The sequence below is a fragment of the Muscardinus avellanarius genome, assembly GCF_963383645.1.
Source record: "Muscardinus avellanarius genome assembly, chromosome: 15".
NCBI classification, from domain to species: Eukaryota; Metazoa; Chordata; class Mammalia; order Rodentia; family Gliridae; genus Muscardinus; species Muscardinus avellanarius.
In genome coordinates this window covers 37,948,436-38,020,524 of record NC_137801.1, presented here as the reverse complement: position 1 = coordinate 38,020,524, position 72,089 = coordinate 37,948,436, and the positions used below count along the sequence as shown (strand labels likewise).

The window sequence follows — 72,089 nt, the reverse complement described above, 5'->3', positions numbered from 1 at the left end:
AAGGGTAAAGGTAAAGGGGTTAAAACAATCTTTACACCTGAAGGCTGAGGTAGCTACAGTAACCCTGATAGAGGAGCTGAGCGGAGAGGCAGGGTTCCACTACGGCTGAGGAGCGCAGCCCCACGGTGGGGCACTGGGGGAGGCTGAGACGCAGGATCTGTGTTTTGAGGCCACCAGGTGTTAACTTAGCCAGACTTTATTTCAAAATACAAAATAAAAAGGACTGGAGAGATAGGTCAGAGGCAAAATGCCCCTGGGTTCAGTCCTGTAACAACAACAAAATGTCAGCTTGATTGAGAACGGCACAATTCATTGCAACATTATCACAAAAGTCAAAAGGTGGAAACAACCCAAACGTTCATCATCAGACAGACAATAAACAAAATGTGGAATATCCAAACCAACAGAATAGTACCCAGCCTTAAAAAGGAAGGAAATTCAGACCAAACTGCCAAACCTGAGGGCATCCACTCACCGAAGCCAACCGAAGGACACATATTGTATAGTCCATGCACATGCGGTGTCTAGAAGTGCCAGAATCTCAGAGACAGAAAACAGGTGGTTGCTAGGGTTGGGAGAGGGGTAATGAGTAGTTATGGCTCAGAACAGAAGCAGCATTTTAGTTTGGGATGATAAAAGCAGTTCTGGAGCCGGTGGCAGAGGTAGATGAACAATCATGTAAATGTGCTTTGACACTGAACTGAATACTTAAAAACAGTTAAAGAGCCAGGCGTGGTGGCCCTGGTTTGTAGTCCCAGTACTTGGGAGGCTGAGACAGGAGGATCTCAGGTGTGTGGCCAGCCTCTGGATCTTAGGCCCTTTGCAACTTAGTGACACCCCGTTCAAAATAAAAAATTAAATAGGGCTGGGGATTAGCTCAGAGGTAGAATGTCCCTGGGTTTCATTTCTAGTACAACAAAAAAGCAAAACAAAACAAACAAAAAATAGTTAAGTATTAAAAATTGAGCTAATTTTACCCTAATGTTTAAAATTTTTAAATTTCCCTTTTTAGTGAAGTATAAGAAAATAAAACATATCCTGAATTTTGCAAGGAGAAACAGGCTTTTTTTGTTGTTGTTGTTTGTTTTGAGGGTCTTCTCTCTTCTACAAATCCATCCAGAAGAATGTTTGGAGGCAGAGGACCTCTGAAGCTGAACCTCTGTTAGTGAGACTAGCCTCTGTGTGTGTGTGTGTGTGTGTGTGTGTGTGTGTGTGTGTGTGTGTGTGTTTTACTAGGGACTGAGTCCAGGGTATTCTACCTCTGAGCTACATCCCAGCCCAATTTTATTGTTTTTAATGTTGAAACAGGGTACCACTAAGTTGCCAAGGGGGACCTTGAACCTATAATCCTCCTGTCTCAATCTCCCAAATACTGGGATTACAGGCATGCATCGCCACGCCCAGCTACCAGGCTGATTTTATTGTATCACAGTTCAGGCTGGCTGACCCTACACATCCACGTGTATGCTCGGCTCCACCCCAAGTACTTTCTGCTTAGTTTCAGAAAAGGACATGGCTGCTCAGTCCTAGAAGCACTTCCAGAAGGTGGGGACAGAAAAGGATTCCATGTCTAGCAAGTTCAAGGCCTTTACTAGAGGGAAATACCAGCAGTAAACAGTTATTTAATCATTGACAGCCCTAAAGTAATACAACATTTGCAAGGCTGAGGAAATTGCATCAAGGAATTTTGTAGAAAATTCTGCAAACTAAGCTGGGTGTGGTGGCACAAACTTGTAATCCCAGCATTTGGGAGGCTGAAACAAGAGGATTGTGGTTGCTACTTAGTGAGGCCCTTTGCAACTCAGTGAGACCCTGTTTCAAAATAAAGAATAAAAAATAGCTCAGAGGAAGAATGCCCCTGGGTTCTATCCCCACTACTGAAAAAAAAAAAAATTAAATTCTGCAAACCTTAAAAAACATGATGACTCTTGATTTCCATTTAATAACCTCATAAATGATCTGATCAGATAATGAAAACTGGGATTTAACTTTTTTTTTTTTTTTTTTTGAGGTACTGGGGATGGAACCCAGGGGCATTTGACTCCGAGCTACACCTCCTGCCCTATTTTTTTTATTTTTTTATTTCGAAATAGGGTCTCACTGAGATGCAAAGGGCCTCACTAAGTAGCTGAGGCTGTCCTCGAACTGCGATCCTCCTGTTTCAGCCTCCCAAATGCTGGGATTACAAATGTGCGCCACCACACCCGACTCTGTTTTTAACTTTTATTTATTTATTTATTTTGGTGGTACTGGGGGTGGAGCCCAGGGTCTTTTCTACCCCCAGGCTACACTCCCAGACCTATTTATTTTATACTTTATTTGGAAACAGGGTCACACTAAGTTGCTGAGAACCTCACTAAGTAGCTGAGGCTGGCTTAGAAATTGAGCAATCCTCTTGTCTCAGCCTCCGAAGTGCTGGGATTGCAAACCTGCACCACCATGCCCGGCTTGTTTTTAACTTTTAAATGAAAAAGTTACCTGAGCCCCTAACGTTACTGTTGTTCTTCTGTCGAGCCACTTAGAAGCACTAGCTGGGCCGGGCGTGGTGGCGCACGCTTGTAATCCCCGCGCTTGGGAGGCAGAGACAGGAGGATCGCGCAGGTTCGAAGCCAGCCGTGCACACTGGCTTAGGAGACCCTGTTCCCAAATTTTAAAAAAAATGTAAAAATAGGTCTGGGAGTGTAGCCCGGAGGTAGAAGGGCTTCCAGGAACCCCAGTACCACCAAAAAAAAAAAAAAAAAAAAAAAAAAAAAAAGAAGCACTAGCTGGTATAGCGGAATGAGCTACTTGGTGTTGGCCTATTTATTAGTTTGGTGGTACTAGAGGTTGAACCCAGGGGCATTCTACCTCCAAGCTACATCCACAGATATTTTTATTTTTATTTTAGCACAGGGTCTCACTAGGTGGATGAGAGTCTCACTACTCGCTGAGGCTGTCCTTTAATCATCAGTCCTCCTGTCTCAGCCTCCCAAGTACTGGGATTACAGGCGTGCATCACCACACCTAGTTGGCTTTTATTTATTTATTTTTTTTAGTACTGGGGATTGAACCAGGGCCATCTACCTCTGAGCTACAACCCCAGCCCTATTTTTTATTCTTTCCTTCCTTCCTTCCTTCCTTCCTTCCTTCCTTCCTTCCTTCCTGCTTTCTTTCTTTCTTTCTTTCTTTCTTTCTTTCTTTCTTTCTTTCTTTCTGCGGGTCTGGGGATGGAACCTGGGCATTCGACCTCCGAGCTACACACCCTGCCCTATTTTTTATTATTTATTTTGAAACCGGGTCTCACTGAGTTGCAGAGGGCCTCACTAAGTAGCTGAGGCTGCCCGCAAACTGCGATCCTCCGGTCTCAGCCTCCCAAATGCTAGGATTAAAAGCATGCGCCACCACGCCCGGCTTATTCTTTATTTTGAAACAGAGTCTCATTAAGTAGCTGAGGCTGGTCTCAAACCTAGGATCCTCGAGTTTCAACCTCCCAAGTACTGGGTATAAAAGCATGTGCCACTACACCCAGCCAATAAATAAATAAGCTTATTTATTTGTTCATTTTTGAGGTACTGGGGGTTGAACTCAGGGGCATTCTACCTCTGAGCTACACCCCCAGCCCCATTTTTTATTCTTTTAATTGAAACAGGGTCTCACTAAGTTGCAGAGGGCCTCACAAGTAGCTGAGGCTGGCTGTGAACCCGCGATCCTCCTGTCTCAGCCCCCCAAGTACTGGGATGACAAGCGTGCGCCACCACGCCCGGCTCCAGCCGATTTATGTTTTAAAATGTATAATCCCAATACCTGGCTCATTGAATGCTTCCAATAACTGGCGTCTCTCATCATTATTACTTATGCATGTTGAATATTTTTTGAAAATCAAAGGAATATATCTTTTGTAGCTCATATTGCTTTGTCTCTCAAACACAATGAAAAATTTTACACATTAATTCTTGAAATTCAGCTATTATTTGGGAGAAACAATATGCAAAAATGTCTATAGTTTAATTCAGATGATAGGAAAATTTTAATGATAAAACTTTTAATTCTAAATGTGCAATTACAAAATTCAGAGAAGCTGGGATTGGTGGTGCATACCTGTAATTCCAGTACTTTGGAGGCTGAAATAGAAGGATCTCAGGTTCAAGTCCAGCCTCAACGCCTTTGTGAGACCTGTTTCAAAATTAAAAATAAAGCCGGGCGTGGTGGCACACGCTTGTAATCCCAGCATTTGGGAGGCTGAGACAGGGGGATCGCAGTTCGAGGATAGCCTCAGCTACTTGGTAAGGCCTTCTGCAACTCAGTGAGACCCTATTTCAAAATAAAGAATAAAAAATAGGGCTGGGGGTATAGCTCGGAGGCAGAATGCCCCTGGGTTCCATCCCCATAACCACAATAAAATAAAATAAAATAAAATAAAATAAAATAAAAATAAAATAAAATAGGGCTGAGGTAGCCAGGTGTGGTGGCACACTCTTGTAATCCCTGTGCTTGGGGAGGCAAGGCAGAGACAGGAGGATCGCGCAGGTTCGAAGCCAGCCGCGCTGGCTTAAGAGACCCTGTTTCCAAATAAAAATATAAAAAAATAGGTCTGGGAGGGTAGCCCGGAGGTAGAAGGGTTTCCAGGAACCCCAGTACCACGAAATAAATAAATAAATAAATAAGAAATAAATAAATAAATAAATAAATAAATAAATAAAAATAGGGCTGGGAGTATAGCCCGGAAGTAGAAGGGTTTTCAGGAACCCCAGTACCACCAAAATAAATAAATAAATAAATAGGGCTGAGGGTATAGTTCAGAGGTAGAACACCTCTGGGTTTCATCTCCAGAACCAAAAAAAAAAAAAAAAAAAAGTATAAAAATGCAGAGAAAACTCTGCGACATTCCTTTTCATCTTCCGATATTTTATTTAAAATAGCTACAACAAGTTGAGTATAGTAGCACATGCCTATAATCCTAATGTTTGGGAGGCTGAGACAGGAGGACTGCATGTTCTAGGCCAGCCTCAACAACTTAGGGAGACCCTCAGAAACTTACCAAGACCCTGTTTCAAAATAAAAAATAAAAAAGGGCTGAGTGTGTAGCTCAGAAGTAGAATACCAGGGGGTTCAGTACCTAATACCAAACAACAATAACAAAATACAACTGACAAGCTAATTTCTATAATATAAAGATTAACATTACAAATCAACATTTAAAAGTAGAAAAGGGACAAAGGACAGTTGACAAGAAAAAGTATAAGTGGTTAATAAACATAAAATGCAAATTTCACTCTTTTTTTTGTGGTACCGGGGGTGGAACCCAGAGGTTTTCAACCTCTGGGCTATACTCTCAGCCCTATTTCATATTTTATTTGGAAACAGGGCGTCACTAAGTTGCTGAGAGCCTCACTAAGTAGCCGAGGCTGACTCGAACCTGTGCGGTCCTCCTGTCTCAGCCTCCCGAGCGCGGGGATTACAAGCGTGCGCCACCACGCCCGGCTAAATTTCACTCAATTTTAAATGACTTTTCACTTTACCCTGATTGAACTTATTTGCCCTCAGCATAGTAACTTTTGCAAAAAGGAGAATGGAAAGAACATGAGTTATTTAATTCAGTGGTTCCACTTACAAAAATCTAGCTTAAGGAAATAAACTAAGAGAGAGACAAAAAATTGTGCCTAAAAAGACATTACAGCCAGGCACGGTGGCAGGCCTGTAATTCCAGTACTTGGGAGGCTAAGACAGGAGTATCACAGGTTCGAAGCCAGCCTCAGCAACTTAGCAAGACTCTGTTTCCAATTAAAATATGACTGAGCCGGGTGTGGTGGCGCACGCTTGTAATCCCCGCGCTCGGGAGGCTGAGACAGGAGGATCGCGCAGGTTCGAAGCCAGCCTCAGCTGTTTAGTGAGGCTCTCAGCAACTTAGTAAGACCCTGTTTCCAAATAAAGTATAAAATAAGTCTAAGAGTATAGCCCGGAGGTAGAAAGCCTCTGGGTTCCATCCCCAGTACCACACACACAAAAAAATTTTAAATAAATAAATAAATAAATAATAAATAAATAAATAAATAAAGGACTGGAGGTATGGCTCAGAGGTAGAATACCCCTAAGTTTAATCCCCAGAACCCCCCCCACACACACATGCACACAGACATTACAATAATATTTATAACAGCAAACATCGGAAATGCCCAAATGTTCAGTGATACAAGACTAGCTGAATTATTGCTCATTCTTATGATATAATATCTGCCAATAAACGTATTTTCAGAAGCCAGGCTCAGTAGAACATACCTGTAACCCTAATACATGAGAAACTGAGGCAGAAGGATCACAGGTTCAAGGCCAGCATGCAGTACTTTAAGGACACCTGTATCAAAATAAAATAACCTGGGAGTGCGATTCAAAGGTAGAATCTCCTGTGTTCAATCGTCAATGCCACAAAAGCAAGACATATTTTCAGAGATTTTTTTTTTATTGGTACACTATAGTTTCACCTCATAACGTGGGTCACGTTGGCAGTGGCACGCATCCACACAGTGCTTGGTGCCCCACCAGTGAGTGTCCAGGTTGATCACGCTACATTCACACTTACATATCGGGAAGTAGCTCCTTATTAATCAGCCTCAGCCTTCTTCCTCTCCTACCCTTCCATTCTAGCCTTGCTGAGGTTTCCCTCCATTATCCGGAGTCCCTCTGGTATTCCTAATACTCCCTAGTTTGGGCATATTAGAGAAAACATATGTCCCTTCTCTTTCTGTGCCTGGCTGATCTCACTTAACATAATGTCTCCAGATCTTTCTAAGGAATCTTTTTGTGAATGACATGATTTTGTTCTTTATTGCTGAGTAGAATTCCATTGTATATATTTTCCATAATTTTGCAATCCATCCATTTGTTGGTTCCATAACAAGTGGGATGGCATCAAACTAAAAAGTTTCTTCTCATCAAAGGAAACCATCAGGAACCTAAAGAGGAAGCCTACAGAATGGGAAAGGATCTTTACCAGCCACCACTCTGATAGGGGGCTAATATCCAAAATATACAAAGAGTCAAAAGACTCTGCACTAACAAAACAAACAACCCAATCAAGAAATGGGCAAATGAATTGAATAGACACTTCATAAAAGAGATACAAATGGCCAATAGAAACATGAATGGATGTTCTACATCACTAGCCACCGAGGAGATGCAAATCAAAACTATACTGTGATTCCATCTAACCCCAATCAGAGTGGCAAGCAAAAAGAAACCAAATAACAACAAATGCTGGTGAGGATGTGAGGAAATAGAAACCCTTTTATTCATTTTTTCTTTTCTTTTTTTTTTCTTTTCTTTCTTTTTTTTTTTTTTTTGTGGTACTGGGTATGGGAATCCAGGAGCATTCTATCTTTGAGCTACACCCCCCGCCCTACTTTTTTTATTCTTTTCTGTGGTACTGGGGGTGGAACCCAGGGGCTTTTCTACCTCTGGTCTACACTCCCAGACCTATTTTATATTTTATTTGGAAACAGGGTCTCACTAAGTTGCTAAGAGCCCCACTAAATAGCTGAGGCTGGCCTTGAACCTGTGTGATCCTCCTGTCTCAGCCTCCCAAGCGCGGGGATTACAAGCGTGCGCCACCACGCCCGGCTTTTATTCTTTATTTTGAAACAGGGCCTCACTGAGTTGCAAAGGGCCTCACTAAGTAGTTGAGGCTGTCCGAGAACTGCGATTCTCGGTTTCAGCCTCCTGAATGCTGGGATTACAAGCGTGTGCCACCACGCCCAGTTTAGGAACTGTTTTACACTGAGTGCAAACTAGTTCAGCCACTATAGAGATCAGTGTTGAAATTCCTTAGAAAACTGGGAATAGATCCCCCATATGATCTGGCTGTACCACTCCTGGGTATCTTTCCAAAGGGGTTGAAATCAGAGAACTACAGAAACATATGCATACCCATGTTCATAGCAGCACAATTCAAAGATGGTTTTAATGCCATGGGGAAAAAAACCCTCACATTATTGTATTGCGTGGGAAAATGCAGAATATAATTGATTATATAAAACTTTTCATGTAAATTTTTAACATTCTATTAGAAAAAAATTTTAGAGTGCTTATCTTTGGGGTTTTTTTAGCCTTTTAAAAAATTATTTATTTATTTATTTATTTATTTATTTATTTATTTATTTATTGCGGTACCTGGGATGGAACCCAGGGGCATTGTACCTCCAAGCTAAACCCCCAGCCCGCCGGGCGTGGTGACGCAGGCTTGTAATTCCCAAGCTTGGGAGGCAGAGACAGGAGGATCGCGCTGGTTCGAAGCCAGCCTTGCTGGCTTAAGAGACCCTGTTTCCAATAAGTATATATATATAAAATAGATCTGGGAGTGTAGCCCGGAGGTAGAAGGGTTTCCAGGAACCCCAGTGCCACGAGAGAAAGAAAGAAAGAAAGAAAGAAAGAAAGAAAGAAAGAAAGCAAGCCCTATTTTTCAGTCTTTTTTAATTTTTGAAACAGTGTGTCACTGAGTTGCGATGGTCTTCTCTAAGTAGCTGAGGCTGTCCCCGAACTGCAATCCTCCAGTCTCAGTCTCCCAAATGCTGGGATTACAAGTGTGCACCACCACACCCAGCTTACCTTTGGGTTTTAAGATTATGATATATGTTGTATTCTTTAACCTTTTTTTGATTTTTAAAATATTTTATAATAAACGTGAATTACTCTTTCATTGGAAAAAATAAATAACTTAAAACCTCTAGCTGGAAGTCTGCCTAGAACATCCTAGGCAGGTGGCAGATTTGTATGCAAAGTGACTCACACTAGCGATTGCCACCCAAATCCACGAAACCCTCCTCTAGCACCTGAACTAAAGAAAGAAGTAGGAAGAAAACATAGATTCAATGAATACACATTGAAACACTGGGAGGAAAGAAAAAATTGGCAGTAATCTGGAGAAAATAGACACAAAGCTAAGAATCTGGAGCAAGTGCAAAGGTTATCAGCGTTACTTACTTCTGAGGAGATTGAAAGGAAATACGGACTGTAGGAAATGGAGCCCAGTGCTGATAAAACGTGTAAATATGAGCAAGGGATTAAGAACTCAAATAACTCAAATAATCAGAACAATGAGTCAGAGACAAGGAAGATAAGCCAGGAAAGTAAACTCAAATACTAGGACAGTTATCCAATCAAAGACACCCAAACGAAGAAGAAAGACAGACCTAGAAAGCAGACAGCAGAGCTGGGCGTGGTGGCGCATGCTTGTAATCCCCGCGCTTGGGAGGCTGAGACAGGAGGATTGCACAGGTTCGAAGCCAGCCTCAGCTACTTAGTGAGGCTCTCAGCAACTTAGTGAGACCCTGTTTCCAAATAAAGTATAAAATAGGTCTGGGAGTATAGCCCAGAGGTAGAAAGCCTCTGGGTTCCACCCCCAGTACCACCATAAAAAAAAAGTAGACAACAGAACAATATCACAGGAACAAAATATCCTGCAATTAAACAAAGACACAAACATATAGAGCCAGAATAACCAGTGACAGGCAATGTATGATGAGTTTCAAAGCCATAAAAAAAACCACAAAAAACAAAAAACCACTTCCACTCAGCAGCAAACCCACCAAAGTACAGGTGGCATAAAAATAAAAAATGTCAGGATTATAATATTTTGTTTCTTTACTGGGCATTGAACCCAGGGGCATTCTACTTCTGAGATATACCCCCAGCCCTATTTTTATTCTTTATTTTATTTATTTATTTATTTATTTTTGGTGATACTGGGGTTCCTGGAATTATTCTTTATTTTGAAACACAGTTGTGTCACTAAGTTGTAGAGAGCCTCACAAGTTACGGAGGCTGACCGCGAGCCTGCAATCCTCCTGTTTCAGCTTCCCAAGTACTGGGATCACAAGCATGTGCCACCATGCCTCTCTCCAGTTTGTAAATATTAAAAAAAAAAAAGTACCCTGAGGTGCCGTGGTATATACCTATAATTCCAGTCAGTACTTGGGAAGCCGAGACAGGAGGACGGAAGATTCAAGGTCAGCCTCAGAAACTTAGTGAGACCCTGTTTCAAAATAAAATAAAGGGTGGAGGGTGTAGCTCAGAGGCAGAATGTCCCTGGGCTCAGTCCTCAATCCCCCCCACCAAAACCAGAATTTCTCATTTATCAAACTGGCACACAGAGGCTGTGAGCCGCAAGTAGGATGTGTTACCTCGGCATCTTTTTTTTTTTTTTTTTTTTTTTTTGCGGGTCTGGGGGGTTGGAATCCAGGGGCATTCGACCTCCGAGCTACACCCCCTGCCCTGTTTTTTATGTTTTTATTTTGAAACAGGGTCTCACTGAGTTGCGGAGGGCCTCACTAAGTAGTTGAGGCTGTCGGGAACCGCGATCCTCCCGTCTCAGCCTCCCGAATGCTGGGATTACACGCATGTGCCACCACGCTCGGTTTCCTGGGCATCTTTAACTTTGGAGGATCGAGTTCAGTTCTGGGTACATTTCTACATGAATAAAAGAAGAGCTCTTAGCCTGGCGCGATGGTGCACACTTGTAATCCCAGCATTCGGGAGGATCGTGGTTTGAGGACAGCCTCAGCTACTTAGTGAGGCACTCCGTGATTTAATGAGACCCTGTTTCAAAAAATAAAGAATAAAAATAGGGCAAGGACTGTAGCTCGGAGGTCGAATGCCCCTGGGTTCCATATCCAGACCCGCAAAAAAAGCTCTTTTTTGTGTGTGTGGTACTCCCAGCCGTATTTTTTATACTTTATTTGGAAACAGGGTCTCACTATGTTCCCGAGAGCCTCACTCAGTAGCTGAGGCTGGCTTTGAACTTGTGCGATCCTCCTGTCCCAGCCTCCAAGCACGGGGATTACAAGCGTGTGCTACCACACCCGGCAGAATAGCTGTTTTGAAGTCCATAGATCTACATTTAAGCTTTAGAAGAACAGGTGGAGAGAGTGGAGTGGAACATACGTTCTCTACTGAAATGTGGGCATGTTTCTTGCTTCACTTAATCATGTTTTTTTATTTTATTTTTTAAAATTTTTATTGGTGCATTATATTCATACATCATATTGGGGTAAAAAACTTGTGTGTACAGACATGCACACATCACTGATTTAACCCCTACCCAATTCCCACCCCATTCCCTCTCCTTCCCTCCCTCCCTTGCTCGGCTTAGTGGTTGACTTCGATATGTTTAAGTACATTGTGTGTTTTAGAGATTTTCCTCTTCCCCCCTCCTTTCTCCTCCTTTAGGTTGTCTTGTTTGCTCCTCCATAGGATTTTCTTTTTCATCTAGAGTTCCTCCTATGACCCATTTCTCCCTAACTCTCACATATTAGGGAAAGCATCTGATTTCTTATTTTTTGTGACTGACTAATCTCAATTCGCATAATGTCCTCCAGTTCCATCCATTTCCCTGAAAATGATGTAATTGAGGTTTTTTTTTTTTGATGGCTGAGTAAAATTCCATTGTGTACATATCCCACGGTTTTGTAATCCATTCATATGTTGATGGACATCTTGGCTGGTTCCATAGTTTGGCTATGGTGAATTGTGCAGCTATTAATATAGATACACATGCATTAGTTTGGTAGTTTGGCTTCCTATCTTTTGGGTAGATACCCAGAAGTGGTATTGCTGGATCAAATGGTAGATTTGTTCCCATTCTTCTGAGGATTCTCCATACTGTTTTCCAAACAGTATGCACTAATTTCCAAACAGTTTCCAAACAGTTGCACTAATTTGCAATCCCACCAACAATATCTTAGAGTTCCCACTTCTCCACATCCTTGCCAACATCTATTGTTGTTTGTATTTTGAATGATTGCCATTCTAGTTGGAGTTAGGTGAAATCTCAGGGTAGTTTTGATTTGCATCTCTCTGATTGCCAGTGATGTTGAGCATTTCTTCATGCATTTATTGGCCATTTGAATTTCTTCTTTTGTGAAGTGTCTATTTAGTTTGCTTGCCCATTTTGTTATTGGATGCTTTGTTTTCTTAGTGTTGAGTTTCTTGAGTTCTCTGTATATTCTAGATATTAGTCCTCTATCAGAGGGGTATGTGGCAAAAATCTTCTCCCATTCTGTTGGCTCTCGATTGAGATTCTTGACAGGTTCCTTTGCTGAACAGAAGCTCTTCAGTTTCATGCAATCCCATGTATTGATTCGCCTTTTAATTTGTTGTGCCTTTGGGGTCTTGTTGAGAAAGTGTTTATCTGTGCCTATGTGTTGCAGTATTGGACCTAGGCCCTCTTCAAGGAGATTCAAGGTCTCTGGTTTGATTTCCAAGTCTTTGATCCATCTTGAGTTGACTCTTGTGCAGGGTGAGAAAGTGGGATTAATTTCCAGTTTTCTGCATATGGTTAACCAGTTTTGCCAACACCATTTGTTGAAGAAACTATCTTTTTTCCAGTGTATGTTTTTGGCCCCTTTGTAAAAAATCAATTGGCTGAAAGTGTGTGGACTTGTTTCTGGGTCTTCTATTCTACTCCATTGGTCAGGACCAGATGGTTTCCCAAATGAATTTTATAAAACCTTTATAGAAGAGCTATCCCCAATACTTCTCAAACTATTTCGTGAAATAGAAAAAACCGGGACTCTCCCAAATACATTCTATAAAGCCAACATCAGACTAATACCCAAACCAAATAAAGACAGTTAAAGGAAGGAAAACTACAGGTCTATATCTCTGATGAACTTGGATGCAAAAATATTAAACAAAATACTAGCAACACGCATTCAAAACCACATAAAGAAAATCATACACCATGACCAGGTAGGGTTCATCCCAGGGATGCAAGGCTGGTTCAATATATGAAAATCAATCCATGTAATTCATCATATAAACATAATCAAAGACAAAAATTACATGATCATCTCAATAGACGCTGAAAAAGCATTTGATAAAATTCAATATCCATTTATGATAAAAACACTACAGAGAATTAGGATAGAAGGAACATATCTCAACATTATTAAGGCAATCTACAATAAGCCCACCGCCAACATCATATTAAATGGGGAAAAACTTCAAGAATTCCCCCTAAAAACAGGAATGAGACAAAGATGTCTATTATCACCACTTCTCTTCAATATAGTACTAGAGACTCTAGCCAGAGCAATAAGGCAAGAAAAGGAAGTCAAAGGAGTACAGATAGGAAAAGAAGAACTCAAGCTTTCACTATTTGCAGATGACATGATACTATATTTAGAAAACCCAACAAACTCAACCAAAAGGCTTATAGAACTGATCAACAAATTCAGCAAGGTATCTGGATACAAAATCAATCTTAAAAAATCAGAAGCTTTCCTGTACACCAACCATAAATCCACTGAAAAAGAAATTCAGAAAACGCTTCCACTCAGGATCTCCCACAAAAAAATAAAATACTTATTATTATTTGACCAAGGAGGTAAAAGATATCTACAAAGAAAATTATAAAACACTGAAAAAAGAAATCAAAGAAGATCTTAGAAGGTGGAAGGATCTTCCATGTTCATGGATTGGCAGAATAAATATCATTAAAATGGCCATCCTTCCAAAAGTGATCTACAGATTTAACGCAATGCCCATTAAACTACCAAGATCATTTCTCACAGACATAGAAAAATCAGTTCTTAAATTTATCTGGAATAACAAAAAGCCCAGAATAGCCAAGGTAGTTCTCAGCAACAAAAACCTTACAGGAGGAATCACAATACCTGACTTTAAACTATACTACAAAGCCATTGTAATAAAAACAGCATGGTACTGGCAAAAGAACAGATACATAGACCAATGGAGTTTAATCATGTTTTTGTTGTTTTGTTTTGTTTGTTGTCTGTTTTTGATACTGGGGATTGAACCCAGAAGCATTCTACCTCTGAGCTACAACCCAGCCCTTTTTACTTTGAAACAAGGTCTTGCTACAGTTGCTGAAACTGATCTTAAACCGGAAATCCTCCTGTCTCACAGCACTGGGATCACAGGCTGCGTTAACAGACCCGGCCTAACCATGTGTTCAAACATGGCAGTTTAATGAGTGAAACTTGAAGTCAAAAGAAATGAGATTCAAACCTTACCTCTACCATTTGTTTTCTGAGTGTCCTGAGTCAAATCTGCCAACTTCTCTAAACATCTCTTGCCTCAGCTGGCAAATTTAAGTTAATTTATTTATTCATTTACTTATTTATTTTGCAGTACTGGAGTTTGAACCCAGAGCCTCTGCATGTGAAACAAATGTTCTACCACTGAGCCATATCTCCAGCTCTCAGCTGTCAAATTTAATTTGGTCTGGTGTTAGCAATATAAATATAATACAGCATAAAGTATCATTAAAAACAGTTGTAGTTAACTGGGTGTGGTGGTACACACTTATAATCCCAGCATTTTGGAGGCTGAGAAAGGAGGATCCGGGTTCACAGCCAGCCTCAGCTAATAACTATTGAGGCCCTTTGCAACTCAGTGAGACCCTGTTTCCAAATAAAGAATATAAAACAGAGCTGTGGGTGTAGCTCAGAGGTAGAATGCCCCTGGGTTCCAGCCCCAGTACTGCAAAAAAAAAAAAAAAGAAAGAAATAAAGAAATAAAAAAAGAAAAGAAAAAATAAAGAAAGAAAAGAAAAGCAAAGAACAGAAAGAAAAACGCTTCTAGTTATAAGTAACCAGAAAAAATGGATTTGTCCCAACTATAAAGAAGCTGAACTTACATAACTAACTGAAATCAAAGAAGAAGGTTTTAATTTTTTTTTTTTTTTGCAGTACTTGGGATTGAACCCAAGAGTTTCTGTCTATGAGTTACACCCCTACCCTGTTTGTTTTTTAATCTTTATTTTGAAACAGGGCCTAAGTATCTGAGGCTGACTGCAAACCTGTGATCTCATGTCTCAGCCTCCCAAGTACTGGGATTCCAAGTGTGAGCCACCACACCTGGCTAAAATGTTTCTGTGTCTGTGTTTTCTGAAAGTTATAACCCATTTTAAGGTATTTTGGGGAAAAACATTTTGGTACTTTGATAACAAAAAACATCCAAAGAAATATAAACAGAACACAAAGATGTAACAAATGTCACTACAAAATTTTATCATCTCTCACATTTTAAGAATTAATGTAGCTGGGCATGGTGGCGCACACCTGCAATCCCAGTTCTTGGGAGGCTGAGACACAAGGAGAGCAGAGTCAAGGTCAGCCTCAGCAACGGAGCAAGAGCCTCAGCAACTAATTAAACCTTGTTTCAAAATAAAAAATTAAAAGGGCTGGAGGCTTCACTTAGAGGTAATATGCCCTTGGGTTCAAACTCCAGTACAAAAAAAATTAATGCAAACATATAAAATCAATAACCAAATTACATTAATGACACAAAATAGATCGCCAAATCATATATAAGAATATAACATGTAATTAACCATTGCATAAAAGTACCTTCCTGATAAAATTAAAAATATAAGCTGGGTGTGAGAGCACATGCTGAGACAGTAGAATCACAGGTTCGAAGCCAGCCTCAGCAACTTAGTGAGACCCTGTTTGCAAATAATAAAATAAAAAGGGCTAGGAATGTGGCTCAAAGGTAAAACACACTGGGTTCAATACTCAATAACACACACATACACACACACACACTCACACACACACACTGAAACATTACTAAGGTGCACAATATTTTAATTGCATTAATAGCCCAATTAGTGTCCTCCCTATCTTTAGTTCTTTTGCCCATAATTTCTTATCCCCTTCACACACTTACTCTGAGACTGGTCATGTGACTTGCTTTGGCCAATGAGACTTGACAAAACCAGGCGTAACAAGTACAGTGCTGGGCCCCTCTTTTGCAGGCCTCCCTCACCCTCACCCTCACGGTCTGCCTGGGCGAGCCTGCAGGAGGCAGTGGGAGGGAGGTGGGAGGTGCGGGAGGGAGGGTTGTCCTCCCATCCAGGATCCTTCTAAAGCAGCCAGTCTGCAGCCTCAGATGCATGAGCAAGCCCAGCCACAGCAGCAGAACTGCCCAATCACCAGCGGCCATGTCGTGCACATTAACAAACGGCTTTCTGTCTTAGCATTTCAGAAACAGCTTTATTGAGGGATAATTGAAAAATAGTAAATAGTATACATTTAAAATGACAAATTGAGCTGGGTGTACGGTTGTAATCCCTGCACTTGGGAGGTGGAGACAGGAGGATCGCGCAGGTTCGAAGCCAGCCGCACTGGCTTAAGAGACCCTGTTTCCAAAAAAAAAAAAAAAAAAAATAGGTCTGGAAGTGTAGCCCGGAGGTAGAAAGGCTTCCAGGAACCCCAGTACCACCAATATATATATATATATATATTGAAGAGGGAGGAAGATGGTGGCGGCTGCAGTTGCAACTGCAGCGGCCACCACACCACAGCCATAGCGGTGATGGTTAGTAGCAACCAAATAGGATATGCATCCCCCTGAGAAACCCTGGGCAACAGATTTTGATTTAATAGCTGAATGGGACTATTCATGACTGAATGGAACTATTCCAGTCATGACTTCCTATCTGAAATATAGGAGAGAGCCAGGCATGGTGGCGCACACTTGTAATCCCCACGCTTGGGAGGCGGAGACAGGAGGATCACGCGGGTTCGAAGGCAGCCGCGCTGGCTTAAGAGACCCTGTTTCCAAGTTAAAAAAAAAGTATAAAATAGGTCTGGGAGTGTAGCCCGGAGGTAGAAGGGCTTCCAAGAACCCCAACACCACCTAAAATAAAAAATAAATAATGAAATATAGGAGAGTGGGAAATGGTGGAATTAGAGGCAAGACTGAAGTGTAGCTCCAGCCACTGCAAGAAAAGTGATTTTTGGAGGGATATCCCAGAAGAGATCAGAAAGCAGACTGCTCCTGCCACACAGGCACAGGAATACTTAACAACAACATACCATAGGAGAGACCAAGAAGGCAGCAGCAGCCAGTATTCAGGAGAGGCAGACAGATCCAACCAAATCCACCTTGAATTTGAATTTTGAAGAAATCTCTCCAAAAGTAGGCTGTTCCTGCCCCACATGCTCAGGAACTCTGAACAACATACTATGTAAGAAAAAGTTTTGTGGAGATGGTCCAAAATGGCGGTAGTGGCTGTGGCCAGTATTCAGGAGAGGCAGACAGATCCTATCCAATCCACCTTGAATTTTTGAAAATATCTCCCCAAAAGTAGACTGCTCTTGCCGCACATGTGCAGGAATTCTAGACAACACACTATGTAAGAAAAATGTCCGGGCAAGTCGGAGGGAGCCCCACCTCGGAGCCTGCTGCAGGGTGAGGCCGGGTCTAGAGCCAGCAGGCTGGGCCTGGAGCCTGGAACTGGGGCCTGCTTCACAGCAAAGGGCCAGCGAGTTGCTTCAACTGTGGCCAGGAAGCAATAGAAGCTGCCGCTGCCTCACCTAATCTCTCAGCAGATTTCCAGATCCAAGTGACCTCTATTTAAAAATAAACTGGTTGTGAGTGGATTACCTAGTTAAAGTTACTCACCTTCAGCCGGGCGTGGTGGCGCACGCTTGTAATCCCCGCGCTTGGGAGGCTGAGACAGGAGGATCGCGCTGGTTCGGAGCCAGCCTCGCTGGCTTAAGAGACCCTGTTTCCACATAAAGTTAAAAAATAGGTCTGGGAGTGTAGCCCGTGGGAGTGTAGCCCGGAGGTAGAAGGGCTTCCAGGAACCCCAGTACCACCAAAAAAAAAAAAAAAAAAAAAAGTTACTCACCTTCTGGCTTTCAGGTTTTCAGTAAGTAGGAATAAGTGTGGAGAAATAGAAGTTCTAATACATTGTTGGTGGGATTGCAAGTTGGTGCAACCACTTTGGAGAACAGTATAGAAGATCCTCAGAAGAAGGAAAACGAACTTACCATATGATCAGCAATACCACCTCTGGTATCTACCAAAAAGAATGAAAACCAAAATACCAAACTAATGCATGAACAACCATGTTCATAGCTACACAGTTCACCATTGCCAAACTGTGGAACCAGCCAAGATGTCCTTCAACAAATGAGTAGATTTCAAAACTATGGGATATGTACACAAAGGAATTTTGCCCAGCCATAATGGAGAACAAAATTATGGCATTTACAGTGAAATGTCACAAAAAATAAGAAATCAGATCCTTTTTTTTAATGTGCAAAATATTAGGGAGAAATGGGCAACAGGAGGAACTCTAGATGAAGAAGGGACCCTGTAGAGGAGCAATGAAGGTGACATATCTGAAGGGATAAGAGGGAGGACCAGGGAAACTCTTTAAAGCACATGATGTACTTAAACATATCAAAGTCAATCAGGACGCCAAGCATGGGTAGGTGGGAGGGAGGGGGAGGGAAGGGGTTAGAGATTGGGTAGGGGCTGACTGGGTGATATGTGCATGTATATCTCCACAAGTTTTTTTCCCATTGAGATATATGACTACAGTGCACCAATAAAAATTTATTTTAAAAAAACGACAAATTGAAGCCAGGCGTGGTGGCGCATGCTTGTAATCCCCGACACTTGGGAGGCTGAGACAGGAGGATCGCGCAGGTTCGAAGCCAGCCTCAGCTGGTTTAAGAGACCCTGTTTCCAAATAAAATATAAAATAGGTCTGAGAGTGTAGTCCGGAGGTAGAAGGCCCCTGGGTTCCATCCCCAGTACCACCAAAAAAAAAAAAAAAAAGACAAATTGATAGCCAGGTGTGGTGGGGCACGCTTGTAATCCCAGCATTTGGGAGGCTAAGACAGGAGGATCATTTTGACACAAGGTCTCACTAAATTCCCAGGCTGGACTCAAATTTCCATGCCTGGATAGTACATGCTCTTGTGTGTGTGTGTGTGTGTGGGGGGGGTACTGGGGATGGTGTGTGTGTGTGTGTGTGTGTGTGTGTGTGTGGTACTGGGGATGGAACTCAGGGGCATTCTACCTCCGCTATACTTTCCAGCCCTTTTTATTTTTTTGTTTTGAAACAAGGTCTTCTTGTTCCTGAGTATCTCGCTGATCGCTGAGGCTGTCCCCAGCCTATGATCGTCCTCCGCCTCCCACGTTCTGGGATTACAGGTGCGCGCCACCACTGCACCCAGCTAATACATACTCTGTCTGGTTTCTTTTACTTGGCACAATGATTTTGAGACTTATCCATCTTATTGGGTATAACAATCGTTTATTATTTTCCTTATTAGTTAATAAACTTTTTTTAGTCTTTTATTTTTGCGGTACTGGGGATGGAACTCAGGGGCATTCTACCTCCAAACTACACCCTCAGCCCTATTTTTTATTCTTTATTTTGAAACAAGTTCTCACTAAGTTGCAGAGGGCCTCACCAAGTAGCTGCGGTTGGCCTTAAACCTGCAATCCTCCTGTGTCAGCCTCCCAAGTACTGGGATTACAAGTGTGCGCCACCGTGCCCAGCTAGTCTTTTAGACTTATAGAAAAAAAATGAGCAGAAAAGACAGAGTTCCCAAATACCTGCTCTTTCTTCCAGCTTCTGCAGTTTACCTTATCATTGGCATCTTGGACTAGTTGGTACTTTGATGTACAATGATGTCATGAACTGAAGTCTAGAGTCGACATAGGGTTCGCTCTTTGGGCTGCACATTGTTTTGACAAATGGAGAGTGATATTTCTCCTCCATCACAGTATCATTCAGGGTAGTTGCACCACCCTGAGACTCCTGCTTCACCAGTCATCCTTCCTCCCCTCCCACAACCCTGGTGAAAACGGGTCTGCGTATTCTCTCCAGAGTTTTGCCTTTTCCAGGATGTTAAATAGTTGAAATAATACAGAATTGAATAATACAAGCTGGCATTTTTCACTTAATAATACGCATTTAAGTTTCTTTCATGCCTACTAGCATGATATCTCATTTTCTTTTATTGCAGAATAATATTTCATTATGGGTGGACTACAGTTTATCCATTCATCTACTGAAGAACATCTTAATTGTTTCCAAGTGTTGATAATTACCAGGAAAGCTGCTCTAAACACATGTGCAGGTTTCTGCCTGGACCTAAATTATGTGTACTGGGATTGAATCTAAGGGTGTTAGAACTCAAGCCCTATTTTTAAATTTTTAAATTTTATTTATTTAGCTGGGCGTGGTGGCGCACGCTTGTAATCCCCGCGCTTGGGAGGCGGAGACAGGAGGAGACAGGAGGATCGCGCAGGTTCGAAGCCAGCCGTGCTGGCGTAAGAGACCCTGTTTCAAAAATATAAAATAGGTCTGGGAGTGTAGCTCGGAGGAAGAAGGGCTTCCAGGAACCCCAGTACCACCAAAAAAAAAAAAAAAAAATATATATATATATATATATATATATATATATTTATTTGTTTGTTTATTTATTTAGTGGTACTGGGGATGGAACCCAGGGACATTCTACCTCTGAGATACACCCCCCCCAGTCCTACTTTTTATTCTTTATTTTGAAACAAAGCCTCACTAAGTTGCAGAAGGCCTCACTAAGTAGCTTAGGCCGGCCTTAAGCCTGCAATTCTCTTGTCTTAGCCTCCCAAATACTAGGATTACAAGCATGTGCCACCAAACCCAGCTAATATTTTTATTTTGAAACCAGGTCTTGCTAAGTTATTGAGACTGGCCTTGAACCTGTGATTTGCTTGTCTCAGCCTCCCAAGTACTGGGATGACAGGCATATGCCATCATACTTAAATTTTCTTTTCTTTTAATGTGGTTCTGAGGATTAAACTCAGGGACATTCTAACTCTGTGCCACACTACTAGCCCTATTTAAATTTTTATTTGGAAACAGAGTCCCACTAAGTTGCAGAGGGTCTAAGTTGCTGAGGCTGGCCTTGAACCTGCAATCCTCTTGTCTCTGCCTTCCAAGTATTGGGATTACAGACTCACCCCACCACACCCAGTTTGGACCTAACTTTTCAACTCATTTAGGTAAATATCAAGAGCCTAACTGCTGGATTACAAGGTATGGAACCGCCAACTGTCTTCCCAAGTGGCTCACGCCACATCCCTGCTGGCATTTCTGACTGTCAGTGTTTAGGACATCAACCATTCTAATAAGAACAGAGTGGAATCTCACTGCTCAGCTCATTCCTTTTGAATTGCTGAGTAGTATTCCAGTCTAAGGATATACCACAATGTGTAAAGAAAACATTTAGGATTTTTCCTCCCTAGCCTTTAACTATTATTATAAATAAGAGTGTTGATCATATACAACAAGTCCTTGCAAGGATATAGTTTCTTTTTCATTTAGGCAGGCACTGAGGAGTGAAATAGCTGGAAATATAAGTGCATGTGTAACTTTTTAAGGAACTGCCAACTATTTTGGAAAGTGTTTGCACCATTTTAGATAGCCTGCAGTGTGAGAGGGCCCGTCCCAACATATCACACGGATTGCTGTGTTCTTTTAACGTCCGTGATCTGGCGGGCAGGGAGCAGGTGACTGCCCTAATGACTAGTGGCACCGAGGTCTCTTCTGTGCTTATTTGCCATCTCCTCCAGTGTGATGCTAATGCCGGCAGTGAGCAGGGGCAGGGGAGTGGAGGAGGGGGAGGGAGGGTCCTTAGACCTCTATACACATCTCTTCATGGATTATCTCCACAGTGGCTATTTAGGGCTTCCCAACATGAGTGTCCCAAGTGACGGAGAAAGTGAGTCAGAAACTATTTCCTGTGACCTGGCCTTAGCACAGAGCAGGCTTTGGATTGTACTTTCTGCACCATACTGAGTCTGTGGGAAGACGTTATTTGGCAAAGAATGTGAATTCAGCAGGCTGTTAATTGGGTCACTAAAGAAATTATTTTGTCTTGGGGACATCATTGATTCACCTGTTCTATTGACAGATGAGGACACCAGGACACAGCGAGCCTGGATGACTTGCTCACGGCCTCGCGCTCCAGGGCAGAGCCCAGAGCCCCACTCTTCTGTGGGTGAAGCTCATCTGCACGTGGCTTGGTGAGATGGGAAAAAGTCTAGTAGCTCTTGGGCCAGACACACAGAAGCTTGAATTGCAGACCAACAATGTCTGAGCTCACGGTCTTGGGTAAATCACCCAGTCTCTTTGGACCTGTTTTTTTTTTTTTTTTTTTTTTTTTTGTTTTGTTTTAATCTCTTACACTTACTTTACAGGATTGTTGTGAGAATTAAATAAAATAGCATATAAAGCCGCCCCTGGGTTCCATTCCCAGTACCACCAAAAATAAATAAATAAATAAATAAAATAAACAAAATAAAATAAAATAGCATATAAATACTTACCGGTGGTACAGACTCCTTTGTAAAAACTGACCAGCCTCCTCCCAGGCAGAGTTTTGCACAGTGAAGCTTTTTTTTTTTTTTTTTTTTTTTTTTTTTGGTGGTACTGGGGTTCCTGGAAGCCCTTCTACCTCTGGGCTACACTCCCAGACCTATGTTATAGTTTTATTTGGAAACAGGGTCTCTTAAGCCAGCACGGCTGGCTTCAAACCTGCATGATCCTCCTGTCTCCGCCTCCCAAGCGTGGGGATGACAAGCGTGTGCCACCATGCCCAACCGGCTACAGTGAAGCTTTTGCTGTGATGAAAGTTGTCATTGTTAATATAATTATAACAGTAAATTTACAATAAGCATTACGGTTCATTCCTCAGACCAGTGGCTACTCAGTATTACATTTACAGGACTGAAGGCTTCTCAAGTTACCCTTCACAAAACAAGAATGGTGTTTGGAAGTAGTTTTCCCAGCCTCACTTATTCCAAGAGATAGAAAATTCTCTCATTAAATAAGAGGTACTAGTTCAGCTAATTGAATTTGAGAGTAAACACTGGGTGGAAAGAGAGCAGAGGCAGCAGGACAACAATATCTACTATAATATCCTATTTATTCCTATTTCCACTTTTGGGGGGTCTGTAGAGGGGATTGAATTCAGGAGTATTCTGCCTCTGAGCTACACCTCCAGTCTCTTTCTTTTTTCTTTTTTTCCTTCTTTCTTTTCTTTCTTGCTTCTTTCTTTTAAAACAGACTCTCGCTAGGCTGCTGAGGGTCTTGGTAAATTGTTGAATCTAGCATTGAACCTATGATCCTCCTGTCTCAGCCTCCCAAGTACTGGGATTACAGGCGTGGACCACCACACCTGGCTTGAATATTGTAATTGAAATGGAAGCTTTCTAGCCCTGGTAAATAGCAAATGAAAGTGTTGGATTGGGTAAAGTTGCATTAAAGAAGACGCCATATAAACTTAACTGTTCTAAAAGGTCACCAAGCAGGGCATGGTGGCACACACCTGTGATCTCAATACTTGGGAGGCTGAGACAGTCTGATTGCAGGTTCAAGAACAGCCTCAGCAAGTAGTGAGACTCTCATCAACCTAGTCAGACCCTGTTTCCAAATAAGATTTAAAAATTGGGCTGGGGGTGTAGCACAAAGGTAGAATACCTCTGGGTTCAACCCTCAGTAATAAATAAATAAATAAATAAATAGCAAAAAACCAACTATGGGCATCTTCTATCACTAGATTTCAATTACTTTCACATAATTTTAAAGTTAGATTCTATCAGTAGGTCTTCCTGATTGTTGGGTGAGGACAGCAGATAAGATTATAAATAAAGCAGCCTTTGATGGACTTAATATCATGTCACTCAGCCCATGTAAATGGGTTAGAGAAGCATTTTATACTAACATTGACCCTCACTCCAACCCCATCATCATTTACTGGAGCATTTATATCACTTTTCTTTGGAGAAGCAAGCACTAACCTTGGCATATCTTTGTGCTCAAGGACTAAATATGTTCCTTTTTTTTTTTTTTTTTTTTTGGTATGGAGGATTGAACCCAGAGGCACTCTACCTCTGAGCTACAGCCCCGGCTCTATTTTATAATTTTTATTTTGAGTCGGGCGTGGTGGCGCACGCTTGTAATCCCCGCGCTTGGGAGGCAGAGACAGGAGGATGGCGCAGGTTCGAAGTCAGCCGCGCTGGCTTAAGAGACCCTGTTTCCAAATAAAAAATATAAAATATGTCTGGGAGTGTAGCCCGGAGGTAGAAGGGCTTCCAGGAACCCCAGTACCACCAAAAAAAAAAAAAAAAAAAAAAAAAATTAGAAAATAGGTCTGGGAGTGTAGCCCGGAGGAAGGAGGGCTTCCAGGAACCCCAGTACCACACACAAAAAATTTATTTTGAAACAGGGTCTTTTTCTAACTTGCTGAGGGTCTTGCTAAGTTGCTAAGACTGGCCTTGAGCCTGCGACCCTCCCGTCTCAGCTTCTCAAGTACTGGGATTACGGGCATGTGCCATAACACCTGGCTTTGGTTTTTTTTCTTACCACATTTTCTTGCACTTTTTGGTATTGGAGTGGGAACATCATCTCTCAGAGAACGTAATAGTTACCCTATTAATACAGTTGCTTACCACTCCTGATTATAAAAGCACCTTGATAAACAAATGGTCACTTAGGTAATGTCTCATTGTCCCACAGCACTACTTTGGGGCCACTTGGAAAAGTACCGATGAGAAGATACTTGAGCCGGTTTCTTGCCTGGCCAAGTAATTTTGTTTTCTACATTTCTAAATATGGGTCTTGGAGCCGGGCGTGGTGTCGCACGCTTGTAATCCCAGCATTCGGGAGGCTGAGACTGGAGGATCACAGTTCGCGGACAGCCTCAGCTACTTAGTGAGGCCCTCCGCAACTCAGTGAGACCCTGTTTCAAAATAAAGAATAAAACACAGGTCAGGGGGTGTAGCTCAGAGGTCGAATGCCCCTGGGTTCCATCCCCAGACCCGCAAAAATAAATAAATAAATAAATAAATAAATAAGGGTCTTGAAAGTCACCTGAGTTAAGGCTAAAGGGTCACATTTAGGGGGAAGCCAGTGACACACCTGCTTCCTTTTACACTAGGTATAAACACTACCTTAGTTCAAAGGAGATCTAGAAATGATACAACCAGTCACAGGATGCTTGTACACCAACATCTGAAATCCAGTACCTTCTGACTTAAATGCTGCTTTTAGGTCAAGTGAAAACAGTAACGACAGATTAGAGCTGGCCTTTGACCGCGAGGGTCCCCAGAAATAAAACCACAAGCACTGCCAAGAAGCCACAGGTGTTTACTGCACAAACAGGGATGGGCAGGACTTTGGAGGGCACGTGACTGCCCTTCTCTACCCCACAAATGGGTTAGAAGATTAAAGGTTAATGGCAGTATAAGTAGTATAATTCCATAATGTAGGACTCAGTTTTCTTTCAGGTTAATAAAAAGCAAAACATCTTTTTGTCTTGTACTTCTGGGCTCTTGGTAGGTCCGCCTGTCCCCAGCAGGTTTACAAATGGATGTGCCCAAGGCTGCCATCTGGTGGAAATGAGAGAAATTGAAATATTTTTTTTTTGTTAAGCAAATAGAGCCAATTGCCTAAGAAGGTATGAACTATACTTTATACTGGAGGTGGGGAGACAGCTCATAATAGCAGTAAGACATATAAAATAAGAAACTAACTTAAGAAATATGTAGGGCTGAGGAAGAAAATTATAAAAATATACTGAGCATTATAAAAACTTCTATAAACAGAAAGAGGTAAGCATGTTCCTGGGAACTCACCTCTGCTTAAAATATTAATGGCCAAAAATTAATCTATACTATATATCACCACAAGCAACATCTTACCATCTTAACCCAAGTTTTATTTTTGCAGGGAAAGATTGGCTATATTATCAAAAAGTTCATCTGAAGGACTAGATACACTCATTTTTTTTGTAAAAGTAGAATGAAAAGGGGGCAGTTTCGTTACCAGATAATAAAAGGTAAAATAAAATTATGATAATTAATATGGAATAGTACTGATACATAATACAAAGCAATTAAATAGAATGCCCATAAAAATACGAACATATAAATAATATAATAAAGGGCAAGTCCACAGAATGAGAAAAGTTTGGCTTATGTAATAGACGGTATAAGGGGATAATGAAAAACTTATGGGAAATAATTACATTAGATTTTTGACCCACAAGTTTCAGTTGTATTAAATATCTGTAAACATGTTTAAGATGCCAGTCATAAAAATACATATTTACTTACTCATAACGAAAAAAAATTGTCAGTGATAGCAACCGAAGGTTGAGGAAACTGTTAAGAAAATGATAAAATTCTAAAAAAAAGCACTTCTTAAAACTTATCTAACACTAAGCTCTTCATAGTTTATGTAAATTCTACTTCAATTTAAAAATAAGTAAAATGAAATAAACTCCACATTTGATTTCAAAGGGCAGATGGAAGGAATATTTTTGACCAAAGAGAACTATTTATTTTTTTATTTTTTGCAGTACTGGAGATGGAACCCAGGGGCATTCTACCTTTGAGCTACACCCCCAGCCCTATTTTTCATTCTTTATTTTGAAACAGGGTCTCACTGGGTTGCAATGGGCCTCACTAAGCAGCTGAAGCTGTCCGCGAACTGCGATCCTCCTGTCTCAGCCTCCCGAATGGTGGGATTACAAGCGTGCGCCACCATGCCTGGCTCCAAAGAGAACTACTTAATACCCTTTAGACCTGAGGGTCTCAGCCTTCTGTACTTTCTTTCTAGTCAGAGTGGAGTTAAAAGCCCTTAATTTTGCCTGTAAGAAATGCTAACAGGCACAAAAGGTCAATCTTGCTTAAGAAAAACCATGGAAACAGAATGGCACAACATAAGATTTAGGTGGGAAAACTATGGTGTTGAGCTGTTTCTTTCTTTGCTTTTGTGTTTTTTTGGGGGGGCACTGGGGATTCAACTCAGGGACTGTCTGCCTCCAAGCCACACTCCCAGACAACTCTATTTTGAAATAGGGTCTTTCTAAATTGATGAGTCTCACTACTTTGAGGCTGGATGCAAACCTGCAATCCTCCTGTCTCAGCCTCAGCCTCCCAAGTACTGGGATTATAGGCATGTACCACCATGCCTGGCTGAGCTTGTTTTTCAGAAATTCAGCTATTTTAGTATGGATAAATGCCCTTTCCTCTCAGTTTCTTTTCTCCTTGGTACTGTGGATTGAAACAGGGTCTCAGTAAGCTGTGAAGGGCCTCACAAGTTGCTAAGGCTGGCCACGAACCTGCGATCCTTCTGTTTCTGCCTCCCAACTCCTGGGATTATAAGCCTTTGCTACCATACCAGCTTTCTATTCATTTTATTTTATTTTAGGTACTGGGGATGGAACACAGGGACATTCTACCTTCGAGCTACACTCCCAGCTCTATTTTTCACACTGAGTTGCAAAGGGCCTAAGAAGCAGAGGCTGGCCGCGAACCGCGATCCTCCAGTCTCAGCCTCCCAAATGCTGAAATTATGAGTGTGTGCCACAACCAGCTGGGTTTTTTTTTTTTTTTTTTTGTATGTTTTAATGTGGTACTAAAGATTGAACCCAAGGGCTCTCTACCTCTGAGCTACACACCTCCAGCCCTATTGTATTTTTAATTTTGGAACAGAGTCTAAGTTGCAAAGGGCCTCACTAAGCTGCTGAGGCTGGCTGTGAAGCTGTGATCCTGTCTCAGCCTCCCAAGTACTGGGATTACAAGTGTGCACCACTCTATCTTTCAATACCCTTCATTTTCATATCCTTTATTAAATAACCACAGACAGAATAATAGTATTGAAAGAGATGAAAAGCTGGAGAAAATTCATGATGTATGTAGCACAATAATGGTTAATTTCCTAAATACAGAGAACTCCCATAAATAAATTACTAATGTGCTAACAGAAAATATGTATTATAGAGAAAATGCTAATTAAATTATGAAATAACACATTACTAACAATTATGATTATTTTATAGTTACTGTAACAGGCTTTTAAGGCTTTGATCTTCTTTAATTTCAATAATGATATCTATGTCTATTACGTACTGAGTCAGTGTAGTCATATTTTGAATACATTTATTTTGGTGTTGGGGATTGAACCCTACCTCCAAGCTGCACCCCAGCCTTTTTTTTATTTTGAAATGGAGTCTCACTAAATTGTTGAGGCTGGCCTCAAACCTGTGATTCTCCTGTTTGTGCCTCCCAAGTATTGAGATTATAGGCGTGTACCACCAAGGAATTCACTTGACAACATTTTAAATAGCATTTAAGTAGCCGGACATGGTGGCACTTGCTTGTAATCCCAGTCCTTGGGACTTTAAAACAAGAGGACAGGTTTGAGCCGGGTGTGGTGAGGCTCTCTTGTAGTCCCCGCGCTTGGGAGGCTGAGGCAGGAGGATCACGCAGGTTCGAAGCCAGACTCAGCTACTTAGTGAGGCTCTCAGCAACTCAGTGAGACCCTGTTTCCAAATAAAGTAGAAAATAGGTCTGGGAGTATAGCCCAGAGGTAGAAGCCTCTGGGTTCCACCTTGAGTACACAATAAATGAATAAATAAATAAATAGCATTTAAATATAACCATATAGTCCCAACAGTGTACAAAATTCAACAGTAACTGACACATGAACAGGCATGACCAAGTTGGTGCTACTAAGCCATGATGGCTGCCTAGCTAATGTAAGCTGTCTCTGATCTAACATACTTCCCAATTTCATATATAAAGACAATGTTTTTAGATTGCATACATTTGGGCCAGGTATGGTGGTGCACACACACCTGTAATTCCAGTACTTGGGAGGACGGAAGTTTGAGGCCAGCCTCAGCAACTTTTTGAGACCCTCAACAACAGATCAAGACCCTATTTCAAAATAAAAAACAAAAACGGACTGGGGTGTAGCTCCAAGTTCAATACCTAGTGCTACACCCACACTATGTTTTTGAATAAAAATTGGAGACTTAAGCTTTTACATAAGACAACCTTTTATAACTTGAAGTCTTAAAAGATGGTCACTGCCTAAGTAAGTAAAGCCAACAACAGGGTGCTGCCTGAGCCCAGCCCACCCTCCACTGCGCTCAGCTGCCCCCCAAAAACCATTCAGTGAAATGATGCTAATGGACTGAGGGGTTATTCTACTTCAATAACATATGCCTTAAATCAGGAAAAAAAAAATGTCCAGAGACAGGCACTTCAAAGGCCAGGAACTCATATTAGCTAGGACTAGACTGAGGCACTTGCCTTGTGGTCAAAATTTAAGGGATGTGCCGGGAATGGTGGCACACGCTTGTAGTCCCAGCATCTGGGAGGCTGAGACAGGAGGACGGAAGTTCTTGAAAGCCTCAGCTTCTTAGTGAGGCCATTTGCAAATCAGTGAGACCCTGTCTTAAAATAAAGAATAAGCCGGGCGTGGTGGCACAGGCTTGCAATTCCCACGCTTGGGAGGCGGAGACAGGAGGATTGCGCCGCAGATTTGAAGCCAGCTGCTGGCTTAAGAGACCCTGTTTCCAAATAAAAAGTATAAAATAGGCCTGGGAGTGTAGCCCGGAGATAGAAGGGTTTCCAGGAACCCTTCTGACACTCGACTCTTCCCACCCACCGCTCCCCATCTCCTATATACATATAACAAGATCACCATACTGGACAGAGGACCCCAAACTCTAAATATACTGAGTCAGCCATGTGCTTTGTGTGCCAGAGTGTGGTAATGAGGAAAACACTCAACCTCTGAGATACATCCCTAGTGCTATTTACTTTATTTTTTGTGGCACTAGGGGTGGAACCCAAGGGCTTTCTACCTCCAGGATACACTCCCAGACTTATTTTATATTTTATTTGGAAACGAGGTCTCACTAAGTCACTGAGGCTGGCTTCAAGCCTGCGCGATCCTCCTGTCTCAGCCTCCCGAGCCCTGGGATGCCAAGTGTGAGCCACCATGGCTGGCTTATATTTTTACTTTAAAACAGGGTTCTCACCAAGTTGCTGCAGCTGGCCTTAAACCTGTGATTTTTCTATCTCAGGCTCACAAATACTGGGATCACAGGCTTGTTTCACACTCCCAGCCAAGTTGACTTCAGTAAGTACTTAGTTTCACTTGCTTAGTCTTATGTACACCCTCTTGAGCCTAGTGATTTCCAAATTTTTCAAAGTAAAACGTCCTTGCCAGGCCAGGTGGTGGTGCACACCTGTAATCCCAGGACCTGGGAGGCTGAAGCAGGAACAGAAGTGGGAGGCCAGTCTCAGGAATTTAGCAAGAATCTCAGCAACCTAGTGAGACCATTTGAAAACAAAAAATAAAATGGCTGGAGGTATACCTCAGAGGTAGAGTCCCTCTGGGTTCAATCCCCAGTAACACACACACACACACACACACACACACACACACACACACACACACACACACACACGTACCCTTTACAAGAAACCAGGCATGCTCTGAAGGTTGAGAACTGTTATCCCAGTAATTTCCTCTGGAAACCATACAGGGAGAGCTTAAGAATCATAAAAATTCTTAAGACCACTAGTTTGTGAATGTAAGTAATTTAAAAATGTGAAGTCTTCAGGAAAGTTTTGCAGTACCAAGGAAACATTTATAACTTCAGGAATTCATAAATCCAGTAATTTCAATTTAATAACATATTTCAATGCAGCCAAAGTCTACCTGAGGTCACCTTTAATAGCAAACATTAAATTAAAAATAAGCTTTACATCATACCAACTTGCCAGCAAGATACTTATTCACACGTAAAGGTTTTTGAAAATAAAACCCGTGGTCCTCTAGATCATGTTACAGTGGGATTCAGCCACCATACTTCATGCCTTCAAGAGTCAGGAATAAAGCAAAGCAAAAACCACCTTTTTCCAATGAGTACACAAGTAAAAACGAGTATAAAACACTCAGGGAGTGAAATAATGATACCAGACCCATATGTTTAATTTTCAAATTGTGCTGATCTTCATGGTTTCAAATGCACACCAAGGTTTTTCACTATAGGTGAGTGTTCTGTGAAAAGAACTAAAAGAATACCTATGCTGTGCAGATTTACTAAAGAAACTATTATCTCCAATATTACTAAACAAGGGTTTAGTCAAGGAAAAGAAACAGTCCCAAACTTCCAAAAGTGAAGCCTCTTCTGTGTTCCCTAGAGTTGTGGATGCTCAAGAGATAGCAGAAAGAATAATCTCTCATCCCCGAGACTACGCACTCTTCACTCCTGAATTAAAACAGTGTCTCTACGGGATGAGCACAAAACGAGGCACCAGTTAAGAGAAGCATTTGCTGGATAGAGTAAAACTTAAACAGAAGAGGACTGCACAGCCCGGAATGCAGGTCAAAGTGGTTAATGTTGCCTGAAAAGCAATTCGTTCTTACATCATTTTACTTCTCGATCCCAATGTAACATATAAAAATCACCAAATCAACGGGCAAAAAGAAACACTGGGGCTGGGGATGTAGCTCAGCAGTGGAGCCCCTGCCCGGCATGCTTTAGATCCTGGGTTCAGTCCCCCAAGCCACACAAACACACTTGCTTAGCATTTTCTTGAGGGTTTACAGAATAACCCCCAAAGTTGAAGAGAAGAAAAGAAAAAGCGAGCCAGGTGCAGTGGTGTGCACCCATAATTCCAGCGACACCAGAGGCTAAGTCAGGAGGATCACGTTCAAGACCAGTTTGGGCAAATGAGTAAGATCCTGTTTCAAAAATAAAAAGAACTGGGGATACAGCTTGGTGGTAAAACAGTCCTGGGTTCAATCGCGAGTAACACATACACACAAAAATAAAAACGATGCTTTCAGTATCTGCTACAAGTAATAAAAGCAACCAAAATTAACTTTTTAGTAGGCACGTTGTTCTGTTTCTACACTGGCAACCTTCATTCTCATTTCAAATTATGCTAAGGTTTCTTTTGACAGTCTCATGACTGCCTATATAGCTGGTCCCAGAGAGGCTGACCAACATGATGAAAACATCAAAATCTTGCGCAAATCCCTATCTGAAAATTAAACTGACTTAAGACTTAAACTCAGTAAGAATCTTAAGTAAATATTATGACAGGCTCATCATAAAGCAAAAGCATCTGTGTGACAGAATTTAAAAGCAAAATTTTTTTTTAAATTTAGGCCTCCACACAATTTTTCCTTGACCCTGTTGAATTTTCACTTTGAAAACTGAAATACCTAACAATAAAAAAACACAAAAAAACAAAATCAGCATAAGGTTTCATCCACTTTACACACAGACACACACACACACACACACACACACGCGCGCGTGCGTGCGTGCTGGTCAAGGTCCTGTTTTTCACTGGCCAACCTGCCAATCTCAGTCGTGGGAAATTTATTTATTTTGTGGTACTGGGGATTGAGCCCTGGGACATTCTACTTCTTTGCTATACTCTCAGCCTTACTTTTATTATTTTGAAACAGAGTTTAAGTTGCATGGGGCCTAAATTGCTGAGGCTGGCTTTGAACCTCAGATCCTCCTTGTCTCAAAATCCTAAGTACTGGGATTACAAGCATGCACTACTATGCTCAGTAAATGAATTTATTTTTCCCAGTACTAGGGATGGAATCCAGGGGCATTCTACCTCCGAATGATACCCCCAACCTAAATTTTTAATTCTTTGAGACAGGTTCTCACTGAGTTGCAAAGGGCCTAAGTAGCTGAGGCTGGCTGTGAACTGCAATCCTCCGGCCTCAGCCTCCTGAATGCTGGAATCACAAGTGTGCGCCACCACGCCTGGCTAGTAAATGAATTTAGGTTGAATATGGAGTTAGAACTTTCCAAAGAAATAACCCAAGTCTGGGCCATAGAGGCACATGCTTGTAATCCCAGTACTTTAGAGGCTGAGACAGGAGGATGGCAGGTTCAAAGCCAGCCTCAGCAACTTAGTGAGGCTCTCAGTAACTAAACAAGACCCTGTTTCCAAATAAGAAAATAGGTCTGGAGATGTAGTCCAGAGGTAGAATGACCAAGGGTTCCACTTCTAGTATCACAAAAAAATAAAATAAAATAAAATATAGGGCTAGAGGTATAGCTCAGAGGTAAAATGCTCTGGGTTCAACCCCCAGCAACACACGTGCGCGCGCGTGTGCGTACGCGCGCGCACACACACACACACACACACATCTAGAATACCTAGAGAAAACTTTAAGAGGTTAAAAATAATCTAAATGTCATATTTACATAAAACTACTACATTTACCCTTGTAAGTTTCCCAGACTTAAATGCATCAGAGATACTGGTGGTGGTGGGGGATTAAAACTTCCACACATTAAAGATTCCACCTTGTTCTGCTTTGAAAGCGGCACTGTTCCAGTGCCCATCCAGTTACCTCTGGTACGTTCTTCATCAGACCTGAGTCTTATGACTGATTTGCTATTATACTGATATTCGCCATAAGTGAAGATGCTGTCCAAATAAAATAAGGTCGGGGGGTCTAGCTCAGAAGTCGATTGCCTTGCCAAGCGTGGCAGTACATGGTTGTAATCCCAGGACTTGGGAAGTTGAGACGGGAGGATGGCAGGCTTGAGGACATCTTCAACCACTAGTAAGACTCTCATCAACCTAGTTAAACCCTATTTCAAAATAAAAATATAACAGGGAAGGAGGTGTAGCTCAGAGGCAGAATGCCCCCAAGTTCCATCCTCAGTACCACCCCCCCAACAAAAAAAAAGAAGTCAGTTGCCCTACGTTCAATCGCAGTATCCCACTCCAATACACGTGACAGCATCAATTTAATTAGTCATCATATTTTCACCATCACAAACAAGGCCAATTTCAGTTAATAAACTTGTTTTTGTTTTTTTTTGGTGCTGGCACCCAGGGCCTGTTGATTACTGGACAGGTTCTACCACTGGGCTACACACCCAGCCCAGCTATTTCACTCTTCATAATGAAACAACAGTCATTTAATTTTATTAAACCTTTGCCCTTGGGTACACATATTCTTTATCTCCTATATATTGAAATGGTTAGTCCTGTTTTTAAAGCATATGCAAGTGTGATGGTTGTCTCTTGAGGTGTATACTGAACTAGCCACTTTTACAGATCACCATTGTTAATGAAACAACTGGCAAACCAGTTATTCAGACACTTCCTTTAAAATAAATGAAGCCTGTCACTTAAGATAAACAACTGACAATATTTGTTGCCAATGATAAAATTTCATCTTTCAGAAGAAAATTAAACTTTTGAAAAATCTCTTTCATTATCACAAGCTTGAGAGATTCACAATTCTTAAATGATTTTTAAAAATAAGATATTAACAAACAAGTTTATTCACTGCATGTGTCAACATTCAGAAGAATTGCAAAATTCAGTCAACTGGTATTTTTCAAATGACCAACTTACGATATTACAAAATCATGTATTAGAAGATCCAATCAAAATACAAGATAGAGCCGAGCGTAGTGGCACATACTTGTAATCTCAGCATTTGAGAGGCTGAGATAGGAGGATCGTATACAGCCTCAGCTACCTAGTGAGGCCCCCTGCAACTTAGTGAGAGCCTGTTTCAAAATAAAGAATAAAAATAGGGCTAGGGGTGTAGCTTGGAGGTAGAATGCCCCTGGGTTCCATCTCCAGTACTGGGAAAAAAAAAAGGTCAAGTGAAAAAAATTTTTTTTGGTGGTACTGGGGTTCCTGGAAATGCTTCTACCTCCAGGCTACACTCCCAAACCCATTTTTATATTTTTATTTGGAAACAGGGTCTCTCAAACCAGCACGGTTGGCTTTGAACCTGAGCGATCCTCCTCTCTCTGCCTCCCAAGTGCGGGGATTACAAGTGTGCGCCACCACGCCCAGCACATAAGTAAATTTTAATGTGACCAGGTATAGAAAAACCTCTGATAAAGTTTCCCATTCCAATTAACCTTTAGTAAGCTATCAGTTTTCAAGTTTGATATTCAGAATTACCTGAAGTTACTAAAATACTCTCCTGCGCTAGGTGTGGTGGCGCGCACTGGGCGTGGTGGCACACACGCTTGTAATCCCAGCATTTGGGAAGCTGAGACAGGAGGATCACAGTTTGTGGACAGCCTCAAACTGGGGGTGTCGTTTGGAGGTAGAATGCCCTTGGGTTCCATCCCCAGTAGTGCAAAACAAACAAACAAGCAACCTAACTCTTCTTCCCAGCTACCCATGAGGTCAGATTTCATATACTTCAACCAATGTGCCACAATGCAACAGACTGAATGCAAAAGGTAAGAGAATCCAGCCCAACATTACGGTGTTTACCAAAAGTTAAACTAGCGCCACTGTTTACACTAAAATGTTTACATCTGGAAAATAACTTTTTTCTTTTTGTTTTTTGCAGTGCTGGGGATGGAACCCAGGGCATTCTACCTTTGAACTACCCCGGCCCTATTTTTTATTCTTTATTTTGAAACAGGGTCTCACTGAGTTGCAAAGGGCCTCAGTAAGTAGCTGAAGTTGGCCACAAACCACGACCCTCCTGTCTCAACCTCCTGAATGCTGGGGTTACAAGTGTGTGGCACCATGTCAGGCTGGAAAATAACTTTTCATAAAGCAATGTATTATTTATGCTAACATGTAAGGCTTCCTACTAGTATATAATATTTGTTTCCATTTCTAATAGTAGAGATCAATAGATATAATTTAAAAAGTACAAGTTCTTCAGGCTATTCAATGTTTAGAAGTACACATGGGTCCAGAGGTCAAAATGTTTGAGAGCAGACAAACAAGGGGCTTCAATCAATGAACACTTGATGTGGGTTTCTCTTTTGCTAAGCCATACATTACCTGCATTTCAAGGGGCACCAAATCCCCGAAAACGGTGTTCCCCCTGAACCCTCCAAGTGGTATAAGATGTTTTGAATAAAGAAAGGATTAATTAGTATTGCCCTGTAAAGTTAAATCTTCTTTGGAGTTAGAAGTTATCTACATGGTTTTATAGGGAAATTTTGTCATAAATACACTAACTTATTACTAAATGCTTAAAGTTTAAATGTTAAATTAATGTTTTAATCATATTTAAAGTTTAAATCAAGACTACATTCTTATTTTTGAAAACCACACCAAATAGTAGTTATGTCACACTTTTTTTTAAAATCAATTCTTTATTTAGATAACAAGTTGGTTATGTTCACTGCATTGTATGAAATATCACAATATCATACTGGAAAGGTACTATCAGTACAGGGTTGGATCAGAGTGGACAGTTTGAACAATAAACCATTTTGCATTCTTCATTCCCTATCTTTTAACAACCCCCCAAAACCCAGTAAAGGGACAAACAGCTTTTAAACACCATCATGTAAAGCACTTAAACTTACAAGACTAAAATCTAAAGAATAAATAAAATATATTGTGGCAGTAATTCCTTTTAGACCAAAAATCAGGTGCACAATAAATCAAGTGATCAAGAAAGCTGTCTGTATTCAAATGTGTGGCTCTCCAGAAACAGCTTCACAAAAATGTTACAGAAAATACCATGAATTCAATTTCACACAGGACCCGATGATGACTCATTTTAACTATACACAGGGGCAATTACAACCTGCTGAAACACAATTTAAACATAGGAAAATGTTTACAAAGCACCCACAACATGTAAGCCATGTACAAATGGATACATTCATTCCTTCTCCTACCCCAGTGACTCCTTTTAGATAAATACTCTTCATGTTCAGCATTATTGGACTGAATACATGCAAAACTCAAAAAGAATTCAAGAAATCCAAAGTTATTGTAAAAATAGAATTAAACTAAATAATCTTCAAGTACCGTATGTGACAGCCACTCTGTACCGTGCCCAATGTTATAAAATGAAAGGTTACTGAACCCATGAAAATATCTCTGTAATATTTCCTTAGATCTAAAATAGATAATTTTAAATGTATTTATAGTAATTTAAATGTGATATTCTGAGCTTTTAAAATAACATAAACAGTTAAAAATTATACCAAATTACACAAAACTTGTATCTTAAAAGCTGAAAAAATTAAAACTATAGAAACCCACATGTAAAACAAAAATCACAATTTACATTATAAAGGCAAATCTCATCATTTAAAATAATTTGCAGAAGTGAGATGTCAAAGCAAATTATAAATAGCCATAAATTAATCCATTTGGTTTCAAAGATTTTCTAGTAAGAGTTAAAGGGTGTAGTAGAATACATGCATAAAATTTAAGGGTCTATATATAATATTATTGCCAACTATACTTTATCTTAAAGCAAGGCAACATTAGAATTTGGACATTATTGGAGATCCCAGTTTGGTAATACAGGTAAAATCAGAAAAAATTAAATAACAATTAATAATAAATACATATCCAATAGTAAATTGCTTAAATGAAATTCTAAGCCACAGAACTGCAAAAGGCTTCCAACTTGGTGAATTGAAAAAGGAACATCTCATACAATTCTTTTACATGCTTATATGTTGTGTTTTGTTTAAAATAAAACATAATGTATATCTGCAGATTACAGCTAACTATATTCCCATGCACCCCAGGCACATTTGTTGATTTGTGGTAAAATAATTCCATTGGTTTCTAGGGCCAAAAGTTCAACACAAATGTAACCAGTATGCCTGAGGTTGGCAAAAAAATACTGTATGTCGTACAGGCAATGCTACGAGTGGCAATTATCAGAAAACACAAATATGAACAAATGATGGGGAATGCTAATGATTTTCTGCTCATATCACAAAACGTTGGGAATCCACAAGAATATTTTCCCCTTGTATTGAAGAAAATTGTGATTAAAAGTTTTGTCCCCCAATTTTCAGAATCAAAAGCATTTTAGAAGGTTTATAAGGCTACCATGAGTCTTCTAGATCTCCAGCACCCTACAGGAAGAGAAAAGGAAGAATATTATTATTATTTACCCATACCACTTCCAGGTTGGATTGAATTTCAAAAGAAAACAAAATTAGATGAACAAACTACCTTCCTTTGTCTGAAAAGGTACTTTTATAGAGAGATGTGTGTACTGTATAATGTGTGTATAAACATGTATCTATCTAGTATAGATAGATAACTGGTTGTTGTTTTTTTTATTCCTCCCTTCTACACCAAATGCCTTCCTCTTTCTCAAAACTTACAAACATTCGGGCATTGAAAAAAATAGATCAAATCATCAGCTACAACATCTGAAGATTCCAAAGCTCCAAATTAAGGTACCTTAAGAAACTTTAATTTAAAAACCCATTTTAACAACAACAAAACTCATTTCTATGTTTTAAATAGTCCACAACTCTTGCATTAATATTTGATGAACTCCTAGAACCAAACGGGCAAAGCCGCTCATGTGACAGTTTTCTCACATGTCTGCATGTGCTCATACTGTCCACAGATGAAAATTTTGTACAGCAATAAGGGAATAAGAAACAAATTGTTTACTCTGAGGTACACTAAGGTATTTTTATATTACATTTTTTCCTCTTGGTTTATGAAAAAAGATAAGCCAAAGTGTGCTAAATTTAAGATCAATACAATGAAATTTCCAAATGTGTAGTTTTCCAATATCCCAAACCTGGTTGTTGAAAAAAATTAAAAAATAAGTACAACATGCATAGATTATTCCACATCACATGCTTTATTTGGACTTAAAAACTTATAATTTTATTCTAAACACTTGGTTGACATACATTTTGATGTGTGCAGTTAGGCTATACAGAATGTACAAACCAAAGCTGTTTGAATAATACACAAGTTTTTAAAAAAATCATATTTCATAAATAATACAGAGAAAGAAAAATAACCACATAGCCAGTATCTCACAACTTCTAAAAATAAAACTACAGAAATGTAAAATATAAACAAATCAAATAACACACAAATTAACCTTGAAAGAAAAAATTACAGGCTAGCATCAGCCATTTTTTGAAGAACTAAAATTATTAAAGAAAACACAAATTTATTACAAAGCTAACTATTAGTTTACTAGTGTATAAAATAAGGAGCAGTATAAGTCTTCATTAACAAGTTATTCCACAAAGTATAGTAATCTCTCTAATCAGTAATCTCTAATTCTGTCTAGATGAATTTTGCTACTGACTTTAATAAATGGTAGCCTAATTTCTGGCACAAAAGGTGAAATGACATATAATTTCATTAAATTCAAAGTACTATAAATAGTCAATTTTAAACTATCTCATAAAGGTGTATGCAAAAGCCTTTTTAAAAACAAGGCTACTGGAATATAATAAAACTAGTTTTCAAGATTCAAATAACAAAATGGTTATATAAATGCACACATTATATTTCCTAAGAAAAAAACCATCAAATCCAAGATCACAAAAATCAGCAAAAAACTGTTACATTCTTTCATCACTCATCTTTGCCTGCATCTTCCTTAGAGCTGTCTAATTCAGCAAGACCACTTTCTGATGCAGTATGGCTCTCCTGCATTGTCAGTGGGTTTCCAGCAGCACTGTTCGAAGAAGCAGCAGCAGCAGCTGGTTCAGCAGGGCTTTCTTCTCCCTCTACTTTAGCTAGCCTGTAACTAGTCAGCATCTCCTCCAGAAGTTGTCGGTAGTTTCCCCTATGATTAATTCTCATTTGCCTGAGAGCTTCCAACAATTTTCCCTGTGATCCACTTTCCTCTGCTTCATCGGAGGCCTTTTTTTAAGATTCAAGACCCCAGTGTCAGTAGACAAACTAGGAGATCACATGTATTTCATAACATATTACATAAAACACTACTTTTTTCTACCACGAGCAATATATGCTAAGCATGAAAACATTTTATTAAATAAGGGTTAAGCAATTTACCATTAACTAGTTTGTGTCCTATTTCAATTGCCATCTCAAGTTTAATCTGAAATTTACTCTGCTTTCAGAATTCAACAGCAACACAAGAATTTCCTAAAAATGACTTATTAAAAATTTCACATGCCAGGCATGGTGACGCACACTTGTAATCCCAGTACTTGGAAGGCTGAGACAGGAGGATCGCAAGTTCTTGGCCAGCCTCAGCTACTTAGTGAGGCCCTCTGCAACTTAGTGAGATCCTGTTTCAAAATAAAGAATGAAAAATAGGGCTGGGTGTGTAGCTCAGAGGTAAAATGCCCCTAAGGTTCAATCCCCAGTACTGGGAAAAAAAAAAAAATCACTTGACTAAATGACATAGTAGAAGAGGAAATTAAGTCTTTAAAGTGAGGAAATGGAAAGGAAGGCAGGCCAGCAGAATGTTAGTTTCTTCATTTCTGCTAAATGATGAGTAGAAGAGAAGATACAAACTGTGAAGCTACAGAAATTTAAACTGGTCTTTTGGAAGATTCTAAAGCTTTCATGGATAAAATTTTTATTTAATTTTGCCTTTAAATGCAGTATTTTAGTAAAAAGCATCTCTAGGTAAAACATACCAATAATTTTAACTATTATAAAATGTAAATAGTAAACTACTCAATCCTTCATAAGTTCTGGAAAGTCTACAGGTTGTTACTACTAGCTACCTAATCATATTAGCAGAATAAGCTCCAATCATCTGAACTGGTCAGTTAAGTTGATGAATATCAAGATGATTTTATACATCATGTGCCTCCTGGTGTCCTGCATTCTTGCCAAAAATGTTTACTATGAATAAAGCTACAGGAAATCTGAAAAGAAGATCAAGTTAAACACCACTAGGAAGAAACTATTGTACAAACTTGGGAAGTAGACCATCTTATGAACAACTGGCTCAAATTCTTCTCAAAGGCAGTATAAGGACTAAAGGACAATGGCAGGGTCTCTCTACTGAAGTCTTGTTTAATGTGCTTTAACCTGATGACATAACCTGAGTAGACCACATTTCAAAACAACAATTAAAATAGTCATTATAGGGAAAACTGGGGGATATATTTTTAGACTCAATATAACCCAACATTATCAAATGCATTATTAATTTTCCTAGATGTGATAATGGTATTATGGATGGCTATGTAGAGAGAGAGAGAAAAACCAAGCTGACTATGGTGGCTCATGCTATACTTGGAAGACTAAGAAAGAAGGATTGCAGGTTCAAGGACAGCCTCAGCAAAATATTGAGACTATGTTTCAAAATAAAAATATAAAAGGGCTGGATATGTAGAATGTCCCTAAATTCAATCCTTGGATGGGGGGCAGAGGAGAGGGGAGGGAGGGTAGGGAGGAGTGTGTATATATATATATATATGTGTGCGTGCACACACACACACACACACGATAAAGCAATGATGGTAAAATTCAAACAATTGTTGAAACGTGGTACAAGAAATAACGGTGTGTTCACTATCACTTCAATTTTTCTATATACTTAAAAGTTTTCCTCATACAATGTTGAAAAAAATAAACATCTTTGGAAAGTACAACTCCATAATACTGCAAAAAGACAACACTAATGAAAACATATAATAAACTGTAATGTTTATTAAAAAATTAGAGCACTTGAATACTTTTTTTTTTTTAAAGTGCCCTTATGGCAAAAAGCAAAAGATAATTCTGTACACAGCCTTATAAAAGAATCACTGATATAGACTATATGCTTACCTGGAATTATATTTTTGACAAGATTGGATCAAAGGTTATATTTGTTGTTGTAATTGAGCCCATTTTGGTGGGCTCAACAGATAAAGTACCTCTCATTTTTCAACTGACATTTTTATGAGAAGAGCAATTTATATTTCTGTGAATTGCTACTGTAGTGGCAGGGAAGAGTGGTTGCTTTTTAAATATACACTAAAACCAAACCAGTAAATCAAGAATACAAGAATTTACAATGGCTGGTATCAAAGTCACTGAATTTACAACAACTTCAGCTAATGACCGCACTATTTTTTGGTAGTAGTGGTAGTACTGGGAGTTGAACCCAGGGCATTCTCTCTGAGCTACACTTTCAATCCATTTTATTTTTTACTTTGTTTTCACACAGGGTCTCACTAGATTTCTGAAAGTTTTGCTACATTGCTGAGGCTGTCCTCAAACCTGTGATCCTTCTTTTTCAGCCCCTTAAATACTGGGATTACAGGTATGTACCATCATGGCCAGCTTAATGACCACATTTAAAAGTCACTTTACCTTATGACAAATTGTTTTTTCCCATTGTGCTAGATAAGGGATGGGTGGCTGAAACATCTTCCCCAGCTATTACAAAATGCTATTACATAATACTCTTGTGGGCTCTCATGAATATCGAAGAAGAACCTCTATCTAGGTTCCTGTGCTTTCTTTAGTGAACTCACAAAGCTCATACAGTACATCTATTTTTATATATCTTGACAGCAATTAAGTTAACTTCCACCTTGCAACTGCCTAAGTCTAAATTGTAAAGGCCTGGAGATTAAAGATAATTTCAAATTCCCTTCTATCTCCTCCCACCATCTATGGAGGGAAAATTAATGTTTGTGCTATGAATCCTATATACATATAATCTCACTTAACCTTCACAGGTACCATATAAATTAAGCACTGCAACTGTCATTTTTTAAGTAAGGGAACTGAAGCTCAGAACGATATGTCAATCAATGTTAAATAGTAGAGCTAAGATTTGGGTGCTGATATAATCAGCACCAATCCAAATGTTTATTGATTATAATTACGGTAAGTAATATATATTTTTTAAGGTACTGGGGATGGATTCTGACCCAGGGGCATTCTACCTCTGAGCTACACCCCCAGAACTATTTCTTATTCTTTATTTTGAAACAGGGTCTCACTGAGTTGCAAAGGGCCTCACTAAGTAGCTGAGGCTGGCCATGAACCGTGATCCTCCTGTTTCAGCCTCCCAAATGCTGGGATTACAAGCATGTGCCACCATTCCTGGCTAGTAATAGTTTTTCATGGGAGTGCTCCTTGTAACTAGATACTTAATAAAGAATTTAGTACTTTTCCTCTTAAGTGTTTAAGGTTCTATCAACTCGCCGGGCGTGGTGGCGCACGCTTATAATCCCTGCCCTTGGGAGGCTGAGACAAGAGGATCACACAGGTTCAAAGCCAGCCTCAGCTAGTGAGGCTCTCAGCAACTTAGTGATACCCTGTTTCCAAATAAAGTATAAAATAGGTCTAGGAGTATAGCCCGGAGGTAGAAAAGCTCCTGGATTCCATCCCCAGTAACACACACACACACACACACACACACACACACACACACACACACAGAAAGGTCCTATCAACTAAACTAACAGTTTAAGAATCAAATCTCCTATTATGAAATATAACCTTAAACCAAATAAGACGTAAGAAAATAGGTAAAACAAGCAGAGAGTAAATGAAAAGAGAAAGATCTAAGCACATGTTAAAGCTAACATTTGGCCAGGTATTCTTGTGCATGCCTGTAATTCCAATATTTGGGAGGCTGAAACAGGAGGATTGCAGGTTCAAGGACAGACTGAGCAATTTAGCCTCAACAAGCAAGCAACACTCCGTTTCTAAATAAAAAATAAAAAAGAGGACTAGAGGTGTGGCCCAGAGGTAGAGTACCCTTGGGTTCAATCCCTAAGTACTATACACACAAATAAAATTTGATTAGTTAATTATTTATTTGAATAATATATATATATATTTGAAACTCAGCACCCCTAAGCAAAGTTTTCCCAATGATTAATTAAAATAACAGAACAAATAAAGGTGTTAGTAAAAAAAAATTATATATATATATATATATATATATATGTGGGATCCTATGCCCTTAGCTAAAAAATGTTCAGAACTAAAAATCCTCAAAAGCTGGGCATTGTGGCGCACATTTGTAATCCCAGCATTTGGGAGGCTGAGACCGGAGGAACGTGGTTTGCAGACAGCCTGAGTTACTTAGTGAAGCCCTCTGCAACTTAGTGAGACCCTGTTTCAAAATAAAGAATAAAAATATAGGGTAGGGGATGTAGCTCGGAGGTCAAATGCCCCTCTGGGTTCCATCCCCAGACCCGCAAAAACAAAAAACAAAAAACCTCAAAAACGTAGCTAGGTGTTACATAACCTATTTGGAGTAAAACAGAAAAGATTCCATAACATTTAATTATGTGAAAACAGAGATGAAGATTATTTGGGGATCCTGAAAAAAAGCTCAATCTGTTTTTTCCTCCCCTTCTCAAAAAAATCCAAATCCCTTAAAAAGGTTTTAAAGTTAGCATAAATAAAAATGTATGTTATTAACTTATTTATTTTTATATTGGGGATTGAACCCAGGGGCATTCTACCTCCAAGATAAACCCGCAGCCCTTTCTATTCTTTGTTTTGAAACAGGGTTGAATATTTATAGTTTCAACAACTTAATATTCCTCATTGGGTGTGTAGAGATTCATGTAATCTCAGCAACTTTGAAGGCGGAGACAGAAGGACTAAAAGTTTGAGGCCAGTTTTAGTAACTTAGCAAGACCGTCTCAAAATAAAAAAATAAAAAGTGCTAAGAGAAGTAGCTCAGTGGCAGAGCATCTAGGTTCAATCCCTAGTACTGCAAAAAACAAAACAAAATGAAAAATTCCACCTCATTAAAAAGAAAGGTCTTAAGACAATGAAACATGAGATTTACAAAACACAACAAAAAGGAACATGATTTTTCTTGCGTGGCAGAGAGGTGGGGTACAGATATCTATAACATCTCACTGCCATGGTCAAGGCATGGAATTCAGAAGAACAGGTTTTGGAGTTCCACTCTTATCTCTGTGACTTGTGTCTCGTGTGCTGAGATTACCTACAACACACACATACAACCTAGCATAAGAAGGAGCTGGGTAAACAGAAGTTTACCTTTTACTATTGGAAATTTATCATTTTACATAGCTACCTTAATCAATGGTATACTAGTAAGCTTTCTTTGATAAAAGATTTTAACATTTTTGCAAGAAAAATATGAAGCTCTGAAAAAAATTTTCATATCACTTGGTAATAGTAACCTCAGATTATTTTCCTAGCTGGGCGTGGTGGCGCACGCTTGTGATCCCCGCGCTTGGGAGGCAGAGACAGGAGGATCACGCAGGTTCGAAGCCAGCCGCGCTGCTTAAGAGATTCTGTTTCCAAATTTAAAAAAAATTTTCCTAAATATTATGCAAACTACTAGAAATGAATAAAATATTTAACAGAATTTTGTTAGATATTGGCAGTTGAACCTACAGGCATTCTAATTCTGAGCTACACTCCATCCCTTTGTACTGTTTATTTTAAAACAGAGTCTTAATAAATTGCTGGTGCTGGTTGAGGATCCTCCTGTTTCAGCCTCCCAAGTACTGGGATTACAGGCATACTTTATTTCACCTGGCTTAAACAGTTTTTTTTTTTTTGTTTGTTTGTTTGTTTATTGTGCTGGGGACTGAACCCAGGGCCTGGTACAAGTTAGTCAAGTGCTTTACACTAAGTTTCACCCCCAGCCCAACAAGTACTTCTCGACCTCTTACTATATACCAGGATTGTTATAGGTGCTAGGACTTTATATATAAAGAAATCAAAGTCCCAGATCTAACAGAATTTTTTTCTAGCTAAAAAAACACAACTAGCATTTTAGAGAAAGGAAATGCTTATTTCAGAAACTCTGCTTAATAAAGAACTTATGAAACATTTATTTTTTAATTTATTTTCTCCATAAATTTTTTGAAGAGTCTTTAATAGGGATCTATGAGACTCTTCCACTGTTTTGTTTTAAAAGTGGAGATTTAACAAGACTGAACCCAAACATTTTTAAAAAATTGAATTAGGCCAGGAGTGTAAGCCCAGTACTGGAAAGGCTGAGACAGGAGAATTGCAGGTTTCCAGCCAGGCTCAGCAACTTAGTGAGGCCCTCTACAACTTAGTGAGACCCTGTTTCAAAATGAACAATAAAAAAGGGCTAGGGGTATAGCTCAGAGGTAGAATGTCCCTGGGTTCAATCCCTAGCACAGTGCGCGCACGCGCGCGCGCACACAAAACACACACACACACACACACACACACGTTGAATGGTTGGTAAACAAAAAGATTCTGCTAAATCTCTAAATTTTGTGAACATATTTAAATTATTTAATTTCTGGCTTATATTCAGTGTGTGAGTGTGTGTGTGTGTGTGTGTGCGCTCGCGCGCATGCTGAGGATTGAACTCAGGCGTATTCTACCTTTGAATCACACCTCCAGCCTTTTTATTTTGAAACAGAATCTTGCTAAGTTACTTTGAGGCTGGCCTCGAACCTGTGATCCACCTCTCTCAGTCTCCTAAGTACTAGGATTACAAGTGTGTGCCATTACACCTAGTTTCAACTCAATTTTATTTTTTGGGTTTTTTTTTTTTTGGTACCTCCAAGTTACACCTCCAGCCCTATTTTTTAGTCTTTTTAGTTTAGAAACAGAGTCTCACTGAGTTGCGAAGGGCCTGGCTAAGCAGCTGAGGCTGTCTGCAAACTGTGATCCTCTGATCAATGCCTCCTGAATGCTGGGATTATAGGCGTGCCACACCTGGCTATCAACTCTCCTTTTTGAAACATATTATCCAAAATGTTTTGTTTTAAATCTAAGAAAGATGAATGAACCCTTATTTCTAAAGGTACTATTTATAAGCATTTATAGCAAGAACAATTCCATCTCTGATTATATAAAGTAGACATTTTTAAGAATCTAAATCTCTGATTTAACTCTGAAGAGCATTCTTTTTTATATCAAAACAAAGTTATTTTTGCTATTTTAAAAACTTTGGATTTTATATCTTCTAACTTTCTTCTCTTCTGTTATTTCTACCACACTCTAAAGGTTAACTTCCAGCTCCTACCACTGTGCCTCCTAGCAACATTCTCCATTATCTAGCAAGTTCTGTCAAGAAGCACTTACAGAGCAATAACTACTTTCATAATGGACTGATAAGAGCAAAGGATTTAATTAAATGTCTGTATTTTCTTCATTCTCTCTGCTTCTCTGAGTATTTTTAGTAAATTTCTGCTACTTGTTCAACATTTTTTTTTAAGGTAGTGATTATTCTGAAAGGTTATGGTAATGCTTTCCAAAATAGAATTCTAGGCCACAAAAGTCAGATTTTATAGTAAATGAGGAAATTTCTCCAATCCATATATCTATCGATAATGAGTTTATACTATTTGATCTCTGCAATTTCTTTATTTTGAAATGGTCTCAATGAGTTGCAGAGGGCCTCACTAAGTAGCTGAGGCTGTCTGCGAACCGTGATCCTCCGGTCTTAGCCTCCCAAACGCTGGGATTACAAGTGTGTGCCACCACGCCTGGCTGGTTTTATCATTCTTAAATTCAAACATATGGTGGTTTTCACTCTAAAGTTCAGAAGGTGACCAGACGTGGTTGTGCGTGCCTGTAATCCTAGTATTGGGGAGTCTGAGACAAGAGAATCAGAGGTTTGAGACCAGACCCAGCAATTTAGCAAGGCCTTCTACAATAGAAGATCCTGTTTCCAAATAAAAAAATAAAATAGGCCAGGCATGGTGGCACATGCTTGTAATCCCAGTTCTTGGGAGACTGAAACAGGAGGATTGTGGATTTATGGCCAGCCTCAGCTACTTAAGTGAGACTCTGTTTCAAAAATAAAAAATAAAAAGCCAGGCATGGTGGCACACACTTGTAATCCCAGTATTTGGGAGGCTGAGACAGGAGGATCTGGGTTCTTGGTCAGCCTCAGCTACTTAGTGAGGCCCTATGAAACTTAGTGAGATCCTGTTTCAAAATAAAGAATAAAAAACAGGGCTTAGGGTGTAGCTCGAAGGTAGAATGCCCCTGGTTCAATCCCTAGCACCACACAAAAATTAAAAAAATAAAAAATAGGGCTGGGGGTGTAGCTCAGAGGTAGAATGCCCCTGGGTTCAACCCCAGGCCACACACAGAGAAAATAATAAATAAAAATTTCAATGATATACTTTATTTTTTCCCTTCTCCTTCACATGAAATGTCATCTTCTTCATCTTATTTCTACCATTCAAATCATTCTTTAAATCTCATCTTCTCTGAGTATTTGACTTTCTTGCCTTGGGTGAACATTCATAGCAATCACTGTATGATTCATATGTCAATGATCACATTCTCTCTAAATACAGTAATATTTCCACATTTTTATATGTATTTATATGATTCCCCTTCATTGCTGGGGATTGAACCCAGGGCCTTATTCATGGGTTTAGGCAAGCACACTACCTACACAGCCTCTGCTTGTCAAGTTCTATATTTTATTCTTTTATTCTTTACTAAGCTATGAACAGATGTTTTTCTTATTTGCATTTCTACGTATGTTGTAAGCAGCATGAGCATATGAACAGGACCATGTCTTATGTTGTATAGTTTCTTCCATCAACTCTTTACATGGTAGACTGCAAGTGTTTAACCTGCTGATGTTAATGGAAAGATTATATAATTTATATATACAGATAATTTAGTATGTAATCCTAAACTTATATAACCATAGAATAATCTTATGCAAGCTATATTTTATATCTCAGGCATTACTCTCAGTTTCGTGGTTCTGTTACCTAGTTATCAGTTATATTTTCTCTTTTTACAAAGTTTAAAAGTTGGCAGAGAACAGTGGTACATGCTTGTAATCCCAGCTATCCCAGACAGTGAGGCAGGACGACCGCAAGTTCAAGGCCAACCTGGACAACTTGGCAAGAAAAACATTGTCTCAAAATTTAAAAAAGAACAATAAACTTTTTTTTGTAGTACTGGGAATGAAGCTCAGGAGCATTCTACCTCCAAGCTACACTCCCAGCCCTATTTTTTTATCCTTTATTTTGAAACAGGGTCTAAGTTGCAGAGGGAGGGCCTAAGTGGCTGAGCCTGGCTGTGAACCTGCAATCCTCCTGTCTCAGCCTTCCAATTGTGCACCACCATGCCCGGCTTAAAAAAAATTTTTTTTAAAGGGATGGGGATATAGCACAGTGGTAGAGCACCTCTGGGTTCAATCCCCAGCACCATTAAAAACAAGTCATCCCTGGTATATGTTAAAAGGTGTAGGATTATGGATTATTAAGCATTTAAAACGGTTTTTTTTGTTGCTGTACTAGGGACTGAATCTAGTGACATTCTACCTCTGAGTTACACCCCCAGCTGGATTTCTTATTCTTTACTTTGAAACAGGGATCTCACTAAGTTGCAGAGGGCCTCACTAAGTAGCTAATGCTGGCCAAGAACCAGATCCTCCCGTCTCAACTTCCCAAGTACTGGGATTACAATCATGCGCCACCATGCCCGGCTCTAAAAATCTTGCTTAGAGTAAAAAAATGTCTTGAGAAAGCAAGAAATTCAGGAAAGTATAATATTTTCTTTAAAGATTACAAACAAGAGTCACATTCTCAAATCCCTGAGAAATCATTAGGCTAAAAGTGACTCCAATATCTATTTTCTAAAGGTTTATTTTCTCTAATCAACATACTGGATGCCACATGGAATCTATAATCTCTTCTCCTCACCTTTCAGAGTAGCATCACATTTTTAGTTGTGTCAACATCCTATACTTTGTTTTGTTTTAATTTTTATTTTTTTTGGTGGTACTGGGGGTGGAACCCAGAGGCTTTCTACCTCTGGGCTATACTCCCAGACCTATTTCATATTTTATTTGGAAACAGGGTCTCACTAAGTTGCTGAGAGCCTCACTAAGTAGCTGAGGCTGGCTTCGAACCTGCGCAATCCTCTTGTCTCAGCCTCCCAAGCGCGGGGATTACAAGCGTGCGCCACCACGCCCGGCTAAGTCATTTATTTTTAAATACCCCAAAACTTGAAAAAAATAAATGAGATAATATTTGCATTTGAGCTATTAATTCTGAAATTGAATGCAACAAAAAAAACCCCTGAAAGACATTGTTGTCTTCTGGTACTAAACAAAACCAATTATTGTGGGGAGAGCTGGCAGCTCATCAGTGTTTCTAGGGATAGGATAACAAAAGCTAAAGGGATAAAGATTTTTCTCTGAGGAAGCCCAGCAGAGTACAACAGAAATGGTTATCTCAGGTCGTGATCCACACAGCATAACATTAGAAATTATCCTCAAGTATTCTAGTTGGGCACACAGGGGCACTGAAAGGACTAGGAGTTCAAACAGTAATTCACTACATTCTGCCTGCTAAAGAAACTGAGATATTTAAGCACATTTGTACCTCAAAATGAAGGTATAAAGGAGAAGAAGAAGAAAAGGCAGATGTAAAGGGAGGAAGCAGAGATAGCTCACAGGGATAGTTCGAACAAAAAGGTCACGTGATGCTCAGGAAATGGCACAGAGCTATTTATAAAACAGAATTTTATCTCTACCTCCATTTTAATACATTTCTTAAAACTTTAACTGACTCCTTATAAAGAAAAACAGCAACCACTTATTATAGGCCTCATTATGTAAATGTATTCATATCTTGTATTTATATTGTGAAGTTACTTTAAATGCTTAGAAAAAAAATAAAACTTACCCCATCACTTTCTCTATGTGGATTCAGTCTACTATAAACAGCTTCAATAACATTGCGCCTAAAAGAAAATGCTTTAGTTTTATTAAATTATGCACAATTCTAAAATTGTATTTCAAATAATACTTCATCTTGACTACACTAAATAATGGTCACACTAAACACTTACCAAGAACATAGTTTCTACTTTTCACTTAGAATTTGATCTTGGTACCAGGCCTGGTGGTACATGCCTATAATACCAGTACTTTGGAGGCTAAGACAGGAGGATCTCAGGTTGGAGGACAGCTTCAGCAAGTAATGAGACTGTCAGCAACCTAGTAAGACCTTGTTTCAAAAACAAAAAATAAAAAAGGCTGGGGGATATTGTTTAGAGGTAGAATGCCCCTGGGTTCAATCCCTCGCAACACACACACACACACACACACACACACACACACACTCTCTCTCTCTCTCTCTCTCTCTCTCTGATTTTGGCATAATCCATTTGTTCTCTCATTTAGCAAGAAAAAAAGGCCTCATCCTCAAAGCGTATGATAATTTCTTTCTTTCTTTTTTTTTGGGGGGGGGGTTCTGGAAGCCCTTCTACCTCTGGGCTACACTCCCAGACCTATTTTATACTTTTTTTTTTTTTTTTTTTGGAAACAGGGTCTCTTTAGCCAGCACAGCTGGCTTTGAACCTGTGCAATCCTGTCTCCGCCTCCCAAGTGTGGGGATTACAAACATGCGCCACCACACCCAGCCTGATAATTAAACTAAAAATAAAATAGGGCTGGGGGTGTAGCTCAGAGGTAGAATGCCCCTGGATTCAATCCCCAGTGGCACACACACACACACACACACACACACACACACACACACACACACACACAAAACAAAAAAACAAGCCAGGCTTGGTGTCGCACGCCTGTAATCCTAGCATTCGGGAGGTGGAGACTGGAGGACTGTGGACAGTTTCAGCTACTTAGTGGGGCCCTTCGCAACTCAGTGAGACTTGTTTCAAAATATAAAAAGAAGCTGGGAGTGGTGGCGCATGCTTGTAATCTCAGCATTTGGGAAGCTGAAACTGAAGGATTGTGGTTCACAGATGGCCTCGGCTACTTAGTGAGGCATTCCGTAACTAGTGAGACCCTGTTTCAAAATAAAGAATAAAAAACAGGGCAGGGGGTGTAGCTTGGAGGTCAAATGCCCCTGGGTTTCATCCCCAGACCCACAAAAAAAAAAAAAAAGAAAAAGAAAAAAAAAAAGAAAGAAAAAGAAAAGAAAAAAAGAAAAAGAAAAAGAAAAAAAAGAAAAAAATAGGACTGGGTTGAAATGCCCCTAAATTCCATCCCCAGTACCGCAAAAACAAAAAAACTTTTGGATGAAATTTTAAAGTTCTCTAATTTAAGAAACATCAACTCATTTATTCTGTAGGTAACTGATATTCTTCTGATTTGTTTTCTTACCCAAAATTACTTAATTACTAATTATAAATGAACTCAAAATTAGCTCTCTTCGTTCTACTTACTTGCCAGCAAGACCTCCCCCGGGAGGTAAATTTGGGATATTTTCTGCAGACAAAATGCGCATGACATGGGCAAGATCAGGCATTCCTTCCTCACCAGACTTCTCCATAATTTCTGTAGGTTTTGGAAAAAATTTAGTAATTATCGTTGACAGATAATCCAGCATTCCAAAAGAAGTCAAACAAAATGTACTATTTGGTAGTATTTATTTTAAAATATAAAAGAAGCACTATTACTAGCAAGGGCCAGAAAGTAACATAAAAAGTTACTTGCCTATATATATTCATTCCACCATTATTCATATAAGCAAAAACTAGAACCAAATGTTCAACAATAAGGGGACAGTTAAGAAAACTTTAGTATTGCCACTACATGAAAAGGTTTATAATCACTAAATGTGATTCCTATGAACATAGTACTAGCTACATGGAAAAACATTTTGACCTAATTTTATAAGTAAAAATAATATAAACATTATTAGTACCAGAATTATAGGGAAACAAAAGTAGTGACTGGATAAGGATTATTAAAAAAGGATAGAAATTAAAAATAATTTTGTAGGTTTTATGATACCTAAATAGTTATGTTCAATAAATACCTAGCTACAACAATTTATTTAAAGAAGGAAAATAAATCATAGTACTTGTTAACATTTAGAATGAAAACAAAAAATTTACCACTCCATTTCTATTTACAATTTGTAGAACACAGATTTGTTAAAGCGTGACTATTTGGATATTAAAAAGGCATAAATTCTTCAAAAACCAAACTTACTTTTGTGCCATTCCAGTACTAGGGTTGAACCCCAGGAGCACTCTACCTCCAAGCTACTCCCCCAGCCTTTTTTATTTTTTATTCTAAAACAGGGTGTTGCTAACTCACTAAGTTGGAAAGGCTGGCCTGGAACCTGGGATCCTCCTGTTTAAGCCTCCCAAGTACTGGGATTACAGGCTTGTGACACTGCACCCCGCTGCAATATACTTTTTTTTTGTGTGTGTGGGTCTGGGGATAGAACCTAGGGGCATTCAACCTCTGAGTTATACTCCCTGCCCTATTTTTTATTCTTTATTTTGAAACAGGGTCTCATTAAGTTGCAGAGGGCCTCACTATAGTAGCTGAGGCTGTCAATTCTCTGGTCTCAGCCTCCCAAGCACAGGGATAACAAGAGTGTGTCACCACACCTCTGCAATATATTTTTAAAACAACAAAAAAGCAGTGTCTTAAGTGGCCCTCAGATACAAAGTTCAAACTTTTTATTAAGCCTCACAAAGATCTTTTCTTTGACTTTAAGTTAGTTTACCACTCCCTTTCAACTCTGCCCAAAGATTTTAATCAAACAAGAATTCTGTTTCTAGATCTTCACACACCCTCTTGCTTTGATTTGGAACACTCTTCATGCCAATCCAGTGAACCCCATTGTATAGTTAAAGCCTAGTCATCCTCTGATTTCAGTCTCTTGTTACCTTCTCCAATCCTTCCCTGACACACACTTCTCTGTCTTTTGATATTCATGATGTTCACTGTACCATAGGCTATAAGCTCCATAAAAGCCAGGCGTGGTGGCGCACGCTTGTAATCTCAGCCCTTGGGAGGCTGAGACAGGAGGACTGCACAGGTTTGAAGCCAGCCTCAGCTACTTAGGCTCTCAGCAACTTAGTGAGACCCTGTTTCCAAATAAAATATAAAATAGGTCTGGGAGTGTAGCCCGGAGGTAGAAAAGCCCCTGGGTTCCACCCTCAGTAACACACACACACACACACACACACACAAAGAAAAACAAAACAAAACCTCCATAGAAACAAGACTATAGCCGGGTGTGGTGGTGCACTCTTGTAATCCCCACGCTTGGGAGGTGGAGACAGGATTGCGCAAGTTCGAAGCCAGCCTTGCTGGCTTAAGAGACTCTGTTTCCAAATAAAAATATAAAATAGGTCTGGGAGTGTAGCCCGGAGGTAGAAGGGTTCCATCCCCAGTACCATCAAAAAAAAAAAAAAAAAAAAAAAAAAACACTATAATTTTTCTACTTTAGACTTATATCTCTAAAACCCAGGTTTCTCAATCTTGGCACTAATGTCATTTTAGACCAGGCAATTTTTTGTTGTGAAGACTGTTCTGTGCACTGCAGGATGTGGGGCAGCATCCCTGGCCTCTGTTATTACATGGCGATGGCACACTCTCAGCTGTGACACCAAGAGCATCTAAAGACACTGCCACACATCACCACAAGAGAAAATCTCCCCAACTGAGAACCACTGAAGTGTAGCAAGCACATTTCTAAACAATTTCCACACCCTTCATTGGTGCCATTCCAGTCCCTTTCACCATCACTACCATCTGCAGTGATGCGTGGCTTTAAAGTGGCATCGTGCTTCCTCTCCTGCCCTCTCTCCACACAGCAGTAAGAAAGATCCTTTGAAAACCCGTAAGATCAAGCCAGTCTTGTGCTCAACACCTTCCAATGAATCATAATCTGGATGAAGTCCAAAGTCATCATCTGGTCTTTCTATCCACTTCTCTTAATCTTCCACTTTCTTATGGTGCAGCACATTCCCTGCTCAGCCTTTGCTGGAATGTTCTTCTCCAGATATTCACTCTCTCCACATACAAGTCTTTACTAAAATTGTTTGGAAACAGGGTTTTACTAGCTTACTGAGACTCTCACCACATTGCTGAGGCCATCTTTGAACCTGCAATCCCCCTTTCTCAGCCTCCCAAGTACTGCAATTACAGGTGTGTACTAACATACTCAGTCTATCATGCTCTTAAAGAACACAGCCTTTTATTATTAAAAAAATTAAGTTTTTTTTTCTCTTGGTACTGAGGATTGAAACTCAAGGGCATTCTACCTCCAAGCTATACTACCAGCCCATTCTAAATTTTGAAGCAGGTTCTCACTAAATTGTTGAAGCTGGCCTTGAACCTGCAATCCTCTGGTTTGAGCCTGCCATGTACTGGGATTACAGGCGTGTGACACTGCCTAGCTTAAAAATTAAGTTACTCCTAAGTACCAACTCAAATTGACCTAGAATGGCTGCCTTGCCAAGGATTTTAAAGCCATCTGACTGAGTGAGTATAACCAAGTATTTGTCATAGGCCACAGAGATTATGATATTATGTATATACCATTTCTGCCATACAACAAATGCTTTGGAAAATAACTATACAACAGAAAAGTAATATTAAATGTTACCAATCCATGTTGAACCATGCCTTTGAGAAATTAAAATTTAGTTGTTACAGAACTTAAGAGTTAATAAAGACACTTTAAGTGCCAGGCATCATGTGGGTGCTTAAATCTCATTTATTTGATAAAAGTTCTCTCCTCTGACCAAAACTTTAGTCAGGTTCTTGAGTCCTTACTAGGCCAAACTTTGTCTTTCCTCTCTGTCCTTGAAGAATACAGTCTGAGCAAAATCATACTGAGCAAGTTTAGAAAAATTCCCATCCTTCTTTTCTGATCACCCTCAATACCATACCACCCTGGCCCACTTTCAGCAATAATCCTATAAATCAGATTAGCCACAAGCCCCTTCTCCTTCCTGTTTCTTTCTAGTAATTTTCTATCCACTGCCCACCATCTTTTTTCTGGATTACAAATCCTCACTTGCTCCCCCACCCCAGTATTGGGGATTGAACTCAGGGGCATTCTACCTCTGAGCTCCACCTTCAGTCCTATTTTATTTTATTATTATTATTATTATTTTTTTTGTGGTACTGGCGGTGCAACCCAGGGGCTTTCTACCTCCAGGCTATACTCCCAGACCTAGTTTATACTTTATTTGGAAACAGGATCTCACTAAATTGCTGAGAGCCTCACAAAGTAGCTGAGGCTGGCCTATGCAATCCTCCTGTCTCAGCATCCCAAGCACTGGGATTATAAGTGTGCCCCACCACACCTGGATTTATTCTTTATTTTGAAACAGAGTCTCATTAAGCTGTGGAAGGCCTAAGTAGCGGAGGCTGTCTATGAACCCTGATCCTCTTGCCTCAGTGTCTGAGTACTGTGATTACAAGCGTGTACCACTACACCCAGCTTCCCCACTTGTTTTTGTTGGAGTCTAAGTTTAGTCCAATGTCTCTCCCCCACAGCAAGACCCCACTGAAGTGGTTCCTGTATCTATCATTCTTGGATAAAGTCTGTCTTGCCATCTTTAAGAAATAAGTTTTTTTTAGTTTGTTTTGGCAGTACTGGGAATGGAACACAGGGGCATTCTATCTCTGAGCTATACCCCCAGCCCTATTTTTTTTTTTTAATTCTTTATTTTGAAACAGGGTCTCGCTGAGTCACAAAAGGCCTCACTAAGTAGCTGAAGCTGTCCACAGAGATCCTCCCATCTCAGCCTCTCAAAATGCTGGGCATATGCCGCCACGCCCAGCTATAAGGGTTTTTCTTTTTGGTGGTACTGGGGTTCCTGGAAGCCCTTCTACCTCCGGGCTACACTCCCAGACCTATTTTATATTTTGAAACAGGGTCTCTTAAGCCAGTGTGGCTAGCTTCGAACCTGTGTGATCCTCCTGAAACAGTTTATTAAAACAACCTCTACTGTTGGTGTTATCTTTAGTTTTCAATAAAGAAGCTGTAATCTTGGGAGGTGAAGCAAGCTGGATAGTATATACTAGTATTCAAGATAAATTCAGGCAAATGTTTTTGGCCTTATTTTGAAACAATTATTTCCCAAGGAAATCTTTTTTTTTTTTTTTTTTTTTTGCGGGTCTGGGGATGGAATCCAGAGGCATTTGACCTCCGAGCTACACCCCTTGCTCAACTTTTTATTCTTTATTTTGAAACAGGGTCTCACTGAGTTGTGGAGAGCCTCACTATAAGTAGTTAAGGCTGTCTACAAACCGTGATCCTCCCGTCTCAGCCTCCCAAATGCTGGTATTACAAGTGTGCACCACCACACTGGCTCCAAAAAAATCTTAAAAGCATCATCTGAGGAACAAGGAAGAATACTTTTCCTTTTCTTCTAAATTAAAAAAGAGGCGTCTTTCTTACCTTCAACTCGCGATTCCAAGTACTTATCCAACTCTGAATCTTTTTTCACTGCTTCATCTGAGACTTTGGGGGCATGTGCAAAGCAAACTAATACAATACTCATGTTATCTCGACTTCCCTGTGTAATGAAAAAGAAAAAAATATATATCTCTGTAGTCTCTCACTTTTCTATTATTGACTTCCAAACAGTTAATTACTTTAGCAGTTAATAGTTGTATGTATGCACATAACCCAGGGGCATTTTACCTCTGAGTCAGATCCCCAGCGTTCCTCTCCTTTTTAAATTTTGAAACAATGTCTTGCTAAATTGCTAAAGATCTAGATTGTTGATGCTGCCTTCAAACCTATAATCCTTTTGTCTCAGTCTCTCACGTACTGGGATTACAGGTATGCACCACCATGCCTGGCTTAGTTTTGCTTAATCATCCAGAATGGACACATTTAACACATTCATCTTTATTCCAAAGAATTATTTAAAATATAAGCTGAAGCTGGATGTGGTGGCACACACTTGTAATCTCAGCATTTGGGAGGCTGAGATAGGAGGATCTCGGTTCGCGGACAGCCTCAGCTACTTAGTGAGGCCCTTTGCAACTTAGTGAGACTGTTTCAAAATAAAGAATTTAAAAAACAGGGCAGGGGGTGTAGCTCAGAGGTCAAATGCCCCTGGAATCCATCCTCAGACCCACAAAATAAATAAAAAAATAAAAATAAAAGCTGAAGCAGCAAGGTAAACTAGGTATGGATAGATCCATAGTTATTTATAAATTTTAATTCTGAAAAAAAATACAATGTTCTAAAAAATTTTTTTTAATTCTGTGTAACTATTCTATTTTGTGTATGGGGAGTACTGGGGGTGGAACCCAGGGGCTTTTCTACCTCCAGGCTATACGCCCAGACCTATTTTATATTTTATTTGGAAACAGGGTCTCACTAAGTTGCTGAGAGCCTAAGTAGCTGAGGCTGGCTTCGAACCCATGCAATCCTCCTGTCTCAGCCTCCCAAACGCTGGGATTACAAGCATGTGCCACCACGCCTGGCTGTGTAACTATTCTTACTACCATTTCACACAGTCCAAGAAATGAAGTTTATCTTTATATCTATCACATTTCCCCAAGAGTGGCCTAAGCCCAAAAAGCATACTTTTATGCATATGCAAAATTTTTCAGCTAATTAACCTGCATCAGAGCAATGCTAGCACAACACCACTGAACTTAACATAGCTGAAAATTACTAATCAGCAAGATAGTCAAAAAGTGATAAAGGCGGCAAGGAAAGAAGAAATTAGTGAATTCTGAAACTGTTCTGAAACACAAGTACAGTTGTATAGGCAAGTCTAAAAGAAAAGATACAAGATTACTGTACAGATTCACAAGGTTCACGGTATTTAGAGAGCAGCTAAAACAGTTAAGGATAAATTTTACTGCTGCCTTATCACACCCTTAGAGATAAATTACACTAAAAGGAAGCATAGAATATACACTATCCTAGTACTATGTATATGAGCAATAAGTTAAAAATCTCTTATCTCTCTTGGTACTGATACTAGAGAGACAAGTTACCACTGAGTCACATCTGTGGCCCTTTCTATTTTTTATTTTGAGACAGGGGCCCACTAAATTGCAAAGGCTGGCCTGAAAATTGTGATTCTTCTGCATCAACCTTCTAAGAGATGGATTACATCTGTGAACCACTGCATTGGCATCTCATTACTGTTTCTACAGGTATACAACTTAACTGAATTTCTTAGAATAAGCCAAACAGTTGTTAGAATGATTTCTTAGCCCTTCACTCCCATTAACCACTCTAAAAAACTGAACCAATAGAGGTGGTAAGCTATTTGTCCAATAGTGGGGTTTGCCAATTCATGTGAAAGAAGTCAAGGCTTTGCCCACTCTAGCCTTTTGGGTCACTATGGCTAGAATCTAGGGTATCACTGCTTGGCTCAGAGTCCACATGGTATGGCCCAAAAGACAAGCAGCCTTAAAGAAATTCTGCTGACCACCGTCTGAGTTGATAGGAATAAAGTTTGAAGTCAATATAAGTTAGTTTTTCAAAAGATTTTGAAGAAAGTGACTCCAAAGACTCATAAAGGCTTGGTAGGAAGATCCATCAGGATTATACAATATATAACCAGATTCTTTATATCTCCCCCCCCCCTTTTTTTTTTGTGGGTCTGCAGATGGATTCCAGGAGCATTCAACCTCCGAGCTATACTCCCTGCCCTATTTTTTATTCTTTATTTTGAAACAGGGTCTCACTAAATTGCGGAGAGCCTCACTAAGTAGCTGAGGCTGTCCGCGAACCACTCTTCTCAGGTCTCAGCCTCCCAAATGCTCAGATTACAACATGCACCAGCATGCTTGGCAATAACCAGATTCTTGATATCTGAAAAATCAGGATTTGTACATTTGACCAAAATAATTTAATTCCTTCCTGAAACCTACTAAAACTTCTATAATACTAGAAATACTATATTTGGTTACTTCAATATACAAATATGAATATATCATTTAAATGTAGTTCAAGCACCTCAAAAAAGAATTAAGCTATGATTTGCAAGTTATGGAAGCCTATGCAAGTAGTAGTTACATATTTTATCTATCCTGAATAGTAGACACCACGAGTGCTAAAGATGGCAATAAAATGGGAAGTAGTTTTTTCATAGGACCACTCTCCTGCCAAGGTCAATCTAAATAAAATAATACCTGGCAGAGTCATCCAACACTTACAGCTTGTAACTGCGAAATGGTAACCCTGAAAAGTGATTACCATTAACAACTATAATGCTAACTACCTTGTAGGGTGGTAAAAATTAAAATAATTAAAACATGTATGAAGTACCTAGAATAGCAACTGATCCACAGAAAGCAGTAATTTATTGCTATCATGATATGATAATCACTACAACTTTCCAAGATTTCATGAGTTAACATACAAAAATGCTTATAAATTAAGGCATAATATGTGTTAGAAACATTAGAAAATATTGAATTTGTTTAAATCTCTTAGGGAAACACCTACTTAATTGGATTGTTTCTTTCTTACTAAAAGGAGGTAATAGCTACATGTTTTCCATGGATTTTTAAATTTACATCTAATCATTCACATTGAAATCTTAAATAATCATATTCTATTTTACAATACAGATAACTCTTGATTTAACCATACAAACAAGTATAATAAAAAATTACAGAGTTAAACAGAAAGGGAGGTTTCTTTAATTCAATAAGTAACTTTCAGTTGTTAAAAAAAAGTTATAAGCTTGTCATGCTTCAACCCAAAGCAGCTAAGTTTTTTTTTTAAAAAAACTGATTTTGTATGTAGTTTCTTAAAGAAAAAAAAAAAACTATAATTGTCAGCTTCCATTACAACTGAATGAATCACTGGACCCTACCTGTCTCTGTCATTACCAATTTTTTTTTTTTTTTTTGGTGCTGGCGATTGAACCCAGAGGCATTCTACCTATGAGCTACATCCCCAGCCCTATTTTTTATTCTTTATTTTGAAAAAGGGTCTTACTGAGTTGCAGAGGGCCTCACTAAATAGCTGAGGCTGGCCCCAAACCCGCGATCCTCCTTTTTCAGCCTCCCAAGTACTGGGATCACAAGCATACAGCACCACACTCGGCTCTCATTCTTCATTTTTTGAGAATATAAGATTGTCTAAATTCAGCTGGGCGTGCTGACGCACGCTTGTAATCCCAGCATTCGGGAGGCTGAGACCGGAGGATCGCGGTTTGTGGACAGCCTCAGCTACCTAGTGAGGCCCTCTGCAACTCAGCGAGACCCGGTGTCAAAAATAAAGAATAAAAAAATAGGGCAGGGGGTGTAGCTTGGAGGTCAAATGCCCCTGGGTTCCATCCCCAGACCCGCCCCCCCCCCAAAAAGATTGTCTAAAATCTTTTCACACCTTCATGAATATTTAATCACTTTATAAAAACTACAAAGTGAAGATATATCACCAGTATATCTTAAATCTCATCACTTAAATCTCATTCAGAAGGGAAGTCACAGTTCTAAACTAGCTTCCTTTCTTTCTTTCTTTTTTTTTTTTTTTGGTGGTACTGGGGTTCCTGGAAGCCCTTCTACCTCTGGACTACATTCCCAGACCTATTTTTACATTTTTATTTGGAAACAGGGTCTCTTAAGCCAGCGCGGCTGGCTTCGAACCTGCGCGATCCTCCTGTCTCCGCCTCCCAAGCGCGGGGATTACAAGCGTGCGCCACCACGCCACGCCCGGCTAACTAGCTTCCTTTCAATGGATAAGAGTAAGGTCTGGACCAAGGCTGAACCTCAGTCTAAACTACTGGCAATAGATTTTTGGCCGTTCCCTTATAAACATCTTATTCATTCAAGAGAATGCTAGCAAGCCTTGAAAATTTTTGCAGTTCAAACTTAATAGACTTGGAGATCTCTTTACAAAGTATTGGTAAAAACAAAAAACAGTGAGCTATAGGAGAGCAAGTAAAACAAATTTCATTTTTATAAAAATATATACACTCACAGGCAGGCAATTAAGACTGGAAAGCCAGATAAAAACATACTGATGTAGGCGGATGGCCAAATTTTGAGCTTTTTCTTCTAATTTTCTACATTATCTGGATTTTTGCAGTAATGAGTAACTTTTTTTGCAGGTTTTTTTTTTTTTTTTTTTGCAGTTTCATTCAAAGAAATTATAATGGTCGCTTCCATTAAAACTGAATGAATCACTGGACCCTATCTGTCTCTGTAATTATCAATTTGTGTGTGGAGGGGGGGCTGAGGATTAAACTCAGGGGCATTCTACCTCTGAGGTACATGCCCAGCCCTATTTTTATTTTTATTTTTTTATTCTGAAACAAGGTTTCACTAACTTGTGCAACTGCTGAGGCTGGCCATGACCTGTGATTCCCCTGTTGTATAGCCTACCAATACTGGGATTTGAAACATGTATCTCCACGCTCAGCTTAGTATATTTTTTTTATAACTGCAGAAAGTACTATTTTTATTTAATAGGCAAAAAAAAAAAAATAGCCTGTTTTCATCCCAAAAAGCTGCAGAATTCACTACATTTAGAGTCTGAGGAGAATGACATTTTCAGAGCCACTTATATGATCACTGACAGCCATCAATACCTCAGCACTAAACTCATCCAAAAGTAAAAAGAATTCAGTGTACTAAAAATAAAACCACACAAGCCAGAAGTACTGTCACTAAGATCCTTGTGGAAGAAAGCTGCCACCAACAATGCCAGACCTTTAATCCTCTTTTTAAAGCTGTCTCTTTCTATTCCACAAACAAGAAACAGGCACTTCACCAAAACCTGGGTGATTTCCACAGATAGTGATCCTTCCTGAGGAAACTTACTGGCATTCATCACCAACCCCGGCTCAAATCTTAATTTATTTCTATTTAGATACTGTCAAAAACCTACCTGAAACAACTGAATATTTTAAACACATTCAAGGGAACTACTAATTATGTGTTATTCTAGATTTATTTTTTTTGCTATTATATAAAGTTAAGATTCATAGAACAGGAGCCAGGTGTGGTGGTGGACACTTGTAACCTCAGCATTTGGGAGGACAAGACAGGAGGATTGCGGTTCGAGGACAGCCTTAGCTACTATTAGGCCCTTTGCAACTCAGTGAGAACCTGTTCCAAAATAAAGAATAAAAAATAGAGCTAGGGGTATATCTCAGTGGTAGAATGCCCTTGGGTTCCATCCTCAGTACCAAAAAAAATCATAGAATAATTACAAATCTAAATAAACTTAAATGTTCCATAGGAATTCTTGACAGGAATACATTTTACATTAGCCTTTTATTTTATTCATTGTGTGTGTGTGGTACTGGGATTGAACCCAAGCACATTCTACCTTTATACCCCCAGCACTATATTGTGTGTGTGCACATGCATGTGTGTGTGTCTCACTAGGGACTGAATCAAGAGGCATTCTACCTCTGAGCTAAATCCTCAAAGCAATTTTATTTACTTGGAAACAGAGTCTCAGTTGTGGAGAGCCACATTAAGTTTTGGAGGGCCTCACTAACTTGTCAAGGCTGGCTTCGAACTGTGATCCTCCTTGTCTCAGTCTCCCAAGTACTGAGATTACAAGCTTGTGCCACTATATCTGGCTCTCCCTAGCTCTATTTTATTGTTTATTTTGAAACAAGGTTTGACTAAATTGCAGAGGGCCTCACAGGTTGCTACAGCTGGCCTTGGACCTGTGTGCAACTTCACTGCCTTAAGCTAAACTTTTTTTTTTTGGTGGTACTGGGGTTCCTGGAAACCCTTCTACCTCCGGGTTACACTCCCAGACCTATTTTTAGTTTATTTGGAAACAGAGTCTCTTAAGCCATCACAGCTGGCTTTGAACCTGTGTGATCCTCCTGTCTCCTCCTCCCAAGCGCGGGGATTATAAGCGTGCACCACCACGCCTGTCTTAAGCTAAACCTTTGAATTTTAATTAGCAATAATTAAAATTCCTACATGAAAAGAATTTTTATATCTTCTACAAAACTGAGATATTATCTATCAAGTTACACATTACTTATATAGTTACATGTAAATTCCTTTTAGATTTTATTGGTAAGATAACACTTCTTTTATTAGACAATGAGAAATAGCCTATTCAACTGGGCGTGTGCCGCACACTTCTAATCCCAGCACTTGGGAGGCTGAAACAGGAGGATCGCAGTTCACAGACAGCCTCAGCTACTTAGTGAGGCCCTTTGCAACTCAGCGAGATCTTGTTTCAAAATAAAGAATAAGGGCCAGGCGTGGTGGCGCATGCTTGTAATCCCCGCGCTTGGGAGGCAGAGACAGGAGGATCACGCAGGTTCGAAGCCAGGTGCGTGCGCTGGCTTAGGAGACCCTGTTTCCAAATAAAAAAAATACAAAACAGGTGTCTGGGAGTGGAGCCCGAAGGTAGAAGGGCTTCCAGGAACCCCAGTACCACCACCACCAAAAAAAAAAAAAAAAAGAATAAAAAAATTGAGCTGAGAGTGTAGCTCAAAGGTAGAAATGCCCACGTTCCATCTCCAGTGCTAAAAAATAAAAAAATAGGCCTATTCATATTTTTTTTTTCAGTTTTTGTCTTAGCTGCAAGGAAGCTTAGAACTAAATTTTACTTAGGCTTCATTTCTGGTATCTTAAAATGTTTTATTTATTTATTATTTATATATATTTTTGGTGGTACTGGGATGGAACCCAGGGGCCTTCTACATCTGGGCTACACTCCCAGACCTATTTTTTATGCTTTTAAATTTGGAAACAGGGTCTCTTAAACCAGCTGAGGCTGGTTTCGAACCTGCGCGATCCTCCTGCCTCAGGCTCCCAAGTGCGGGGATTACAAGTGTAAACCACTGCGCCCAGCTCTTACAAAGTTTTATGTGGCTCTTCAGTAACATGTACGACAGCATATTATACAAACATTATTTTATCAAGCTACTTCAAAATCATGTATAAGATAGCTACAGCCAACATGAAAAATTGGAATGAAAAATTATAGTTCTGTATAGATGCCTCTGTCAAAGCAACAATTCATAAAATATTTAAGTGAAAACAAATGTCTCAAATTTATTATTAAACTTAGTCTTCAAATTAGGTTTTAGCAGAGAGAACTGCAAAAAATAAAATAAAACCCCAAACAAATGAGCAAGCAAACATAAAAACAATTGTTTCATTTCTGGTAAAGAAAATCTTTTAAAGTATATAGGTATTCCCTAATGATATAAAAATATTTTACTTACCGTGCCTTTTCAAAATTAATATGCTATTTTAATTATAACAGAAAACTTACATACCTTATGTAAACAAGTGTCCACTACCCAATTGCACACATTTTCCAGGTCATCAGATACCTCAAGCCTAGATTTAACAAATTCACAGAGCTCCTCATTACTCATAACATCCCAGATCCCATCACAAGCCAAGATGATAAATTCATCCTCTTCTGCTCTTAAAATTTCATAAACCTCAGGCTCTGGAGAAACAAGTTGTTCTGTTGGACCCTTGCCATCAACACACTTGTAATCATAGTCCCCTAGAGCACGAGATACTGCTAATGAACCATTAACACGCTGTATCATAACGCTGCCTCCTGCATTTTGGATTCGCTCCTTTTCCCTCGGATTACAAGGTTTGTGATCCTGGGTAGAAAAGCAGACTTGTCCATTCCTATACAGAACAGCACGCGAATCGCCACAGTTGATGAAGTAGATGTGCGTAGGTGAAATCATAACTCCCACCGCAGTGGAACCACTCCTGTCCATCCCATTTCTGAGGTCTGAAAAGTTACGCATGTATTCATCAATCTTCAAAAAGCCAGTTCTGATACCATTCTTGACGTTTTCCACTGAAGGCTCAAGAGCTGATCCTGATTTGCCAGCTGCCCTGAAGTCTTCATTAGTAGTGATATGTTCTAATAAATGTGTTGAGCAGTAGTTTGCCACTCGGGATCCAGCATGACCATCATACACTGCAAAGAATGACCAGTCTTCCAAGCCGTGAGGAATACCTAAAACAGCCGTGTGTGCATCTTCCATTTCTACTCTCCATCCTTGCATGCTGCTCAGGCCATAACGTAAACCATTCCCAGCACCATGAGCATTATGTTTTTCAGTTTTGGGTTTATCCAAAAATGCACCCATGTTTAGTAATCAATCTGGAAGAAAAAAAATTGTAGTATTAAATGTTTAAGTTTGACAGAAAACAAATCTATATTTCACCTATTCTCAAGTAACCCATTATCTCCAGTACCATCATACTTTACTAGGCAACAAAAGAAACCAGAAACTAGAAAATTTCCCCTTTCTTTTAGAAAATGTCCTGCTCTGATTTTTCAATCCTACCACATTATAATCAAACAAATTAAATAAAAAATTTCTGTAGTGGGATCTAGATATCAAGTGTTTTGTTTGTGTGTATATGGGAAAGGGGGGACTGGGGCTTGAATGCAGGGATGTTCTATCTCTGAGTGAAGTTGCTGCACTCTGCCCCGAATCTGCTACCTTCCTGCCTCTCATATACAAGTACTAGGGTTTTTTTATTTTTTTATTTTTTGGTGGTACTGGGGTTCCTGGAAGCCCTTCTCCCTCCAGGCTACACTCCCAGACCTTTTTTTTATTTTTATTTTTGAAACAGGGTCTCTTAAAACAGCGTGCCTGGCTTTGAACCTGCGCGATCCTCCTGTCTCTGCCTTCCAAGTGCGGGGATTATAAGCGTGCACCACCATGCCCGGCCAAGTACTAGGATTTGAGGCATGAGTCAATGTACCTAGCTGGATATCAATATTTCAATATTTCTGAAAAGTCAAAGTGCAAGCAGGGCATGGTGGTGCAGGTTTGTAATCTCTACTTGGGAGGCCTTGGGGCCAGCCTCAACAATCTAGCGAGGCTCTCTGCAACTTAGTGAGATCCTGTTTCAAAATAAAAAATAAAACAGCACTGGGAAAGTAGCTCAGAGGTAGAATGCCTCTGAGTTCAATCCCCAGCACCACACACAAAAAAGTCAATGTGCTACCAAGTTGAGAACCGGTATTATAAAAGAAAGGAAAACCAAGAAATAAATCTTGATTAAGAATTTTTAAAAATTTCAATTTATAAGCCTAGGGATATGGACATATATGTGTATGTGTGTATGCATATACACACACATACATATATATACATATACACATATATATACACATGCATACACACACACACACACACACAGTATAAGACTGGACAATGAGAATATTCAGAACAATGTAACATCTTGTTTCAATAAATTAAAGTAGAAAAGCTGCCCATAGCCAGGCGTGGTGGCGCAAGCTTGTAATCCCTGCACTTGGGAGGCAGAGACAGGAGGATTGTGCAGTTTGAAGCCAGCCATGCTGGCTTAAGAGACCCTGTTTCCAAATAAAAAGTATAAAAATAGGTCTGGGAGTGTAACCTGAAGGTAGAAGGGCTTCCAGGAACCCCAGTATCACCAAGAAAGAAAGAAAGAAAGAAAGAAAAAAAAGAGAGAGAGAGAGAGAGAGAGAGAGAAGCTGACTATGTATTTATTTTATTTTTGGTGGTGGTACTGGGGGTGGAACCCAGAGGCTTTCTACCTCTGGGCTATACTCTGAGACCTATTTTATACTTTATTTGGAAACAGGGTCTCACTAAGTTGCTGAGAGCCTCACTAAGTACCTGAGGCTGGCTTCAAACCTGTGTGATCCTCCTGTTCCAGCCTCCCAAGTGCGGGGATTACAGGCGTGCGCCACCATGCCCGGCTTGCCCATATATTTAGACATTAAAAATCAAGTACTGGACTCAAGATTTCCCCCCATCAATCCTAAAGATAGCTCTAAAATTCATTTAAAACATAAAAATTTCCATTCTACAAATTTTTTTTTTTTTTTGAGACAGAGTCTCACTATTTTGTCCAGACTGTCCTTGAACTCCTGGGCTTAAGCAATATCCCTGCCTTAGCCTCCAGAGTTATCAGCCTGGGACTACAGGTACATGCAGCTCTGATTACTGAGTTTTGTGATTTTCGAAGTAGCCACTCAGTGTTGAATGACAGACTTTAAATCCTTTGAACTGTAAAGTACTACTACTATGCATTTCCCACACCTCTTTGCACATTTTTACTTATAGAGAATAAAGGTTGTTCAATTTCAAATAACTCAGAGTGATGGTTTTCCAAAATGCAAGCCAGGTGTGATGGCACATCTCTTCAATCCTATTACTTGGGAGGCTGAGACAGGACAATTGCAGGTTTGAGGATAGTCTCAGCAAGTAGTGAGACTCTCATCAACCTAGAGAGAACCTGTTTCAAAATAAAAATAAAAAAATAGGGCTAGGGGTGTAGCTTGGAGGTAGAGTGCCCCAGGGTTCAATCCCGAGAATTCCCTGGGGCACACAATCCTAGCCCAACAGTCCAGCCAACTGTGTGGGCAAATTTCTTAGCCATCTGTATCTACACCTCACATCACAGGCTTGCTGTCAAGAAATGAGCTAATGTAAAGTACTTAGAATGTAGTCCAAACAGTGAAAACCATAAAATGCTGTGAACTACTCAAAGTGCAGATTTCAAAGTCCTATCCCCACACTCAGACGTTTTTCTTATGCAGTACTGGAGATTGAATCCAGGGGCATTCATTCTACCTCTAAACCCTATCTCCACACCCCTATCTCTATTTTTATTCTTTATTTTGAAACAGGGGCCTCACTAAGCTGCTGAGGCTGACTGCGAACCTGCGCTCCTCCTGTCTCCACCTCCAAAGTACTGGAATTCAAGTGTATGCCACCATGGCCTGCTAAGACTTCTTTATTTAAATAGACCTTGAATGAGAACTTTAAAAAAGATGCTGGTGACTTAAGAATAGCATTTGAGAGATCAGCTGACTTTCGTGTGGATTCATGCTTCTTTATAAATATCCTTTTCAGCTCTCATCACTATCAAACTTTGTAATAAGATTACATATCCCCATTTATAAAAATGTGATGAACCACTTAATTTGCATGGATAAATATGCATATATTTATAAATTTTAAAAAAGAATCTTGTACTAGATAAGATTTTAAAAAATATACTTAAGTTATTCCCCATTCAATCAGTACATTGTTTTGTACTGATACTAATGTAGTAAGAATATATTTTTATTGGGGGGGTACTGGGGATTGAACCCAGGGGCATTCTACCTCTAAGCTACACCCCCAGCCCTATTTTTTATTCTTTATTTTGACACAGGGTCTCACTAAGTTGTGGAGGGCCTCACTAAGTAGCTGAGGCTGTCTGTGAACCGTGATCCTCCTATCTCAGCCTCCCAAGTACTAGGATTACAAGTGTGCTCCACCATCCTCAGCTTAAATATGCTTCTTTCCCCCCTCACTTTGTTTTCTGAAGTACTACGGAAAGAACTCACATCCTAGACAAGCTACTCTACCACTGAACTTCAACCTCAACCAATACTTGATTATTTTTGAACACATTAACTTAATATTCTGATGCAATGATTTGAAAGCCTACTTCTAAGTATTTTTATTTAAATTCTCTCTCCTCTTCCCCATCTCCTTTTTGTACCAGGGATGAAACCCAGGGGGCATTCTACCTCTGAGCTACACCTTCAGCCCTATTTTTTATTCTTTATTTTGAAACAAAGTCTCACTGAGTTGTAGGGGGCCTTACTACGGAACTGAGTCTGTCCTTGAACCTAATCCTCCAGTCTCAGCCTTCTAAATGCTGTGACTATAAATGTGTGCCACCATGCCCAGCTCTTCAGTTCTCTTGTTTTTAATGGTAATTTCACTTGGGGGGGGGGGAGACAACTTATAAAATACCCAGATGCAAATAAAACTGAATTATGGACTATTATTTACTAACTTCTTTCAATCCCATCTACCAATAATGCAAAAAAGTTTTATTTCTATTTTTCCTGATGTTCTTGCAGTTAAGTTACTGCTATTTTTACATTTTAACCAATAGGTTCAAAATCAAAGAACTCTCCCTTTACAAGTTTTTAAAAACAGTCTAGAAGCTTCTATTGTGAAATGTTTTAAGGAGGCAACTAGGAAGGTATAGTGACCAAAAACCAAAAGTACTCCTGAGGATGGACTGCCAAACACTGTGAGGGTATACCAAGAACAGCCTTGCTTGCCAGCTACCCCTCCTTGCTACAAGAACTACATTCTGTTTTGTTCTGAAAGTCACTTGTTCAAAATTTGATGTCCTAAGCATCTAACTGGCTGAGGTTAGGTTACCCAGTGGTCACCATTTGATTACATAATGGTATGTATTGCTTGAAAACTGGTAAATTTCTAATAAGTTCCAAAGTGATATCATTTTAAAGTTCGGGTTGTCCTCACAATTTTAAAACATTGTAAAATATCACACATGTAAAATTATATAATGTGTATGTAAGCTAAAGAGTAATAAATGAAACAACCACGCACCCATCACAGAGTTAATCAAGACCACTAAAGAGTGTGGCCTACCTTTCTTCCCCAAAGTTGGCAACATCTTGAATTTTTTTTTTTTTTTTTTTTTGGCAGTACTGGGGTTGGAACCCAGGGGCATTTTACCTCCGAGTGACATCCCCAGCCCTATTTTTTAATCTTTATTTTGAAACAGGGTCTCACTGACTTGCAAAGAGCCTCACTAAGTAGCTGAGGCTGTCCACGAAACTGTGATCCTCCTGTCTCAGCCTCCCAAATGCTAGGATTACAAGCGTGTGCTACAACCCTTGGCATTCCTGAATTCTATAATTAGCATCCTCTATAGTTCCATTCGTGTCATGTGTGGTTGTTTAGTTTCATACTGTTGGCACTTTATATTGATGTAAAGTACAGTATGTATTTACTCCAGCACATTTTTACTTGCTCAGCATTGTAGTTCTGAGATTTATCTACATTGGTGCAGAATTATATTTTTATTCAGTAAACTGCATTTCTGAATATTCATATACTTCACAACCAGTTCACATTTGAGGGCTTTTTAAAAATTGTAAACAGTGCTTTTTTTTGGGGGGGGGCAGGTCTGGGGATGGAACCCAGGGACATTTGACCTCGAAAAGCTATAACCCCTGTCCATTTTTATTCTTTATTTTGAAATAGGGTCTCACTAAGTTGCAGAGTGCCTCACTAAGTAGCTGAGGCTGTCCGCGAACTGTGATCCTCCAGTCTCAGCCTCCAGGATGCTGGGATTACAAGCGTGCACCACCCATACCTGGCTAACGGTGCCTGGGTGTTTTGTTTTGTTTTTGGTGGTACTGAGGGTGGAACCCAGGGGGCTTCTCCGGGCTACACTCCCAGACCTGTTTTATATTTTTATTTGGAAACAAGGTCTCTTAAGCCAGCAAGGCTGGCTTCGAACCTGCGTGATCCTCCTGTCTCCGCCTCCCAAGCACGGGGATTACAAATATGCGCCACCACGCCCAGCAACAATCTTGTTGCATATATATATTTACTTCCCTACATAACTAAACTGCAGAGGGCTTGAAGTAAGCAATTTTTGTTTGTTTTTGGTACTGGGTATGAAACCCAGGGGCATTCTGCCCCCGAGCTACACCCTCAGCTCTATTTATTTATTTTTAAATTTTGAAATAGGTTCTCATTAAGTTGCAGAGGGTCTCACTAAGTTGCTGAGACTGGCCAGGAAACTGTGATCCTCCTACCTGAGCCTCCCAAGTACTGGAATTACAAGTGTGTGCCAATATACCCAGCTACAAAGTACACAAATTTGAAAGTTAACAGGGATGATTTTCCCCTCCCCTCAGAAAAAGTGCAAAAAGAAGCATTTCCCCAGTGGTATGGCAATGTCTTCTGTTACTTAAAATAAAGAACAAAGAGAGCCGGGTGTGGTGGTGCACGCTTGTAATCCTTGCGCTTGGGAGGCTGAGACAGGAGGACCACACAGGTTCGAGGCCAGCCTCAGCTACTTAGTGAGGCTCTCAGCAACTTAGTGAGACCCTGTTTCCAAATAAAGTATAAAATAGGTCTGGGAGTATAGCCCGGATGTAGAAAGCCTCTGGGTTCCACCTCCAGTACCACCAAAAAAATAAAAAATAATAAAAAAAGAAAGAACAAAGGCTAAAATTCCCTACTATTCCTAAAAACACTAAATATGGTACACTGAGTTAATAATTTTTTTTTTTTTTTTTTGGTGGTACTGGGGTTCCTGGAAGCCCTTCTACCTCCGGGCTACACTCCCACGGGCTACACTCCCAGACCTATTTTTTAGCTTTTTTATGTGGAAACAGGGTCTCTTAAACCAGCGAGGCTGGCTCCGAACCAGCAAGATCCTTCTGTCTCCGCCTCCCAAGCACGGGGATTACAAGTGTGCGCCACCACACACTGCGTGAATTAGTTAATAATTTTGATGATAAATTTTCTAACTGAATTAACAGCAGCTGCACACAAGAATACAGTTCACAAGGAAGAGACACAGTTCAACTGGATTCATGTGCTTTTGCAACAATAATGAATGGCAAAAGGATGCTGAAGATAAAGGTTTTTAAACTCATCCTCTAATAAATGACTCAAAATTATGCATGAAAATTAGAATGTCTGACAGTGAGTGAAATGATTATTAGATATTATATATCCAATTCATTGAAATGATTATCAGAGGAAATCTCATATGATTTGGTTACAAAATTGGAGCACTGTGCAGAATAGCAAGGTAACTGCTGTAACTCGTACTGTAGAAAAAGTGCATAAAGAGTCAACAATGGTCTTCTGCAGACATGCTTAAGTGGTAGAGAATCACAGCCACACCTTCAAGGTTTCCCAGAAAGGAAAATAGACTGAACAAGTGTCTTCTAAAATTGATGACATTAATGAACAAGCAAGACTCACAAAATAGATAATGACAATGAATACACTGGAACCACTTGACAAATTTCAACCATGGAAAAAATAGAGAGTAGAACTAATGTGCCTCAAGCAAAGGTACTGGGTATCTATAAAAATTTCAGTGCTTGTACAGATAAACATGGTTGGTTTCTAGATATTCCACTTCTATTAGAGGTAAAAAAAATGGCATTGGCCTTTGTTCACTTGAGTATTTGATATGTGTATCATAAATTCATGGAGTATTCACAAATCTGTGAAGATAAGAAAAAGCTCATAAATGTCTTGGATTTCAAGAGACATCTATTTAGCATACTTAAAACAATGCA

At 39.7% G+C, this 72,089-nt stretch overlaps 1 protein-coding gene across 2 annotated transcripts; it reads right to left on the bottom strand.

Annotated features, from left to right (window-relative positions):
* Positions 1-37,321: 37,321 nt before the first annotated feature.
* On the bottom strand, positions 37,322-65,088 carry PPM1B (protein phosphatase, Mg2+/Mn2+ dependent 1B; the record flags this gene model as incomplete). 2 transcript variants are annotated; one of them, XM_080711250.1, is made up of 5 exons in its annotated part: positions 37,322-37,472; positions 49,953-50,010; positions 51,460-51,571; positions 56,454-56,510; positions 64,239-65,088. In XM_080711250.1, 5 exons carry the CDS (start codon positions 65,086-65,088, stop codon positions 37,443-37,445), a joined length of 1,107 nt encoding a protein of 368 aa, XP_080567376.1. In that variant the 3' UTR covers positions 37,322-37,442. The 2 variants fall into 2 exon arrangements, with proteins under 2 accessions (XP_080567376.1, XP_080567375.1); XM_080711249.1 differs by having other exon boundaries at positions 56,454-56,571; positions 64,243-65,088.
* Between the last annotated feature and the right edge of the window lie 7,001 nt (positions 65,089-72,089).